The 72,089-nt window shown below is 39.2% G+C and overlaps 1 long non-coding RNA gene across 3 annotated transcripts, besides 2 other annotated features; it reads left to right on the top strand.

The window, feature by feature from the left end:
- Positions 1 to 21,193: 21,193 nt before the first annotated feature.
- LOC105371543 (uncharacterized) lies at positions 21,194 to 56,921 on the top strand. 3 transcript variants are annotated; one of them, XR_934238.3, is made up of 5 exons: positions 21,317 to 21,413; positions 22,779 to 22,871; positions 46,514 to 46,619; positions 48,763 to 48,809; positions 54,476 to 56,921. It is a non-coding gene; the product is annotated as an uncharacterized LOC105371543 (long non-coding RNA). The 3 variants fall into 3 exon arrangements; XR_934236.3 differs by having other exon boundaries at positions 21,317 to 21,924; positions 22,414 to 22,871; XR_007065624.1 differs by lacking the exons at positions 46,514 to 46,619; positions 48,763 to 48,809; positions 54,476 to 56,921 and adding an exon at positions 25,025 to 25,388 and having other exon boundaries at positions 21,194 to 22,871.
- Positions 45,167 to 45,668: an enhancer, noted in NCBI's record as "NANOG hESC enhancer chr17:13266032-13266533 (GRCh37/hg19 assembly coordinates)". NCBI's record gives its function as "activates a minimal SCP1, AML or CMV promoter by ChIP-STARR-seq in naive H9 embryonic stem cells {active_cell/tissue: H9 hESC(naive)}" and the evidence as "EXISTENCE:reporter gene assay evidence [ECO:0000049][PMID:30033119]".
- Positions 60,129 to 61,328: an enhancer, noted in NCBI's record as "P300/CBP strongly-dependent group 1 enhancer chr17:13250372-13251571 (GRCh37/hg19 assembly coordinates)". NCBI's record gives its function as "activates an origin of replication core promoter dependent on BRD2, BRD4, P300/CBP, MED14 and CDK7 cofactors, with strong dependence on P300/CBP, by STARR-seq in HCT116 cells {active_cell/tissue: HCT116}" and the evidence as "EXISTENCE:reporter gene assay evidence [ECO:0000049][PMID:35650434]".

The raw sequence follows: 72,089 nt of genomic DNA, 5'->3' as shown, positions 1-72,089 counted from the left end.
GTCTTCATTACAGGCTATTTCAGTGAGGTCAACATTATTAGATAGATGGGTAATATGAGGCCATTCTATGGTTTCTGATTTACCTTCTCCAATGCCAATTGTCACACCACACAGTCGTAATTAAATCTGTAACAAGCGGGAATAATCTTTCCAATTTCCCTAATGAACCATAAGATACTTAAGGTTATTTATTAATACAATTTGTTATTCTGTCCTGTATGTTAGGAGACACAGGGGGAAGGATTAGAGGTTGTAGGCTGGCATGGACATATAGGGAAGTGTTGCTTACCTACATTATCATAGAAAAACACACCTAGGGATTGTAAGGACACACCCCAAGCCACAGAAGGGACAAGGTCTCAACATACAAGAAAATCAGAGTTGATCATTGCCCCCATGTTTTTCCCATATTTTCTTTATCAGGCCACTGAGGGCCTGTGAAGGGAGATGCAAACAGATGTATCACTTAGAGGGCTCAGTGAGAAACTTCTCCATGAGGCTCTGCAAGAAGTCAGGAGGGTGGATAGAGAATCACGAGAGTGACTGGACATCAATGGGACACAGGAAGATGGTTATCAAAAGAAATGGCCACCAGAAAGCTGCCTAACACCTGCCAGCAGCCACAGAGGGTGAGGAGACCTGGACGAGGACCAGAGCAGAACTAAGCCTCGTTAGATGTGAGATTGTGTGAGGAGGGCCTCAAACTTCCACTTCCTATGAGCCTTCCAAAGGCAAGAGAGGCTTCTCAGTCGCTGCTGATCAACCTGAACGCATGAGGAACAGGGATAGACTCTTGCCAACTGACCTGGTTTTGCCGGAATTCCAGAAGCCCCATGAAGCATGGCTTGAACCAGCCGGTGCTAATGACACTGAACTCTAGCCTGGATCTAGACTCCTCATGAGCTTGGAGCAAAGGCAGGACATCCTCACCAGCATCAGTCTAGTTCTGCTTTGGAGACCAGTTTTGCCAATCAGAAAGACTGAAAAGAAAGCAAAGGAAACACCCAGAAATTTGCATCTTGCTGGCTTAAAGTCTTTCCGTCTCATAAGAATGCAGTTAATGCAGTTAAGGATAGGGTCTAGACTGTGCCATTTTAAAAAGATGCAGACCACATACTTCTCTTGCTTTCCAGGAAAGCTTGAGAGAAAATAGCCGTTTTCATTGTGGTTTAGCCCCAGTGTCCACAACCCTGTCATTTAGTTTCTTAAAACACTATCCTATTCTTCTTTAGTCTGAATTGATGAGGAAAGCAGGGATAGGGTCAAATCCATGCCCTGGAAGTGTAGGTTGTTTTCTGTGTGCTACAATTTGAGGTACCCTACAGGGACTTCTTTGAGGAGGGAACAGTGTCGAACTATAGCTTGAACAAGAATTTAAATATTTGTTCCATTTCTATTAATTGTATCCTGTTGAGTTTTTCCTCATCAGCTCTGTATAGACATTGACACAATCTAGAGTTTTAATTTCTGGACATCTTCATTTTCAAGAATGACCATGTCCAGTGACTGCAGTGTAGTGGCAATAGTGTTTAGGCTCTATGGGTAGAGTCAAGGGTCATGGTCATTTTTAAGAATTCTCTTCTCCTCCCCCAAGAAGGGCTGCCTTGATTAGGGGAAGTTATTCTTCAAATCCAAGATTTTTTCACTTATGTATTAGAAAAAATGGTGTATGTATTTTTAAGCATCTAATGAAAATAATTACCCTTCTTTGCTTGTGGCTCCTTTCCTAGACTATAGAAGTAGGCTTTTAACTAGTTTTTCTAGCCTGCCTCTCCCTTTGAGTTTACTTCTACATTTTGTCCCCAAAGAGGTTTTGTTTTGTTTTTAATGCAAAACAGAACATGTTTATCCTTTGCTTAATGGCATTTGTCACCCACAGGATAGAATTCAATAGTCTGAGCATAGAACACAAAATTCTTCACTAAGGATTGGCAAACTTTTTCTACAGAGGGCCAAATAATAAACATTTTAGATTTTGTGTGCAAAAAAAAGCCAAATTGAGTAACTGTGCTCACAGAGAGGCTAACAGTCTTTTGTTTTTTGCATTTTACACTTAAAATTGTAAAAATCATTCTTAGTTGGAAGGCTGTAAAAAGCAGGCAGAGGACTGCCTGTGGGCCATGGTTTGCTAACTTCCTGGTCTTATGTTTTTCACTATTCCATCCTGGCCTCTTCCCTGCTTTCTCCACTTCTACCCCTCGGCTGTTTCATGCCCTTCCTTCCAATACCAGCTCAAGGCACTTGTCTTCACCTCACCACAGCTGACTCCTGGCTTGGTCTCTGCTGGGGAGGGCTGGTTTTCACAGTTCCTCCTGCCCTCTTGATGATTCCTGTGTGCCTCCTGCAACTTTCTAACATTGCTCTCATCACACTCATTTCAACTTCGGTAGCTTATCTCCCACATGACATTCTGAAATCCTGAGGGCAGAGATAGTTTTTGAATGACCTTTGAGTTCCCTGGGCACAGCAATGGGCCTGGGATGGTGTAAGTGGTCAGCAGGTATTGAATTGACCCAGCTTTTTAAAAAAATTGTGTATAAGGAAAATGGAAACGTAAGTTTGATAGGAAAGATTGAAGAGGATAAGTAAAATCTGAGAGCTGGTGTTTTGTTTTGTTTTGTTTTTCCTGTCTGTATTTCCTTTTCCTTTTCTCCTAAATTTTCCCCTAAAACAAGCACATGTCTATGGAAGCTTCAGAGGATAAACAGACCCATTCACAGGATGCTGCCTTGGGTACCATATTCAAATTTAGGTCAAGGTTAAGGCTTGGTTCCAGTTTCACGAAGTTTTGCAACTCAAAAGAAATTCTGATTTGATCTGAATTTAGTTTTTTCCTCTCTTTTTTTAATGCAAAATATGCCTGAGCAAATAAGGAAAAAGTAAACATCTAGACCAGAAAATGTAAATTAAGTGGCACAAGGATTTTTTTAATTAATAGAATTTATTTTTTGAGCAATGTTATATTTACAAAAAAAATTAGAGTACTGTTTCATAGCTATCAAGGGACCAGCATTTTACTTTAAAAAATTTGATAATTTTCTGTGTTGGAAAAAGTTGATAAAAGTGTGAATAAATAAGAACTCTTGGAGCAGAATTTAGCGATGTGCATCAAAAGAAAGGTTCCAGAAAGTTTTTCTTTAAAACAGCAGTTCTATCACTGGGAATTTTTTCTTAGGAAAATGTCAAAGATATTCACCAAGTTTTGTCTTTAAGATTGAGCATTGCAGCACTATTTATAACAGTGAAAGTTTATTTCACAAAAACATATCAATATGCTGGAATAATATGCAACCATCAAAAAATATGTAGTAAAATAATTAATAAATTCAAGATAGCTCATAATATGTTAACTTTTTAGAAAGCAAGTTGCAAAGCAGAATAAATATGTTTTTTAAAGAGAAATTGCTATTGCTATTACAAGACAACAAAAGATATTCATGAATCAGCTGCTCTCTTGACAACAGGAAAAAGGTGGTATCAAAAGTGTGATTGTTATATTGTTCAGGTTATTCTAGAGGATTTCCTTTTTCTACGAGTGACCACAACTGCTCCCTGAATGTGATTGCTAAGTCCCACCCTGCCTCCCAGCCCATTTTCTAACAACCAGAGGGATCTTGCTAAAAATGTAAATCAGATCATGTCACTTTCCCGCTTCCAATTAGACTTAGAATAAAATCCAGACTCCTTCACATGACCTAAAATGACCTTCCACTTCTGGCTCCTGCCTTCCTGTCATCCCACACCACATCTTGCCTGCTCACTGGATGCCAAGCACACCAGCTTCCATTATGTCCCTTCTCAGTGAGTTGGTTATTCCTAATGCTGAGAATGCCATCTCTGTGTTTGCATGACTGGCTCCCTTTAGTCCCTCAGGTCTTAGCTCAAATATCACCTATTCAGAGAGGTCTTCCCGCCCTCTCCCAGTTACTCTCTATCTCATTTCCCTATTTATTGCTTTCACAGCACAATCAATTATCTTATTTAGTCATTGCTTACTTGCTTACTGTCTCTCTAGAATTTTCATGGGCAAGCACCATGCCTGTCTTGCTCTCTGTTGGATCCCAGGTGTCTAATACAAGGCTAGGCATAAAGAAGCAACTCAATCACTATCTGTCGAGTGAATGGGTAACTCAGGCAAACAATGTGCTGTGCTCTTTGGAGCTCTGGAAAAAGGAAACAAAAACCCAGGAAATCACCTTGGAGTCCAGAATTTCAAGGTTACAGAGGCAGAGCTTCTGAATGAAAGCTGTCTATACAGATGTTCTTGCTGGCCTCCAACCCATTCTAGTGACATGTGCAACCTCCTTTGCTCATACTCTTCCAGTCTTTAATGGTTTCTCTGTTTCTTTTCTCCTTTTCTGAATTCTGCTCAGCTCAAAAAAATTGGCCCAAATTCCACCATAGGCTATTGTATGCATCGTACTTCTACATAAGTACATTTTTATTTCATTGGATTGTCCTCTAGTATGTATCAGTACAGATGAAAAAAAAAATGTTGTGTGAAAGGCATTAGATCTGAGGGGAGAAGCTGAGAAGCCTGGTTTGAGTCACACAGTTTTGCTGCTTTCTAAGTGAACTGGAGCAAACCATTTAATTCCTCTGGGATTTGTTCAGAAGCACATTGGTCACTGTGAGGTCTAAAAAAGAGGCCAGGAAAAAGCGCCTATCAAAGTGCTTCAGACATCACAGATACTCAGCAGGTGAATGCTCACTCACTCATTACTCATTCATTCTCAGCTAGAGAAAAACAACAGAATCCGCATAGATTTCAGTGTCAATTTCATCAATTTCAGTGTCTCTGCTCCCATGGAAAGGCACATTTGAGTGTCTGGGCAAAGAGGAACAGCTTCTAAGTCACAAGAACCATTTACTCTCTGGGGTACCAGAAGGAAGGTGGTCAAAAAAGGAGACTCTTCATGTTCACAGAGCAGCTTTCAGCCAGGAATCAAGGGTTCTGTAAGATAAAGTAACATTTACATTACGGAACTATGGGTATGAAAGGCTCGAAATGGCAACAAATGTAAACACAGGTTTTTTATACAGTTTGATAACTCACGCTGTTGATAGCTTGGTTTCTGTTGGTTCTTATTATATTTCATGAGGGTTTGAGGAAGTGAGGGAAGAGGGGTGCATTTTGGACTTTTTATTAGAATAGACATTGGTTCTTCACTTCTTCTCCTTTCAAATTCTTTTGGTCCTGGAATACAGGAAACAACTTTGTATAGTAGGAAGAGTTAAAAAAAAAAAAAAAAAAAATTCAGGGCCGGGCATGGTGGCTCATGCCTGTAATCCCAGCACTTTGAGAGGCCAAGGCGGGCGGATCACGAGGTCACGAGATCGAGACCAGTCTGACCAACATGGTGAAACCCCGTCTCTACTAAAAATACAAAAAATTAGCTGGGCGTGGTGGCACGCACCTGTAATCCCAGCTACTGGGGAGGCTGAGGCAGGAGAATCGCTTCAACCAGGGAAGCGGAGTTTGCAGTGAGCCAAGATCATGCCACTGCACTCCAGCCTGGTGACAGAGCGAGACTCCGTCTCAAAAAAAAAAAAAAAAAAAAAAAAAAAAAAAAATTCAGAGGCAAAGGATTTGTGTCCAAATCAGTTCACAGGCTATGTGCTGCAGGCAAATTTGTTGACTGTGCTATACTTCCCAACTATGTCTGCCATATTGAATGTGTATACTCATCTGACATCTCACTGAGAGATGTGAAACATTAAGAACAGGGTACTTTGAACTTGAGGCGACTCTTCCCTCATCTGGAATCTGGACCTCTGGAAAAAGGAAACAAAAGCCCAGGTAATTACCTTGGAGTCCAGAATTTCAAGCTCACAGAGGCAGGGTTTCTGAATGGAAGCTGTCTATACAGATATTCTTGCTGGCCTCCAACCCATTCTAGTGACATGTGCAACCTTCTTTGCTCATACTCTTCCAGTCTTTATGGTTTCTCTGTATCTTTTCTCCTTTTCTGAATTCTGCTCAGCTCAAAAAAATTGGCTCAAATTCCACCATAGACTATTATATGCATCATACTTCTACATAAATACATTTTTATTTCATTGGATTGTCCTCTAGTATGTATCAGTACAGATGGAAAAAAAAAAATGTTGTGTGAAAAGCATTAGATCTGAGGTGAGAAGCCCTAAAAGGGCTTCCTAAAGGACCAAGATCTGATAGCTAGGATTCAAGAGCAGAAGGTAAGTGTAGCCTTGAGTGACCCCATTAGAGAGCTGGTTATTACCTTGGTCTTCCCGAGTGAGAAGCGTGTGGTCAGAATTAAGTACAGAGAAAGACAGTAGAGGAATTTATATTTTTAACATGAACTTAATATTCTGCTGATGTGAACAATTTCCTCTTAGGAGTAGAAATATCACTGTGGGCCTCTATTCCTAAACATATTTCCATGGGGAAAATTTAGTTTTGGTTTTGAAGACTGTCACCAGACAGAGGCCCAGTTGACTGTGTATCATTATGCAGTTCACACTAAAACTAAAAGGTTCTCTTTGGAACCATTCTGGTACACAAAATATATCTCAGATGCGTAAAAGCCACCTTGATATTAACTTTCCCACCGTCTCCTATGTAGAGATACAAGTGCTATTAGACAAGCGACACCCATGACTTATAGCAGCTAACCTGTAGTGTGCTGCAAATGAGAAATAAGACAGACTTGAGTTGCTTGGTCTCCTCATCAAGACGAAAATGTGGGTGGAAGTGGGTGTGATTCTGATAGGATGATCTTTTTTTTATTTTTTATTTTATTTACTTATTTTTTTTTTTTTTTTGATACAGAGTCTTGCTCTGTCTCCCAGGCTGGAGTGCAGTGGCGCCATCTCGGCTCACTGCAAGCTCCGCCTCCCGGGTTCACGCCATTCTCCTGCCTCCGCCTCCTGAGTAGCTGGGACTACAGGCGACCGCCGCCACGCCTGGCTAATTGTTTTGTATTTTTAGTAGAGATGGGGTTTCACCGTGTTAGCCAGGATGGTCTCGATCTCCTGACCTCGTGATCCGCCCTCCTCAGCCTCCCAAAGTGCTGGGATTACAGGCGTGAGCCACCGCGCCCGGCCACTACTGTTTTCTTGTTACTTTTTGTGTCCTCTTGCAGCAGTTTAGTGAAAAGATACACATAAGGAAACTCTTCCATGGGAATAAGACAGCAACCTTGAAGGGTTTGAACATCACCTTGTTCTTACTGGGTCCACAGAGGCTACTCACAACCATATATACCCACTGAAGAAATAGAAGGTCACGCATGACTGCAGTACCTCCAGGCATCAAGCACAGACTACAGATATTTAGTAAATAAATGGAGTATTTCTCCCATGCGTCTCTATTTGGTAGAAGTCCATGAAGGAATGTCCGTGAATGAATGAATGAATGGGTAGATGGATGAATCCCCATTTTATAGACAAGAAAACAGAGGTTAAGCACTTAAGTAAACTTGGTAGTCATTTGTGTTGTGAATTTAGTTCCCATTGTGATTATTTGAGGTTCTTTACGTGTGTGTGTGTGTGTGTGTGTGTGTATCCCCAATTTGCATAATTAGCTTTATGGGAGAAAATTAATAAGGAGTCAAGGCCATCTAGCCATCTCCTTTTCCCTTAGTCTGCATGGCAGTCACTATCTTTTGCTTACTCAGTAGCCTCCTTTCCTGCTCACCCCCATCCTCACTTCCCCATGTGCTCTCATCATGTTCCTCTTTAGTTTTGTTTTGGATTTTTCCATCCCATGTGGGTAGAGAGTGAATCACGATTGATCTAAGCTACCTATAGCAATTCCCTCCTCTGTGCCAGTGATTAGGCTTGGCCATGGACATAAAGCCCAAGGGGAGATTTTTAAAGAAGCTCTGGTAAAGGTCTTTTCTTCTACCAAATAGAGAGGCATGGGAGAAATACCCCATTTATTTACTGAACATCTGTAGTCTGTGCTTGGTGCCTGGAGGTGCTGCAGCCATCTTGTTACCATGAGGGGCAACAGCTCCAAAAGGCTAAGATGGCAGAGTGAAAATGTAAAAGGCACATAGAGCACAGTCGTGTTGCTGAATTAAAATTCCCCAGACCAGCCACACGTGGTGGCTCACGCCTGTAATCACAGCACTTTGGGAGGCTGAGTTGGGCAGATCACCTGAGGTCAGGAATTTGAGACCAGCCTAGCCAACATTGCAAAATCCCGTCTCTACTAAAAATACAAAAATTAGCCAGATATGATGGTGGACGCCTGTAATCCCAGCTACTCGGGAGGCTGAGGCAGGAGAATTGCTTGAACCTGGGAGGCAGAGGTTGCAGTGAGCCAAGATCATGCCATTGCACTCCAGCCTGAATGACAAGAGCAAAACTCTGTCTCAAAAAATAAATAAATAAATAAATAAATAAATAAATAAATAATAATAAAATTCCCAAGACTGTCCTGTCCCCAAACTTCATGCTATGTGAGAGAAGACAGCCTTTACTGCTTACAATTCTTGTGTGTGGGTGTTGCTTATTCATAATGCAAAGCCTCTTGATACCTCTAACCTTATGCCTGAGGAAGAAAAAAAGGGATAAGCAGAAATTATTTCTTTGGATAGATAAAGTAAACCTGCAAAAATGCAGAGTGTAAGTTTCTAACATGAATGGGGTAGAAATACTGTTTTTCCAGCCACTCCTAACTCTGGCCTTTCTTTCTTGATTTTTGGCTGAGGAGAGACTGTAAAAGTGGTGGCTAAGGGCCTGAGGTCTGGCTTGAATCTGAATCTGGGTCTGCCACTTACTGGCAGTGTGTGTGCGTCTGTGGTCAGATTATTTAACCATGAGCCAAAGTTTCCTCATCTCTAAAATGGGGGTAATAATCACCCTGGAGTCATTTTGAGGATTAAATGAGACAATGCATGAGAAGCAATTAGCACAGGGTCTGGGGCACGGTAAGATGTCAATAAATGCAGCACCATTACCGTTTTCATCAGCTCTGAGTATTTTGACTTATCCAATCAGCAGCATATCTCTTATTCTCATGTTAGCTTCCATGACCTGGCATTCTCTTTCTGCTCATTCCCCTGGTCGGATATTTCTTACAACAGCCATTGTCCGTGGTTCAGTCTCTTTCTTGGGTGCTGTTTCAGCCCCAGGCTTACATGCTCCTGGATCCCACAGAGGTATCTCTCTCCCTATGTTGCCAGTGCTTGCATCCTCTTCAGTAGGACTTACATGTTTTTCCAATGTAAATGTGAATGACAACAGGTCTGGGTAAAGCAGAAAACATGTTACATAAGTAAGGAGGCCCCACTTAATGACCTGGAAAAATTATAGGGCATGGGAGGGCTGGCTCTTATGATAATAGACAGTGTAATGCTGCTGTCTGTGATTTTAAGTGGCAGGAATGCAGGGGGGATGGTAATACGGTGACAGCAAGGAAAAATATGAGATGGTAACCTACTAGGTAACCAACAGCACATGAGAACTTAGGACCTAGCACATAGATAGAAATGGGAAGGTGGTCAGGTTACATGGGAGAAAGAACAGAGTAAAGGATAAAAAGTAAATAAAGATCATAGAGTTCTTCGTCTCTGGAACATGTGAGTCTCAGGAGGCAGGATGTCCATGAATGGATAAATGGGTAGATGGATGAATCCCCCTTTTACAGATAAGAAAACTGAGGTTGAGCACCTAAGTAACCTTGCTAGTGAAAGGCCATACAAGTAGCATACACTGGAAGTACTGATTCCTAGTTCATACACATTCTATACTATATTGAAAGAAAAATGGTGTCTGTTTGATGTTCTTAAGCTCTTTTGGAAGAACCATTTGTTAGAAAAACCTGAGTATACAGACTTTGTCAGCAGTCTGCAGGTATTGAAATTCATCAAATAAAGGAGATAACTTCCACTCCAACCTCAAGACTTGCTTACTGTTTCTGCTGCTTATTTTGGTTTGGGGCCATTGTGCACCTGCCCAGGGAAGCATTTCAACCCCATCAACTACTGTACATCTGTAAATGTAGATTAACAAGCAGGTTTGACAAAGTGATACTCTATATGTTAATACACTCTCAGTGTATTCCAGAGCAGTGCATGACCTATCAAGCCGCCAGTGTTTACTAATATGATTGTCAGACAGGTTGACAGTGGAGTGACACTTCCCAATGCTTCAGTGGGAGTGATACCTTCTGACAAGATAACTTGGGACAAAATAATATGAAATTCATTTGACTGCTGAACAAAACACAATACTCAGAATTGAGCCTGAAATCCACACTACATGTTTCCTTACTTTTTTCCCACCATCAAACTGAAATGATCCCATATTCTCTCATAGTGTGTAAGTATGTTCATGAAAAGGAAATATGTTGTACAATATTTTTTGCCTCCGATCATTTCAAGTAAATGGAGCTGCAAAATGAAATGTTGGAAATGAAGATTATTATATTCATTATACCTTTGTGTGTGGCCCATTTCTTGGAAAATTATTCATATGTTATGCTTAATAAACCATAGTTTAAAGATCACCTTGGATGCAAATTTTTAAGCTGGTTCTGTTATTCATTATACTTCGCTTCTTGTTTTCTTGGCAGAATTTGTTACTATCCCACCCTTAGGAAAGTCAGTGGATGAACAAGTGCAATTCTGAAATTTGATGAATTTGACGGAGAAAAACAGATATGTATCAAAGTGAACTTTATTTCTATTCTCCCCATATAAGCAGAAAAGCTGATATTCAAACTGTGTCTTCCATTTATTGTTTGAGGGGGCAGTGAACACTGTGAGAGGCAGGTGTTTATTTATATCTTCCTGAAAGCAACTCTCCTAGCCAATCCCTTGGAGTCCCTTGGAGTTAGGTGGGACCTTGCAATTATCGAGTCCAACACTCTTGTTTTGCTGAAGAGTAACAGTGTGAGTAACTTTAGATGTAAACATCATGCTTCTTAAGCTGTTATATTGAGAGGAGGAAGCTCTGTCCATAGACATCCCATCTTCCATTTCCTGTCTATTACTGGATGGTGAAAAGTAAATGATCATGAGAGACTTCACAAAGAGGGGTTTTTGAAAGTGCTTCTTGGGATGGTAAGGATTTGATGGGTGAAGGAAGGCAGCCCTTACAAAGGTGCAATAGCTTCTGTAATGACCCGGGTGCAGAACCACATAAAGTATATTTGTAGAACAGCAACCAGGCCAATCTGTCCAAAGGAAAAGCTTTATAAAGAGGGTAGAAAGGCCGGGTGGGGTGGCTCACGCCTGTAATCCCAGCATCTTGGGAGGCCAAGGCAGGTGGATCACCTGAGGTCAGAAGTTTGAGACCAGCCTGGCCAACATGGTGAAACCCCATCTTTACTACAAATACAAAAATTAACTGGCGGTGGCTCACACCTGTAATCCCAGCACTTTGGGAGGCTGAGGCAGGCGGATCACGAGGTCAGCAGATCGAGACCATCCTGGCTAACGTGGTGAAACCCTGTCTCTACTAAAAAATACAAAAAATTAGCCGGGTGTGGTGGCAGGCGCCTGTAGTCCCAGCTACTCTGGAGGCCGAGGCAGAAGAATGGCATGAACCCAGGAGGCAAAGCTTGCAGTGAGCCGAGATCGCACCACTGCACTCCAGCCTGGGCGACAGGGCAAGACTCCGTCTCAAAAAAAAAAAAAATTAACTGGGCTTGGTGGCTCAGGTCTGTAATCCCAGCTAGTCTACTCGGGAGGCTGAGGCAGGAGAATCGCTGGAACCCAGGAGGCAGAGGCTGCAGTGAGCCAAGATCGCGCCACTGCACTCCAGCCTGAGCGACAGAGTAAGAGTCCGGCTCAAAAAAAAAAAAAAAAAAAAAGAGGGTAGAAGAAGATACAGGATCTAAAATTAAAGGTAAGCTGGAGGCAAGTTGTAGATGACCTTGAATAATTCTCCTCAACTCAATGAACCAGATTTATCACTGAGCAAAGGGAAGTCTTGAAAGTTTTTGAATATGGGAGAAATTCAGAAGTGCAGTACTCGGGGAGATTAACACAGTGGCGATGTGGAAAAATGGCTTAGTCAGAGCGACCCCTAGCCTTATTGTTCGTGTCCAAGATGGATATCACTCTTACTGGTCCAGCACTCCTTCCCCACTTCTGATGCCAGAAGTCCTCTTCCCAGTAGGGAGCACTTTCTCATGGCTAGGATGGATGATTGCAAACCAGAGTGCCACCATTGCAGGCCTGGGCCTGCTGCACTGGCCTGGGCAGAGTAAACCCCACCTCTGGCCATAAATTTTAGTCCAGGAATGAACATTTGTCTCAAGTTAGGATAATCAGTCTTCTCAGGTGGCTTTCTACCAGGACTATTAAGAAACTGTCTTGCAGGTAGAATTGCTAAACAACTAAATTATGATTCAGGGGCTGTGGTAGACATATTGCATCACACAGCAAAAAAGAGTTCTTGGTCTGTAAGCTTAATCTAATTAAGTGGTGAATTCTAAGCTAGAGTGCCAAAGGGAGGTGGCCCAGAACTGCGTTTAGCAGTTGAATTGCTCCATATGAGAAAGTGAGAATTATTTTGTTTGTTTTTGCTTTTCTTAACTAATGCCTGTTAAACCGAACCCTTTTTTAAAGGGCTGCCACACAACAACTTAGTCTGAGAGTAATTTGAGGGACTGAAAGACCAGGGTTGGTATCTGGTAACACACAAAGCATCATGAAAGGAGGATGGGAAAGGAAGGAGGAAGGCCTGGAGCAAAGAGAGAAGTCAGACAGGAGAGCGTGCAGCTGAATTGGAGACTGAAAAGAAACTGAATTTGAAACTGAAATGAAGCAGAAAAGGTCAGCCCAGCATGGAATAAGGTCAGCACAATGCAAGACGGGAAGCGCATTCATAGAGGACGCCAATTCACGGAGAAATAAGAATCCAAGCTCTTGGGAAATCCTCAGAAACCTTAGGGACTTTCCACAAGTCGTGAGAAAGGGGGTTCGGTCCAGTCTTTGCTAGATGTTAAGGGCACTTAAGTCCTGTGAATATCATTGAAACATGTTAAGCTTTAACGGAAAGAACACTAGCCTCAGGGTGAGAAAGCCTGGCTCCAGCATGAAACTTAGTTATATGTCTGTAGTCAAGTTGTCTGAACATTCTGACTCAATTTCCTTCTCTACAAAGGGATGGATTTGGGTTGGAGGAACCAAAATATCCCTTTTAGTTTTAAAACCCACTATCCATGATAAGCAAGCCATGGAATGCCTTAAGAAATGGAAAATAAGGAGGACTCTGTGGAGACATATATTTCACAGGAGGCCAGAAGGCAGTTCTGTGTCTTTCTTCCAATTAATTTGGAAAGATCTAGGAATTTCTGAAAGTTCAGGTTGTTCAATAGATGCAGGAACCTTCTAGGGCGGGTTAACAGCTCCAGGTTAATAGGGCCTGTTTAATTACACTTGCCATATGCCAGGCACAGAGAAATTAGGCCTCCATGTACCAGGTTCTCAATAAAATTTTAGGGATGGATAGTGTCCCTTTCCCAGGAAACTGAGGCACAGCGATTAAGCAACTTTCCCAGTTCACACCTGCTGAGGGCCAAAGCAGGGATAATCATGCTGGTGTCAGAGTCCGGAGCTGTTTCCTGGATGCTGCCTCACCTTGTCTCTCAATGGTGGACAGCTGTGTCTGCAGTGCCAGCTTTCCTCACACATGCTCACATTCTGTCTATTGTGTGAGCCTCAGGACATCCCTGTGTGGGCAGGACAAAGATGACTGTCCCTACTCTATGGTTGAAGAAACTGACCGATCTGCCCAGACCACATAGAGGAAGACCCAGGACCCAAATCCAGACAGGGCATCTGCCAGGGTCATAGACCCATGCAGTAAAACCTTCCAGATGTGCTTTGAGTAATCTGAGATTCTGATACTCTGATCTTCCCACACTGGAGGAGTCGCGAATGATCTATCTGTTCTGAGGTTGTGGAGCAAATATTACACCATGTACATAACAAAGACTCCTACTCACTCTTACTCATGTACTCGCCTCCCTTCCAGAGTGATCTTGCAACATGTAACTGAATAGAAACCAGCCAACCCTTCCCAATCTTCATTGTCTTCTGCCAGCATCACTCTCCTTTCCAAGCTGGGAGTGCAGGTGGCTTCCTGACCTTTGGGGACTGGATCAGCACCTTGGGAGTGGACATGGGGAGATGGCCTCAGGAGTGTGTTCTGGGGATTCAGACACTCAGGGGCTCAGCAGTACCCAAGCATCTACTCACAAGCTCACACTTAACACACACGGCCATTCTGGCCAATCCCCAGCATCTCCGTGTCTCCACAATGTCTGGTGGGAGTGGAAATACATGCCTCTTCACCAATTCTCAACCCAAGTTTTATACTGATGTTGAATCAGCTGTTATCATGAGACCAAAATACCAACCACGAAGTCTTAGCTCGAGGGCCACTTACTGATTTTGTCTTTCATAAGTGGCGTCTCATTCACAGCCACGCTAATTTTAGCCACGGTTATCAGCTCCAGTTTGGGTAAATTCAGCCTTGATGATGTCAGCGGTGGCTCCTTTGCCTTCATCAGGGTTTTCAGAAGGAATGGCTGTTGTTGAGGACCCACTTGAAAACTTACTGGGGCTAAGGACAAAATATGGAAAATATGCTTCTCTCCCAGTCTTTGTATTCATTTCTTTTCTTTCCTTTTTTTTTTTTTTTTTTGAGACGGAGTTTCGCTCTGTCGCCAGGCTGGAGTGCAATAGTGTGATCTCAGCTCACTGCAACCTCTGCCTCCCAGATTCAAGCAATTCTCCTGCCTCAGCCTCCTGAGTAGTTGAGATTACAGGCGCCCACCACCACGACCTAATTTTTGTATTTTTAGTAGAGACAGGGTTTCGCCATGTTGGTCAGGCTAGTCTCGAACTCCTGACCTTAGGTGATCTGCCCGCCTCGGGCTCCCAAAGTGCTGGGTTTACAGGCGTGAACCACCGCGCCCGGCCTGTATTCATCTCTTAAGAGGAAACCACCTTCCTCATCCCAGAGCCTGCCCAGGCATGCAGGCATTTCACATGTAGAGAGTTTTCATGTTCGCCTCAAATGAAAAAGTAAAATTTTTCCTAAATCAAAGAAAGACATCATGTTAATTCTTAAGAAACAAGACTAAAATCCAAACTTATGTTGATTATATTTTAGAGTTTAAGGAATTTGCTATAAATATGTCCAGGTAGCAAAAAAATCCAAACTCAAGGAAGTAAAAATCAGGCTAGTATCAGAATTCTTTTCTTCTGTTAGAACTCCAGAAAAGAGTGAGAAAAGACCACAGAGTTTTCGTGTTTCAATCCTTCGCAAAAACACAAGCAGAGTGGGGAGGAAAAGGTGATGGGTTAAGGAAATTGGAGAAGAGAGTTTTGATAGGTTGCTTTAAGGAAAATGAAGGATACACAAATATTAACAAAGTCATTTTGCACATGGGTAAGAGTGAGCAATTCTGAAACTACAAGTGCGCTACAGCCAAAGAAATAAATGAGCAATGTAGTTAAGGGGAATCAGCTTCTCGCTATCAGAGAAAGAAATTAGAAATAAGGAAGGAGGGAAGGCTAGAAGTTTCCTTTTGGTGCTGGATAAAAGTCAGAGCTTCCAGTATGAATTTATGCATATTTGATATATGGATAAGCAGATAGATACCGAAATATAGAAATGTTTGTACAGTAGACATGAGTTAACACACATACACATATTGCATACTGAGCGCTCCCTAAAAGTAACACCGCAGTGGCAATGAGCACATCCAGCACCTTGATCTTAGTTTTTAAATACTATTCTCCAATAAAAGGAAACAGGGCTCTCTAAAGAAATAGCTAATAAATTATAAGGTTAAGGCCAGGGCAGAGAAAATACAAGATGAGCCTGGGGGATCTTCTAGTGTCAGAAAGAAAAGCGTATTAAAAAAGCAGAAGAAGGAGAAGAAGAAAAAAGGATGAGGGCATGTCAAAAGGCTACAAGAGGTAACCCAAAAGAGCTCCCAATGGCCAAGCTCAACTGAGTTGAGCAACAGAATAAGTGATAATATTTAGTGTTGAATTATAACCCAAAGAATAAAACAAACATCCACAAATTCCTACTGGTATAAACAAATGATTTAATGAATGAATAACTGAAGGAGGGACAAATATTCCTTGCAGAAAAATTCCAATTACTAAGTGGAGAAGGAATAAGGGAATTAAAATATCACTATTAGAATACCAAAGTAATAACGGCTGCTGGCAAGATCCATCAATGAATGCTAAAATTAGTGGGTGAAACTTCAAGGATATTTTAAACAGGAAGTTTTCATAGGCTCAGAGTTCTCCCCATCGTATTTATTAATTCCTGTGTGGTTTTAACATACGTCTGCAAATTCCTTGGTACTCCTCCCTCCAGGAGGTAGGACTTAATTCCCCTCTCCTTGAATTTGAGCTACACTTAGCGACTGCTTCCAACAAGTAGTACATGGAGAGGAAAAATAATGATTTTGTAGTGAAGAAACTTGGCAGACACCACCTGAAGCAAATGATCAACATTAATATCAGTGGTGATAAGTCATGTTGATACTATGTATTTCCTGATACGATGTGATGAGCAGGTACATCCTCTGTAATATTTTCCCACAAAAATCTATAACCACAGTCTAATTATGAGAAAGCATGAAGCAAACTTAAATTGAGGAATATGTTTACAAAAGACCCTAACAGTACCGTTCAAAAGTGCTAGAGTCATGAAAAACAAGGAAAGATGAAGAAACTGTCACAGATTAGAGGAGAGCAAAAAGACATGATTAACAGTACAATATAGTGCCCTGGATTGGATCCAGAAAAGGAAAATGACATTAGTGAAAAAACTAGCAAAATCTGTGTAGCAACTGTGGTTCTATAAGATGTTAATATTAGGAGTTGTTTAAAGAGTGTAGGGGAACCCTCTGTAATTTCTTTGTATTCTACTGTTAATTTAAAATTATTTCAAAATAAAAAAATTTAATTGCAAGCACACAAATTAATTTTAAGAATTTCAGGTGTGTGATGAATGTAAGAATTCCACCCCAAAGTATCACTATATGTATATAAATGGGTGATAGGCCAGGCACGGTGGCTCACACCTGTAATCCCAGCACTTTGGGAGGCCAAGGTGGGCGGATCACCTGAGATTGGGAGTTCAAGACCTGCCTGACCAACATGGAGAAACCCCGTCTCTACTAAAAATACAAAAAAAAAAAAAAAAAAAAATTAGCCGGTCATGGTGGTGCATGCCTGTACTCCCAGCTACTCAGGAGGCTGAGACAGGAGAATCACTTGAACCAAGGAGGTGGAGGTTGCCGTGAGCAGAGATCTCGCCATTGCCCTCCAGCTTGGGAAAGAAGAGTGAAACTCCGTCTCAAAATAAATAAATAAATAAATAAATACAAATTCAAAAATTAGCTGGGCGTGGTGGCACGCGCCTGTAGTCCCAGCTACTCAGGAGGCTGAGGCAGGAGAATAGCTTGAATCCAGGAAGCGGAGGTTGCAGTGAGCCGAGATGGCACCACTGCACTCCAGCCTGGAGACAGAGGGAGACTTTGGGGGAAAAAAAAAAAAAGGTTATAGCGTATTACATAATTTTGAGTAAAAAGGATAACAAAGTGACAATATTGCCATTACACAACAAAAAACATGAAATGCAGAGAAAATGCATTAAAAAGGAAATAAATTGTTTCAGTTTGACAATAATTATCCATTGAAATAAAGATATAATTGGCATGTAATTTTATCCATCAAATTAAATGTCCTCACAATTTATAAAGTAAAAACTCTTGTTAAGTGTAGACGATGGCATTAACAGAAATATGAATGTTGATGGTTTTAACACACCACATTTGGTCAAGTAGACATAACATGCTTAATTGGATAATAAAAGAAATAAGGTTGATTTACTAGATATGTCAAGCTTTTTAACCAACAGGGAATAGATATTCTTTACAAAACCCCAGGGATGATTTTGAAAATTGGTTATAATCTACAATACAAAAAATTGTCAGTGATTTCTACAAGGAAAAGTATATACAGGCTACCTTATGTGGTTACAATACAATAAAACAAGAAATTAACAAAATTTAACAAAAGAGCCACAAAATTCCAAACAGGTTCAGATGTTAAACTGGCCATGCATTCCTAGAGCAAACCCACTTGATATTATCATCCTTTTTATATATTGCTGGATTTTATTTGCTGATCGTTTTTACGTTTATTAAGTCGTATGGGTCAATATAATGTCTACTTAGTTTTGGGATATGCATCACGCTGGACTCATCAAACTGGAAAGCATTTCTTCCTCCAATATTTTTTAGAGAGCTAATATAAGATTGGTATTATTTTTTCCTTAAATGTTTCATACAATTGGAGTTTTTTTGGGGAAAACTATTTGATTATGAATTAAATACCTTTAATAGAGTTAAGCTATTCTAATTTTCTGTTACTTCCTGAGTCAGTTTTGATACATTGCATTTTTAAAGGAATTTGTCCTTTTTATGTATGTTATCATATTTGTTAGTGAAAAGTTGTTCATAATATCCCTCTCGTCTCTTTTTTAATGTCTATAGGATGTGTATCAGCTCTATTATTTCTGAAATTGGTTATTTGTGTTGTGTCTTCTTTTTCTTGATTAGTCTTCCTAGGGACTATGTCAATTTTATTTAATCCTTTCAAAAAACCAAGTATTAACCTGTTGATTTTCTACATTATTTTTCATTTTACTGATTTCTGTCTTTATTATTTTATCTTTACTGGGCTTTGGGGGATTACAATATGCTTTCTTAACCTATCACAGTTTACTTATAATTAATATACCATTTCACATACTATGTAAGGAGAACCTTACCAGAGTGTAATTCCATTTCTTGCTTCTTTTGTGCCAGTGCCAAATACTTTACTTCTACATACCATAGTCAGTCACCTTTCATTTCCCTACATACTTACTATTGATGGTGCTTTTTTTGCCTTCCTGTATATGCAATTTAGCATCCGGTACCATTTCCCTTCAGTCCAAAGAGTATATTTTATTATATATTGTAGTTCAGGTCTTTTGTAACAAATTTCCTGTTTTTTATTTATCTGAAATATCTTTATTTCACTATTCTTTTTGACATACATGGTTTATGCACATAGAATTCTTTCTAAAAGCACTTTAAGGATGTCCCATTGCCTTCTGATCTTAATAAAACATGAAGTATTAAATATTTTTTTTTTGAAAGGGAGTCTTGCTCTGTCACCCAGGCTGGAGTGCAGTGGCATGATCTTGGCTCACTGCAACCTCTGCCTCCCGGGTTCAAGTGATTCTCCTGCCTCAGCCTCCCGAGTAGCTGGGATTACAGGTGCCCACCACCATGCCCGGCTAATTTTTGTATTTTTAGTAGAGACAGGGTTACACCATATTGGCCAGGCTGGTCTCGAACTCCTGACCTCAGGCAATCCACCCACCTAGGCCTCCCAAAGTGCTGGGATTACAGGTGTGAGCCACTGTGCCCAGCTGATTCTTGGTTTCTTTTAACTTGAGTTCATTGACATGTTTTCACACCCTTTGAATGTGAAGTTTTCTAGATTCCTCTGTTTTCAGTGTGCTCTTGGATGCAGAATATAGTTGCCTTCTGTTTTGTAATACAAGTTGATGGTCTTTGTCGTTTTATGTTTAACCAGTTTCTAATTTACATTTGCTCTCCACATGCCATCTTGCTTTATTTTTTTTAATATATGCTTGTACATTGTTTTTCTTTTACTATCTTTTGTTATATAGATTATGTATATTTATTTATTTTCTCTATGGAATTTTAAGATATAAACTCTATTTTTAATTTAATTACAGTTTAATTTTTTAATGCATTCTTTAGCTCTTTAATGGTCTATCTCAAGTATAAAATAGTCTCTGCAATTCAGGAAAGAAAACTAGAAAATTTCATTTTTTTTTTCACTTCCCATTTTATGTATGAGATTTCAGAGGTTGCTGATTACTATAATTCTCATTTGAAAGCATTATCTTTTCTTTCTGAATGAACTATGGTATTTTCATAGTTCTTTGTAACTGTAAGTTTGTGAAACCAAATTATGTATTTAAACAATGTCAAATTTCTATTCTAAACTTTTTATTCTACTTCCTCTTTACTGAGCCTGAGTTTTCCAAAATTGTTAGTTTCTTATGACATTCGAGTTCATCTTTGGAAGACATTTTTCAGGATAAGTATGTGGATTGTATACTTTATGAAATTTGCATATCTGGAATTCTTTCCATTATCTTCACACATGTATGACATTTTGTCCAGGAATTTGAGGGTTCCCAAATTTTCCTCTCAAAAGTCTGTATGGATTTCTCCAATATCTTTTAGCAATTAATCTTGAAGGACAGCAGTCTCAACCCTCCCTGGTTCTTATTTCCTTTGAAAATAACTTACTAGATAGTTTTCTTTGTATAATAAGCTTTTCAATTCTCCCTGTGAACTTTAAAACATAATGTTAATTATAAAAATTTAATTTAGAGGCCGGGCGCGGTGGCTCATGTAATCCCATCACTTTGGGAGGCCAAGACGGGAGGATCACGAGATCAGGAGATGGAGACCAACTGGCCAACACAGTGAAATCCCGTCTCTACTAAAAATACAAAAAAAATTAGCTGGGCCTAGTGGCAGGGGCCTTTAATCCCAGCTACTTGGGAGGCTGAGGCAGGAGAATCGCTTCAACCTGGGAGGCAGAGTTTGCAGTGAGCTGAGAATCGTGCCATTGCACTTCAGCCTGGGCAACAAGAGTGAAACTCCATCTCAAAAAAAAAATTAATTTAGATATTAATCTAGTCTTGACAACTTATCAAAAAAGCAAAAACCAAGACGAAGCTATTTAGAGAGCATTTTCCAAAAGTATAGAGTAGCAATGGGATGGAAATTATAAGCTACTTTAGGGCAATATGTGTTCTGCTAGAGAGCTGGCAGTAAACAAGAGTGTGACATTGTGATATCATGAGAAATATACATTGGCTTCTGTCCCTAGTTCCCGGCACAGAGCTCCCCAGAGACTTGTAATTTCCTAAGTGATGGTAGGAGCATCTTTTGTTCTAATACTTGGTCTTTGATCACGGTTTCTCACACGTAACTCCTAAATCCCTCGCAGTTCCTTGAGTGACAGCAGTATCTTTTGTTCTAATGAGGTGATGCTTGCTGGGTTCCTCAGTAGCCTCAAGATGGGGTCAGGTCACCAGAAAGACCAAACTTTGATTAGAAACTTGGAATTTTCAGACGCATTCTTCATCATCCAAGAAGGGAAGACAGGCTGGAAACCGAGTTAACAATTGGTCCTGCCTACGTCATAATGCCTCCACAAGAAACCAGTAACTGAAGGGCTTTGGAGAGCTTCCGAGTTGGTGGCCATGTGGAGGAGCTGGGAGAGTGGCACCCCTGGAGAGGGTGTGGAAGCTCCGTTGCCTCCACCGTCTTTTCCGCCTGCTGTTCCTGAGTTGTATCCTTTTATTATAAATCTGCAACCTAGTAGTAAACTGTTTTCCTGAGCTCCATGAACTGCTCTAGCAAATCACCAAATCTGAACAGGGGCTCAGGGGAACCTCTGATTTATAACTAGTGGTTCAGAACCACAGGTGGCAACCTGGACTTGTGACTGGCGTCTGAAGGCAGTGGGCATAGTGTTGTGGGACTGCCTGAGCCCTTAACTTGTGGAATCTGATGCTAACCTCAGGTAAAAAGTGTCAGAATTGAATCAAATTAGAGGACACCCAGTCAGCAAATGTTGAGAACTGGATAATTGATGGGTGTGTGTGTGTGGGGGAAATAATCCCACACATTTGGTGTCAGAAATGTGTGAGTATAGGAGGAAAAAGTTACTTTTCTTTCTTTTTAGGAAGGGGAAAGAGGAGGGTAGAAAAGAATAAGGAAGAAGAAAATACAGTGGAGATTCCTGGCTAAAACTGGTTGGCTCATGTTTACTCAGCTTCATGGGTTTAGATTCAGTTAAGGTACTGGAAATAAGATCACAATAAAATTTCGTTTTTTTTTCTATAGAGAAAGGTCTAGAGATATTTTTGAAAATGTGATATGTATGTTTTACTATTTTGTGAACATTGTCCTTTATATTATATTTCAGTCCATAGGCTTCATGTATTTCAGAGTTACATTTGTATATTATTTAAACACGTTTATTGAAGTAATAATATCATACACCTAGTGTATTGCTATGTTAGTAAATATAGTGTTTATACAAGGTAGGTAATTAAGATATAATATTACATATCTACAGACCCAAAATAATATAATGATTATGGCTCAGAGTATGTTATACATTATAAAACTAATAACCTTTTGAAATAAAGATTGATTTTCTATAAACTCAGCCATCCACCCCCCAAAAATACAGAAAGGAAAAAATAGTCTTTCTATATATTGTGACATTTTTACAATTTCCAGAATTCCATGGAGTCTAATTTCTGCTGGGATATTTCCTCCAGGCTGACATTGGTTTCAGAAGGACGTATAGTTGAACCAGTTCTTGATAAGCCTGAATCTTTATGTGCTGCATGTCTGTAAGCTGCCCTCTCAAAGACCTGCTCTCCTCACGTGCTGCAGAAAGAAAATGACGTGGACAGAGACAGAAATGTCACAATCTACGCTCAGCTGGTCTGGATTATCCAACTTCTGAGGTGTATCTGCCGGCTGTCCCTGTATCCCATTATAAATCATCTCCTTGTTGAACATCAGGCCAGACTGGGGTCTGATTCATTGGCTGTATGTGGCTACCTGGCTCCAGGAGGAGCCTCTGTCTCAGTCCTGTAATAGTCATCATGCTTTAAGAAACCTTCACATTTCTGAACAGTTACATAGTGTCCTCAGCTGAAGAAAGAGGAAGTCTGGAGTCCATTTCCGGCAGTTAGCAGGGAGCTGTTTTCCTCTCTCTGACATTAGCAAGGTTTGTCAGCTTGTTAATCTTTAAGGGGATTTGGGGTTGAAATTTTTTGTGGGGTGGACTTTAGGGTGGATAATATAGTCAAAGTTCTTCAATGTGGTTTGAGGGAATAAAATAGATGCCCATGTTTTTTATGGCTGTAATTCCCACTTAGCCTTGGGTTTCAACTCCCAAGTTTATGTGAAAGGAAAACCACAAACTATTGGATAGTGTAAGCGCTATAATAGTAGTCTCTACCTTTTTGCTTGATGACTTCCAAGAATGTTTCCATAATTCTGAGGTAGCAGAAGCAATCAATAACTGTACTATAAATTACATGTGCATTGAGCATTCAAGCATTGTGGAGTCTGGGTCTCCCCAAGGCCACGGTTAACTGGTAAGGTTGGCCTGGACACATTTTCTTCCTTTTTCATTATTTCTCTGCCTGCTGCCTAATAGCCAGTTAAGATTTGGTGAGAAAAGCAGAATTAGGGAGTAACTAGACTAACCCCCTTTCAAGGGAAAGCTTTATTCTGATAAACCCCCTTAACTTGCAAAAATCACATCTGGGATTAGAAGTGAAACAGAAGGGAGGGAAAATTTCTCCCACAGGCACTTGACTCTACCAGTCACACTTAGCAATTATTCTTTGACAAATACATATTTGTCTTACACAAAGTGGTAGAGATGTGCTGCATCTGGCAAACATCACATAAGCCTTCTGTATGGCTGGAACAATGATGCTTTTGTTTCTAGTATTAGATGATGGAGAAGGAGTCAGAATGACATTTACCTCTATAGATACCATGCTCAAGCTTCCTCTCCTTAGAGCAGACAGAAGGCTTCTAAGAAGTGATCACCTTAGGTGTTTTCTGGAGAAGCGGTGTGCTTAGAACATCATGCTCTTTCTCTGAAAGTGTAATTTAAACCCTACTTCACGGACAATTGTGGGTGTTGAGGAAATGCATAAGAGTGGAAGACAGAGGGGAAAGGAATCAGATCTCTAACTTGTATTTAAACTAGAGTCACTTTGTTTTTAGCTTTTTAAAAATTGGCTTTCTTTCTGTCTCTCTTTTCTTCCCTCCCTCCCCTCCCTCCCTCCTTTCCTTCCTTCCTCCCTTCCTTCCTCCCTCTCTCCCTCCTTTCCTCCCTCCCTCCCTCCTTCCCTCTCTCCCCCCTTTCCTTCCTTCCTTCCTTCTTTCCTTCCTTCCCTTTCTGACAGGGCCTCACTCTGTCACTCAGCTTGGGGTGCAGTGGCACAATCTGAGTTCACTGGAATCTCAAACTCTTGGGCTCAAGAGATCCTCCCTCCTCAGCCTCCCAAGTAGCTGGAACAACACATGTGCGTCACCATGCCTGACTCAGCTAGATTTTTTAATTTTGTAGAGATAAGGTCTCACTCTATATCCCAGGCTGGTCTCCAACTTCTGACCTCAAGCGATCCTCCTGCCTCGGCCTCCCAATATTGGCTTTCTAAACAAGATTTAATGTAAAGAAATAGTTCCACCGCTTTAAAAAAGAAGGGTAAGAAAAACTTAAAAATCACATCCATAAAATGACACTTTGCTTTTCAGGTTTTTATTCCATACCTTTGGGGACAGCGACAGTCAACACCAACTTGTGGCATGGGATGGATTTCTACCAAAAGCCTCTGTGAATGTGCTCTGAGAAGTTTCTACAGAGTCTGACAGGGCCTCACTCTTTCACCCAGCTTGAGGTGTAGTGGCACAATCTGAGCTCACTGGAATCTCAAACTCTTGGGCTCTTGAGTTTGAAATATAGCAAAGAAAGGCTGGGTGCGGTGGCTCATGCCTTTAATCCCAGCACTTTGGGAGGCCGAGGCGGGAGGATCACGAGATCAGGAGATCAAGACTATCCTGGCTAACACGGTGAAACTCCATCTCTACTAAAAATACAAAAAATTAGCCGGGCGTGGTGGCGGGTGCCTGTAGTCCCAGCTACTTGGGAGGCCGAGGCAGGAGAATGGCATGAACCCAGGAGGCGGAGCTTGCAGTGAGCCAAGCTCACACCACTGCACTCCAGCCTGGGCGACAGAGTGAGACTCCGTCTCACAAAAAAAAAAAAAAAAAAAAGAAAAGAAAAGAAATATAGCAAAGAAAAATGCCAGTGCTCCTGCCTATGGAGTCACTAACTCTTCATAAATCCGTTCCAAATAGATCGTCAAGGACACTTGTGACAGAAACGTTTTCAACACCATGGCATGTTCCTGAAGAATCAAAGTTGGCCAGAGAGACTAAACAAGGATAACGCAGACCCTTTTATGACGCTGTTTTTCTATTTTTAAAAGGCAGTTCAAAAGATATTGGAAAACTTTCTCTCAAGTGTTTATTCTTTCTCTCTCCTTTGCTGAGCTTTTAAGGAGAGGTACAATAGAATATATAGTACACTTGTAATCAGAACTGGGTTTAGGTCTTAATTCTGCTACTTATGATCTACACGTTTTGGGATATGTTATCTAACTTTTACATACAAACGTATTCACCTATAAAGCAGAAAATAAACAACATCGGTGCAGCTTAATTCCTATGAAAAGATGTGAAACTAATCACAGCAGGGTCCCTTAGACTAATGTCTACATTCCTGTTTATGTTTTTATTTAAGTTCTTATTGTACAAATTGTTAATAGAAGGACCTGGTAGCTATGTGAGATACTGAAAATGTAATTGGTTATTATTTTAATATGTATAATAGTTGGGTGGTCTAGGATGATGAGACAATGCAGCCTTCCATCAAGTTCAAACATGTTTAGAAGTAGGCAGAAAATATACCTGCATAATTTAAGATCCAAGGAAACAGAAATCTAATGAGGTAATCAACCTAAGTTCAAGTTACAGATGTCTATGAGTAGAAAAAGGAATTAGGTAATGTATGAGACATGAATTTAGAGGTCTTGGAGCATGTGAAAACCTCCTTTGAGTTACAGAGCCATTGACATAACAATTATCAATAGGGTTTAATACATCACATCAAAGTTGCTGACAAGAATTCTGTTAGCATCCTGTCTGAAATTTTTCTTTTTGCAACCCCAAGTGTGCTGAGAAAGCAACCCCACATCATACATGGGATAATATAATAGTATCCTTAATTGGCAGAAAGAATTGTCCTGAATGCATGCAATGCTCTATATGTCTTACGCCCATTAGAAGTTGTGATTAAATTCACATCAGTTACTCAGAAGGGTAAGTATCCTCCTTAGTGGTAAGTATCTCATAACTCTGAGAAGAGTTAGAAGGCCGAGGCGGGCGGATCACAAGGTCAGGAGATCAAGACCAGCCTGGCGAACATGATGAAACCCCATCTCTACTAAAAATACAAAAAATTAGCCGGGCGTGGTGGCGGGCGCCTGTAGTCCCAGCTACTGGGGAGGCTGAGGCAGGAGAATGGCATGAAGCCAGGAGGCGCCACTGCACTCCAGCCTGGGCGACAGAGTGAGACTCCATCTCAAAAAAAAAAAAAAAAGAATTCAGCATTGAAATGTAGAAGAGGTCGGGCACGGTGGCTTAGGCCTAGCACTTTTGGGAGGCCGAGGCAGGTGGATCACTTGAGGTCAGGAGTTTGAAATTAGCCTAGCCAACGTGGTGAAACCCCATCTCTACTAAAAATGCAAATATTTAGCCAGGTGTGGTGGCAGGTGCTTGTAATCCCAGCTACTTGGGAGGCTGAGGCAGGAGAATTGCTTGAACCTAGGAGGTGGAGGTTGCAGTGAGCTATCGTGCCACTGCACTCCAGCCTGGGTGACAGAGCAAAACTCTGTCTCAAAATAAAAAAAGAAAAAAAGGAAAGAAATGTAGAAGAAAAAGAACATCATAGTCTTAATAGTTGGTGCTTATGAACTCGTTATGTTTAAGAAAACTTGGCTTACTAAAGTGGCCACCCAATTACTGCAAATTTAATTGGGTAATTGAATATTTAATTTAAACTTGTGATTTTAATTTGAAATATTTCTAGGTTGACAAACTTAGAATGTGTTCCAGGGTTCACGCCATTCTCCTGTCTCAGCCTCCCGAGTAGCTGGGACTACAGGCACCTGCCACCACGTCCGGCTAAATTTTTGTATTTTTAGTAGAGACGGTGTTTCACCATGTTAGCCAAGATGGTCTCGATCTCCTGACCTCGTGATCTGCCCGCCTTGGCCTCCCAAAGTGCTGGGATTACAGGTGTGAGCCACCGTGCCCGGCTGGATCTACCTGTTTTTAAATCAGAGGTTCTCCTTTATGGCTTCACATTAAAAATTACCTGGAAGTTTTTGGAAGTTCCCCATACTTGCCTTTTCCTGATAGTCATTGATCCAGATCCCTGGAGGTGGGACTCAAGCAGTGGTATTATTTTTAATGCCCACTAGGTACTTCTGATGCATTGTAGGAGTTAAGAACCACTGAGATATAGAATATGCTTACACAAAAATTGCTTGACATCCATTTTAGACACTATCATTACTTTGCCATTATGAACTGAAGACTTAGTTACTTACACAATCCCCATCTTTCCCTATTCCTTGCTTTCTACTTTTGGTGTTACATAATTATTAACGCTTTCTCATTGATTGTATTTATAATTTAAAATATGCTTATACTTCTATGTCTGGTTTGTCAGATTTAGACATTATTAAATTTAGACACATTCCCCACGTACGATGGGAATATGACTCTTCTTACCCTATCTTCCACCTTTCCTTATCCCAGTTATCAACTTCCACTAACAATATCAGTATCCGTACATTGCGAAGATTGATAGAATTAGCATTGTGTTCTAGAATGACATATCTATAAGTTGATTGTAAACTTCATAAACCAGAAATATTATTTATCTGTACAGAAAAGATTTCATATATAAATATATCTGTATTTACAAAAACAGCACATAACAATGTTTAAGAAATTTGCTCTGTTACTTACTAGCTTTATGATCTTGGACAACTCAGTTAACTTCTTTTTACATCAGTCCTTTACTTCTAAAAAGGGTAAATAATATGAATCTCTTGGGGTTGTTGTGAGGATTCTATAATTAACCCATGGCACGCAGCAAAGACTCCTATTCTGGTAGTTATTCTTACTGCTTAGCCCAGTCTTGTACAGGCATTACATTTCCTTTACTGCTTCAATATGATAATCTCTGCACTATACAAAGTAGAATATTTTCTGAATCAAGGTGAAATAGATTTCTTTTACTTATACTCTAACAAATGTTTTTCTAAAAATTTCATTTTAAATGATTGTTTAATGCTCTAACCACAGATTTCCTGTATAGCTTCCCCTTGCTTTGCAGGAAAGAGTTTCTAAACACTTTCATTTTTTCTAATTTCCAAAAACATAATATGCCCCCATTATATCTTCAAAATATTCCAATCTTTTCATTATGTCATCTACTAAGGCAAGGAATTCACTGTCTTTTGGGGACGTCCATCCACCCCTCTGACCTCTTGCTACAATCTAGACCAGATGCTTTCCAGGCTTTGTGGATGCCAGGGGAATCTAGGGCTGTTTCCTGCATTCCACAATTACCTGTCTGATCTTTCTCTGTTTTTGCTGGTGTGAATCCTCAAATAACTTCCTCAGAATGGTACGTGAAAGGCAAATTTTCTTAATCTTGGCATAATTGCTATCATGCAATTATATTTTAGCTCCTAGCAGTATTTTTTTCATTGACAAACTCATCCTAAAATCCACAGGAAACACAAAGACTCTAGAGTAATCCAAACAACTTTGAAAAACAGACTTGAAGACCTAATTCTACCTAACTTTAAGACTTGTTTTAAAGCTACAGTAGTCAAAAAATTGTCATATTGGCTGAAAGATAAAAGCTCAATGCCTGTAGTATCTCCCAAATCCCAGTCATCCTAACTTGGACGTGCTCCCATTTGGAAGTGACAAAGCAAACCCAATCAACTGATATTTGGCTTCACCATCCACAGGAATGCATCTCTAGTCAAATATGTCTCCTATTAATAGATCTCAGCAGCCCCATCAATAGCAGGGAGGCTACCTCCATAGAAGGATCTTCTTGCAACTGGAAGGTTGTTAGCATCTGTGTTATTGGACACCTTGAACTCTGTCTTTGTCTACTCATCACCATGAGTGCTACCTTAGTTCAGATTACCATCCCCTTGTCTAGATTTTGATACCAGCCAGCCATTGGCATCCCCGCTTGCAGTCCTACAACCTCTCATCCATTCCGCATAGTGCTTTGTCTAAAAGGCAAATCCGGTAAGTTCACTCCTCTATTTAGCCCCTGCCAACCTAGACACACACGGACCCCAGATTGCTCAAGGTGCTTTAATATTATCTGAAGAAGACAGTTCCTTCTTTCATCTTTCTGCAATCCAGTTTTTCCAATGCGTTTGCTCTGCCTCACATTCAGATTTTTGTACAAGTTTTCTCTGTGTCTGGAATATTCTTTCTTCTCTAGCACTCTCCCTACATCCTTGGTGTATCTATTTAGGTTACACTTCCTCTAGCAAGCCATCCTTGACCTTCCCACAGCTGGATTAAATGCCTCTCCACATGCTCTTACAGCCCTCACTTACCCTCTCTTAATAGTTTTTTCTTCTGTTCACCCCGCTAGACTGTAAGCTCTTTGACAGCAGATACTATGGCTGTCTTGCTCACTGGCTTGTGGTACATAACAATTACTAAATGCCCATCAAAATACTAAAAGAAGAAAAAACATGTGTAAGGGGATAGTTTTCTTAAATCAACACTTTTCCTTTTTCTTGGGCTGTTATTGGCGAGTGTCTGGCATTATTTAAAAGTTGTTCCAATGCAGTAGGACTGGTTTACATTACTCTTTCATGAGGGCTAAAAAAGGAAACCAGGCTGAGTTTTAAAAATATGCTATTAGTAATGATCTCTTTTTAATGATTGCCATCTCCTTGCCATTTGGAACTAAGAGTGGGCAAGTCTCATATCCAGAGCCTGAAGGGCTGTTTGCTGACCAAATCTTGGGACAGAGAAGGTGCTGCTGCTTCGGAGAATGGTGGCTCTTTGCCACAGGAGAGTGGAAGGACTGCAGATTGCAGTGTGCCTCTATAGCTCTCCCTGTGATATTGTTGGATGTTTGTGCTAGGAGAAGATGGTAAAACCATTAGGCTTCCTGATGCATTTGTAACTGATACTCACAGTGGAGAAAGGATTCGGGAGTCCAATAGAGAACTGGCTGTTTTAGGGAGCTTTTTAAAGAATTCCTCTTCCTTCTCAAGCCACGTAGGCATTCCTGCTGAATGGGCTTTTTTAAATTTTCCTTGTGAACATGCCTATAATCATCAGCCAAAAAAAAAAGCGTTTTGGAGATGGCTGTCTAGGATAAAGATAGGTTGATTTTATTCAAAGATAATGAAATTTGGGGGTTTTTTTCCTCCCAATGTGTGTAGGTAATGACTCTGATTTCTTTTATCAAACATCTCGGATAATATAAACATAAATGAGTTCAGAAATGTTGAACACAGGACACTTGGGAAGCTGTGCACTTATAAAAACTATGCTTCCTCTGGTCATATCCTCTCTGGATTATTCGTGGGCATGGCCCCAAGGCTGTGACACACGTTTTTTGGAAAGGGCCAAAAACCACTCAGAAGTACAATAGTAAATAGGTTGGATAATTAACATGGATACTTATCTTTTAGGCTGAAGAATGAAAAGAAAGACAGAGAAAGAGTGAGAGAGTCAGTGTGAGACATAACTATAATGCAATGAGTTGGTTTAGTGTTTGGGTAAGTCTCAGTGTTCCTGAGGAAGCTGGAGATTAGCCTTTATGCTCAAAATTGACTTCATGTAACATGGATTTGTCCATTTAAAGTGGCTAGTAGAAGCTTGTTCAACATCAGCCAGGGTTCACTATCTCACAGCAAATTCCAAATGTTTTCCTTTAAACAAAAATCTAAAGCAAGGAGTGGGGTTAAATGGTTCTAAATATGTGTCTCTTTATTAACGTACAGCTCCAGTAATCTCACACAAATTCATAGGCCCTAAACTCTACCTCTGTCTTACTGGCCAGAGCATAAAAGGAGCCACACCCATACATTTGTGTAAAGTCATGACCTTGTGAATGCAGGTGGAGGTCAAACACCTCAGACCTGTGCTTAGGACAGTCCATGAGGGTTCCATCTTTGACAAAGTGAGGCACGCAAAATGTGCGTATCTACCTAAAGGTTGCGTTTTCTGCATACTTCCAGGAATTCTTCCACACACTTTCCATAGATTACCTTCTTGATGGTCACCACCACCCCATGCAATTACTGATATAAAATGCTCCTATTTTATATCAGACACAGAGAAGTGACTGCTCCAAAGCCAGAGAACCACCCTCAGGCAGACTCCAGAATCAGGACTCTTATTTAGGAATGTGAACTCTCTACTCTAAGGTGAAGAGCTGACTGTCTGTGCCTTTTATTCTTCACAGTTTCCTTTGTGAGGTTGGCAATAGTTATCTGCATTTTATAACTAGGGAGCTAGACACAAGTAAAAATAAATAACTGGTCAAATATAATCTACAGCAGGCATTAATAGTCTTTGATGATTAATTGGATATAGAGTGGGAAGAACTAGGAAGGGCCAAGTATGATTCTCAGGTTTCAAGCACACATGGTTTCATTGAAACAGACTGAAGAAGATGGTATGAGAAAAAAAATGAAAATCATCTCTACTTGAAAGACAGGGAGTCTGAAGCAGAGTGGAATATCCCTGTGGGAAAGGCTTGTCAGGATGGGGCTCCTGCTTCTGAGAAAGGTAGAGCACTGCATGGTAAGTCAGCAAATAGAAGACTAGATTTAGACAACACCCAATCAAGGATCAGAAGGAGAAATAGAGAATGGGAGCCATTGAAGGGTTATTTTATTTGAGATTGTCTAGTAGTCATCAATCAAACTGCAGGTTTCCTTATTTATGTTTCAGGAGAAGAAATCATGGCAATGACTAAAAGAAAATAAACTTTGTGATGCTTTTCCAAAAACACAATGAATATTTTATAGAAAATTATAGATGAAAATGAGGGTGTAGAAATAGATGATATAAATGTACGTTTAAATATAGATGTGGATGAAGGAGCCAAGAGTAATATTTTGATGAGAATTTAACCTGGAATCCAAAGGTTTGTCCTTTTTGTTTTGTTTTGTTTTGTTTTTGTTTTATATTTTTTTGAGATGGAGTCTCGCTCTGTTGCCCAGGCTGGAGTGCAATGGTGCGATTTCTGCTCACTGCAACCTCCGCCCCCTGGGTTCAAGCAATTCTCCTGCCTCAGCCTCCTGAGTAGCTGAGATTACAGGCACCCACCATCACGCCCGGCTAATTTTTGTGCTTTTAGTAGAGACGGGGTTTCACCATGTTGGCCAGGCTGGTCTCGAACTCCTGACCTTAGGTGATCCACCTACCTCGGCCTCCCAAAGTGCTGGGGTTACAGGCGTGAGCCACCATGCCTGGCTGGTTTATCTTTTTTCACCAAGCGTAAACTACATCTATATTACTTTAAAAATTTTGCCCCAAAATTTGCTCTAGAAAAGCACCTTTCAGTATACCATCTTATTTTTCCTGCCTATGTGCCACTTATTTGAGCATTTTAGGGCATATGATTTAGTTAATTTTAGTATTTTGGATCAATCTTTCCTCATCATCTGGATTAAACATAACTTGTGGTCAAGATTTATGTCATATATTCCTTCTGTACAGTTATTGCACAGTGATTAATTGATAGTAGAAGCTAATTATTTATTCAAATAACATTTTTATTAGCATCTTTTTTGTGCCTGTCACCAAGATAAATAAGTCACAAAAAATGCTATTACAGCCAGTCACAGAAGACCACATACTGTATGATTCTATTTATATGAAATATCCAGACTTAGCAAATATATAGGAACAGAAAGTATATCAGTGATTGCCAGGAGCTTCTGGAGAGCTGATATGGGTTATGGTGAGACAATAGCTAAAAGGTGTAGAATTTCTTTTTTGGGTGATGAAAATGTTGTAAAATTAATTGTGTTGATGGTTGCACAACTGTGCATGTACCAAAAACCATTAAGTTGTACACTTTAATGGATGAATTGTATGATATGTGAATTATACCTCAATAAAGCCGTTACTAAAATATACAGTTTCATAGTTTGTTCTCTCTTGAGGAAAACTTTATATTCAAATGCAATAAATGTGCAAATTACCATGTAGTAGCATGGTATACATGGAGGCATGCGTGAAGAATTTTGGAGAACAAGAGGAGGATTTTCTTTTGTCCAATAGTATCAAGGAAGCTTAATAGCCATTTCATTGATTAATTAATTACTAGCTGTGCCTACAGTTCCCGGCACCATATTGCCTCTAGCCTGGATAACTATCAGCTTTCTCAGACTTGGGTATTAATTCATGAATTTAAGTCCTGGTCACGTGGGAAAGGAACATACCTCCTAGCTGCTTGGAGCTCCCTGAAACATTTGCTTTGCATTCAGACTGAAACCCAGAAGAACAGGAAATCAAGCTCTGACATGTGGGCATTTGGTCCAGCGGCCAGAGCTTTCTTTCTTTCTAAGATTAATGAAGCACAAAGATGCCAGCTCTTTCCTTTCAACTCCCCACAATAATCGGCTCTCAGCAGCCTGCCAGTTTAATATTACTTCACTTCAATGCTCAGGAACGGTCCCAGTTGGAAACGGCCAGGAAAACTTGGTCCAAGAGTTTTTATGAAGAACAGCTTAACAACCCCTCTAGAACATTCCGTAAGCAATATTACAAGCTTTCCTTTCTTTTTATATCTAGAGATGGAGAAAAAAGTGGGGGGCAACATTGGAATCATGAGTCAAATTTCAAAGTCAATAAGTTGAACCTCTGCTAGGCCCTGGATACTTTCTAAATTAATTGACCATCAAATTCTTACCCTCTACATCTGCATTACATTAGAGATCATAAAACTATTTGGGAGTTTTTTGCTACTTAAAGCAAAGATTGTGTGGGCATAATGCTTTGAGAGGGCCTGTTCCTTTTCAAAAATTATTTTGAATTCATAAAAAGAAACAAGATTATCTTTTGAGTTTATGCATTGCTATTCCCTTCCAAAGAGCTCAAAGGACTTTGTGTCGTCTTGTCAGTCTTGATAAGGGAAAATGAAGACAGACCTATATTTGCAGCTGACTCTGCAGGAGAGCTTGGATTTTCTGCTAGGCCTTTCGGTGTTTGCCAACTATTGCATAGCTGAATTTTCTGCAAGTCATGCATTCCTTCAGTCCTTGTATTAATTCATTCATTTATTCATCCAACAAATACCTACGTAGTGTGCTAGACACTAGATAGACACTGGAGATATTGAGAGACGAGGTTGATAAGCCTCTGCCCTCAGAAGGTTACACAGGTTAGTGCAAGAAGCAGGCATTCTAGAAGTAAATCAATGAAGTAACTATTGGAGAAATAAATCTAGTGTTGTTATAGCAGATAAAACAGAGTGTAGGGGGGTTATCTACTTTAAATAGTGTTAGCCCAAAATGCTCTTGGAGGAGGTGGCAATTTAGCTGAAATAGGAAGAGGAGAAGTCAGCCACACCTGGAAAGAGTCAGGGAAATGTGCTCCACACATGGGGAACAGTGAGTGCAAAGGTCCTGAGGCAGAAAACAGTTTAATTGTTTTAGGAACATACAGATCAGTGTGGCCAGACAGTGAAGAGAAGAGCAACCAAACAGGAATATGACTAGCACCTTGTATGTGGTAGAGGCTGTGCTATAAACTGACAAGAATGATACTGGCTAATTGCACTGGCTAAAGCTTATTGACTGTTTCCTAGGGAACCACACACTAGACTAAGTTGTTCATGTGCTTTCCCTACTCCAAATTCGTAAGATAGGTTTCATTATCTTCATCCACATTTTACAAGTAAAAGAAGAGAAGGTAAAATGTTGAGTCAACCACTTAATGAACACAGACAACAATGCAAGTCCAGGACAGGGATTTGAACACTGGTGTTTGGATGCTAGAATCCAGGCACTAGGCAGTCTGCTGTGGTACCACTTGGCAGTTACTTAGCACACAGGGAGTAGGGGAGCCAGAGGAGTAAACAGAAAATTAACACATAAAGTCTTGGCTCCAGGAAATCAATGGATGCTCGCAAGAGCCTCTGAGCAAGCCTAAGAGGTCAGGCATGCCTTGCTGGTGGAGAGGATGAGTTGGGGCCAGTGTTCCAAGAGGAAGACCAGAGGCTTTCAAAGAACATGGGCCACTGAGACAACCCAAGAAATTCTGCAAAATCAAAACACAGGGGGCAAGAAGTGACTGGGGCTTGTTGAGAGATAATGCTGGAGCAGTAGACAGGTTCAAAGCCGTAAAGATCTGACCCTCCTTGCTGACTTCTATCAGCACCTACATCACCCCAAGTACCAAGATTGCCATCAGTGTTAATGTCAAGAGCAACATCTCTTTCCTTATGTTTGTTTGGATGCAGATCAAGGGATAGCAATGAGGAGACATTGCAGAATGCTGTAATAATGTCTGCGTTATCACTCCAGCACATCATACGTTTGTACAGGAAACAGACCACAAAATATCCAAGTCTCACTCAATCCTGTGAAGACACCTGCTGACTCTCTTGAGTTAGTCAGGAGCTATTCCAAGGATATGTAACTCTGTGTTAAATAAGCCAAATGCAACGCTATTCCTGAATCTGTCTTCTTGAGTTCAGAAGTTTGTAGTTTTGAGTTCTTGGGGAAATTGCCTTTTTCTAAAGATAATGCTAAATTTAACTCTGGGCCACTGTATGTGAAGGAAAGTAAGAAGCTAAAAGGTCAAGAAAGGAAATGTCAAGTTGGAAACGCCTTGGAAAGTTCTTAGAGCCATGCTCTCTCTATTGTGGTAGAAGCCAATGGCTATTTTCCCTTCTTTCTTCATTGTGCTCTGGTTTGGTCCCAGGAACCCGCCTTTAGGAGACAGGCTGAGCCAGTAAGCCCAGCTCTGACAATGGCTTCCTCTGTGTAATACATTCCAAGCTCTTGGCCAAGCCCAGGATATCCAGGGGCTCCAGGGAATGCTACACTGAGGACCTTCAGCGAGGGTCCCGAAAGCATCTGTGGTCACCTCAAATCAAAGCATCAAGAGAAAACAAGATAGAGACAGCAAACTTAGACTGTGATTCACAAATTGTTTGTATTTCTTCTATTTTTGAAAACTTTTTTCTCATTCCAGAAGTAAAATCTATTTATCACTAAAAACTTGGAAATTACAGAAAGATAAAAAGCAAGCAAATAAAAATCACCCATCATCCTGTTATACTTTTTATAATTTGGGGTAAATCTCTTTAGTTATTTTTATTTAACTATAAAATTTATTCTTTTTATAGAAATATATATTTTTACAAAAAGCAAATATAAACATATATACCTATAAGTAAATATGTTATTACAAAAAATATATATAACAGAAAATGGAACTGATTCCATATATGGTCTCCACTTCCCAATTTTCTAATAGGGGTTTATTATTTTCTTAATTATTTATAAGGGTCTTCCTTTTTTTTTTTTTTTTTTTTGAGATGGAGTCTCACCCTGTCACCCTGTCGCCAGGCTGGAGTGCAGTGGCACGATCTTGGCTAACTACAACCTCCACCTCCTGGATTCAAGCAATTATCCTGCCTCAGCCTCCTGAGTAGCTGGGATTACAGGTGTGTGCCACCATGCCCAGCTAATTTTTATATTTTTAGTAGAGACAGGGTTTCACCATGTTGTCCAGGATGGTATTGATCTCTTGACCTCAAGATCCACCTGCCTCGGCCTCCCAAAGTGTTGGGATTACAGGCCACCACGCGAGCCATCATGCCTGGCCTATAAGGGTCTTTTCTATATGAAAAGGACTTACCCTTTGTTAGTTGTACAAAACATTTTTCAAATTTATAATTAGCCTCTTAGTAGTTAATCCTTTTCTATACGCGAATGGTTTTAATTTCCATGAGTCAAATCCACTATATTTTCCTTTATGTTTGATGCCATTGATATTGTCCTTAGAAAACTCTTCACCCATCCCAAAATTATGTAATCACCTGCCTTTTCCTATAAAACTTTTATTTTTTCTCTGAATGTAAATCATTAATTCTTATGAAATTTATGCTGGTAAAGAGTATGAGGAAGAAATCCAGCTTGCTATTTTTCAAATTGGTGAGCCAATGACTTCATTATCATTTACTGGCAAATCCATTGTTCCCCCAATGAATTAAAATTGTTGTCTTCATTATGGAATATTTTTATACTGATAATATGTTTCTGGACTTCATTTGCAGTTCCACTCCTCAGCCTGTCTGCACCACACTGTATCTTGCTATTTTAATTATGACATATTTTTTAACTGACAGGGAAAGACCCTCTTCAATATTCATTTTTTAAAAATTATTTTTATGTGTACTTTAGTTCCAAATTAACTTAAGAATTATGTTGAAAATTCCAAGTAAAATCCCCGTGGGCTAACTTTCTGGAAATGAATGAAATCAGAGCTGGAGGCCGAAGCAGCTTTGGAATCCTGTGTTTGTTCTCTCTCTCTTTCCCTCTCCTCTCTGTCTACCTGTCTCGCCCTCTGCACCTTCTGATGGTCTTTCACAATGGGCTACCTCCTTTCCTTCTTGCAGCAGCTCTCCATGGCTGGCCTCATTACATCTGCGTTCTTTTACGGTAGGCCCTATTGTCAACTGGTTTCATTTCATAGCATTTCTCAGTGGTCTTTCTAAAAGCTCAGTACAACTATTTGTACCAGGATGTTGGTCACCAGCCTGTGGCTGAATTGTCTACCCTTGTTTCAGGTGCGTTCCAATTCTAAATGAAGTAGCTCTGGAATGGAAAACCAAACACCGTATGTTCTCACTCATAAGTGGGAACTAAGCTATGAGGACACAAAAGTATAAGAATGATACAACGGACTTTGGAGACTCAGTAGAAAGGGTGGGAGGAGAATGAGATCTGAGAATGAGGAGTGGAAGAGAAAGATTTACCTATGATAAATCACCGCTATCCAATACCAGGGATGGTGGGTGGGATATGTTTTCTTAGACAAGAGTGTATACAGTGCCGGCATTTGGACACTTGGCTTAACTAGATCATAAATGTAGCAGAACACATAGTATATAAACCTGTACTTTCTGTATAACTTCAATTTTTAAATATATAAAATTTGAATTATATACCTAATCACAATAGCATTTATTGAGTCCTTATAATCAGCTAAGCACAGTGCTAAGTCATTCATGACCATTATCTCATTAAATTGCTTTCAGTCACAAGGTAAATATTATTCTCACTATTTTACAGCTGGTAGAACTAAGGCTCAGAAATATTAAATCAAAGTTACTGTCAAAGGTTAAATCAAGGTTAATGTCAAAGTCAGAAATTGAATCAAGCTTACTTTGTCTCCAAAGCCCAGACTTTTCAGAATTATATTCATATTTCTTAAGAAGGGCTAGGAAGAAGTACAAGAAATGCTAAGAAGGTTTTCCTGTGATCAACAGGGCTAGAAATGATAGGATTTCCATAAGAGGGAGTCTGGTGTTTAAGGCCACAGGCTACAGAATTTGACCTGCGTGTTTAAATCCTGGCGCTATTGTTTACCTGCTGTGTGTTTTGGGTGTGACTTAACCTCTCTAAGCCTCACTTCCTTCAGCTTAGAGTAGTTGTAAGAATTAAATGGAATAATCCATGTAAGGTGCCAACATGCATGTTCACAGACCAAGTTTAATAAATAGTAGATAATTTATATATATATATATACACAATTTCAATAGGTTTTGGGGAACAGGTGGTGTTTGGTTACATGAATAAGTTCTTTACTGATCATTTACCCAAGCAGTGTACACTGTACCCAATGTGTAGTCTTTTTCCCTCACCTCCCTCCCACCCTTTCTTCTGAGTCCCCGAAGTCCATTGTATCATTTTTATACTTTTATGTCCTCATAGCTTAGCTCCCACTTATAAGTGAGAACATACGGTGCTTGGTTTTCCATTCCAGAGTTACTTCATTTAGAATAATGGTCTCCAATTCCATCCACGTTGCTGTGTTCTCTCTCTTTTTCCCTCTCCTCTCTGTCTACCTGTCTCACCCTCTGCACCTTCTGATGGTCTTTCACAATGGGCTCCCTCCTTTCCTTCTTGCAGCAGCTCCCCATGGCTGGCCTCATTACATCTGCATTATTTTACCATAGGCCCTATTGTCAACTGGTTTCTATGTTGCTTTGAATGTCATTATTTCATTCCTTGTTATGGCTGGGTAGCATTCCATGACCGTGCCCAGCCATTTCTGGACAAACTTAATAGAGTCAGGTGAAGGTCACTTTCTTTACTATGCTTCTACCAGTCCAGTTATCCAGATATATATATACACACACGCACCATGGAATATATATATATATATATATATATATATATCACATTATATATATCACAATAGATATATCACTATATATATCACTATATATAGATATATCACTATATATAGATATATCACTATATATGTCACTATATATAGATATATCACTATATATAGATATATCACTACATATAGATATATCACTATATATAGATAGATATATCACTACATATAGATATATCACTATATATAGATATATCACTATACATATAGATATATCACCATAAATATAGATATATCAGTATAAATATAGATATATCACTATATATAGATATATCACTATATATATATCACTATATATATATCACTATATATATCACTATATATATATATATCACTATATATATATCACTATATATATATATATATCACTATATATATATATATATATATCACATTTTCTTTATCCAATCATTGATTGAAGGCCATTCGGGCTGGTTCCATATTTTTTCAACTGCGAATTGTGCTGCTATAAGCATGCAAGTGCAAGTATCTTTTTCGTATAATGACTTCTTTTTCTCTGGGTAGATACCCAGTAGTGGGATTGCTGGATCAAATGGTAGATCTATTTTTAGTTCTTTAAGGAATCTCCACAATGTTCTCCACAGTGATTGTAATAGTAGCTCTTATTTAATATTTTTTCAGTATTTCCTCAAATTTCTCAATGATTATATATTTCGCCTTTACTTAAATGAAGGGTGAGGGTAGAGGTTAGTTTTCCTTATGTTTAATAGTGAACACATGTATTTAAAGTGTCAAAATTGAATTGTATTAAGACATTCCCCAATTTTGCTGATAACTAATGGCATACATGTTTAAATAAGCCAACAAGATTTTTATTTGTAGTTGGAAGCCCAAAAGTTCAAGAGAAGGCCTTTTTATTTTCTGGACAAACTTTTTTGAGACAGAGTCTTGCTCTGTCAACCAGGCTAGAGTGCAGTGGTGCGATCTCAGCTCACTGCAACCTTCGTCTCCCAGGTTCAAGTGATTCTTCTGCCTCAGACTCCCGAGTAGCTGGGATTACAGGCACCGCCACCACACCTGGCTAATTTTTGTATTTTTAGAAGAGACGGGGTTCACCATCTTGGCCAGGCTGGTCTCAAACTCCTGACCTCGTGATCCACCCACCTCAGCCTCTCAAAGTGCTGGGATTGCAGGCGTGAGCCATCGTGCCCAGCCATTTCTGGACAAACTTAATACAGTCAGGTGGAAGTCACTTTCTTTACTATGCTTTTACCAGTCCAGTTGGCCAGATATTCCTTGAAGGCCAATCACCATTCTATGTTCTGTAAATGTCCTCTATGACAGTGTTTGACAGTGAGTGAATTCTTCAATTACCAGCATCAGAGTTCTTTGCTCAAAATTTAAAATCTTGAGCACCAACTCTCATTTACTAAGTCCGAATCTCAGGAGATGGGCTCCAGGAATATTTTTTTTCTCTTTCTTTAAACTCATTGCATGCCAATGAGTTTGCAAATCACTACTTTAGGAGACCCAAAATTGATGAAAGAAAAAGGGAAGTGAGTTGTAAGCCTAGTTCTGACTTCAACTAGCTATGTGTCCTTCAGAAAGCCCCTTCACCTGTCTCAGGAATCCAAAGAATTCTGGGGTTTCTTCCAGGAATATTATAATTTTCATCCATGTAAAAACATATGGCACAAAGAATAGTAGGTACATGCTTCGTGGATATGGAACTGGACAATACTTAAAACAAAAGTAGGAATTTTTGGACAAAATGTATTGAGTATTCCAGTCAACATGAACATAGCTAACATTGGAGGGGCAATGACACAGCATTCCTGACCTGGATCATGAGCTTCTCCTTGGAAAGTAGCCAAAGGCAAATTATGAGGAAAGACTGCTGTCTTAGTCCGTTTTACAATGCTATAACAGAATAACACACACTGGGTAATTTATAAGGAAAAGAAATGCATTTCTTACAGTTCTGGAAGCTTAGAAGTCCAAGTGTCTTACTTGGAAGGCCAGCATCTTGTGAGGACCTTCTTGCTGTGTCAAAACATGGCAGAAGGCATCACATGGCAAGAAGACAGGAGCATGCTTGTCAGCTCAGGTCTCTCTTCTTCTTATAAATCCATCAGTCCCATCATGGGAGTACCACCCTGAAGACCTTGTCTAATTCTAATTACTTTCCATTGGCCCTACCTCCAATCTACATATGAATTTGGGGATTCAGTTTCTAATACATAAAATTTGGAGGACACATTCAAACCAAAGCAACTATAAGCTGCCTTAAATATCGGAATAAAAAAGTTTTATTTTTGTAAGTAGGCAACTACTGGTCATTGATAGCTGATGAGCAGAGGAATGGCATAATGGAAGTGTGGTTTTGTATGTCAGGAAATGTAAGAGCCTTGTGGCAGAATGGCCAATTAGGAAGCTCCTAGAAATTTATGGAAAAACACTAATAAGGCCATAAATTGGAGTGGTCATGAGATACAAAGAAGTGATTCAAAATGACTTAAATATTCCAGTTTTAGTCCTGACAGGGAAAGAGCTTAGAAGCCATCATGTCCATTTTTATAACAAGAAAAAGCTGGACAAACTGAAAATAGACAGCCATAGCTATGCACAGGAAAAATTTGAATAAATACATGAAAATATTTTATTGGGAGAAAAGGTTTACTATAGAAAAGTGATAGATTCTCTTCATTTTAGTATAACTTTAATAAAATGCCATTAAAAATTTCACATAGTTTTCGAGGACACTTAATATGAAAATCTTAATGTTTACTTTGTGGAATAAAGTCATAAGAAAAGCAAAAAAAATTAATAAAGGTAAATAGGGTTATAGGAGGACTCTTGACAGATTTTTAGTTGCATTATTAATTTTGGTTCTTAAAACCATGAGCAAAGTTCTGACAAAAAAAAATTAGAGAGTAGATGTTCTTACTTACCCAATATATCAACTTAGTATTTTAGAAATTTAAATGGGGGTATCAAGGGATCTAGTCATTGGTTGTCTAAAATAGTAAAGGCAGGATTGTGGTTCATAAGGGGCCTCATCCCAGCACACACATCAGATATGTCTATTTCTAGAGTAAGTAAGGGAGGCATATTTCTTAGGAAGAAATTAGGCTCTGAGGATATAGCTCAGAGAGGTTGGAAGCTCTGCTTCAAAATATTCTCAGATGTCTTCTTCCAGATGAAACCTTGTCATCCCTACAGCATAGCTGTCATCCATGGAATTCAAGATGGCAGCATCCAGACATAGGCCGGAAGAGGCAGAAAGAGACTATAAAGAGGAAGAGGGCACAGGTCATGGGACAACAGCCCTATAGGACAGTTTCCGAAAGTTGCCTTCTTCTTTTACCACACTGGCAAAGAAAAAAAGAAAGTCACATGTTACTTCTAGTTGCCAAGGAAGATAAAATGTTGCCTTTTTTTTGAGCATCCCAGTGCCCAGTTAAAATTCTATCATGGAAGCAATGGATATTTGAAGACAAACAACAGTCTCCACCAAAAACGGAGGGAGACAGAATTGAAGGGAGGAAATTGAAAAGGTATTATAATGTGGAATTTGGGAGCATCTTTGTGAAATAGTCTGAAATGAGCATAGATGTGGATATTTCTTGGCTCCCTTGGCATGAATGATATCATAAAATAACCCCCAAGTTTCCTAAAGTTCCACAATCCTGAGTCACATCTTTCTGCAGCATCAGTTCCCGTTATCCCAGAGCCTAAACAAGAGACTACTAGGAAAAAGAAGTTCTTATTTTAGAAAATTTTTAAAAATAATGATAATAACGTATGAAATCATGGCATCATGCTGCGTATAATATTTTAATCTGTTTTAAAACTTAAAATTTTGGTAACATTGTCTGGAACAATAACCAATATAGAATGAGAAATTCCCAAGATAAATAAATCTTTTTCTAAATCATTGTTTTTTAATGTCTGCATAGCATTTCACCATAATTTATTTTACCAAGACCTCATTGTTGGATGACCACATCATGTAGTTCTGCCATAGCAGGTAAAGCAAAACCTACCTCAACCATAACAATGCCTCCTTTTATCCAAGTCAAACAAACAACTGCTCAACTGTTACAGAACCTGTTTAGCTTAAGTGTCTTGCTCTGTTTTCCCAATTAGCAATTGTCCAGGTAAACCGTTAATCCCAAATTGCTCACTTGGCATTAAAGGATTTTTTTTTCCTCTTTCCTTTAATCAGTGCAACCAAAGAAAACCACAAGTAACTTTGACTTTCAGGTATCAAAAGTGGTTTTCCTGGTCTGTGACAGGTTTAATTGAATGTCTGCAACAGAGGATGGAGATTGATGCGTGGGCAGGTCTGCTGCCCAGATGGCCTACCTAGCCTTGTTTTGCTTTTCAATTGAGCCAACATTGAAAATGAGAATATTTCACATAAACAGGTAGAGTTCTGGCTTCTCTTAAAATATCTGACAGTTCCTAGCCTACACACTCACGTGATTAAATTGAGTAGGAACTGGTTAGTGACCTTTCTCTTTAGGACACACATTCTAACTCCATTTGGACTCAGTATTGTGTCTTTGACTCTGAGACCAAGTGGCAGTTGTATTTATAAGCACACATGGAACGTTGGATTTCTCAATAAAGGAAAACCCTCCTCCCTGACCATGTCTCTATCAAAATTCAGAAAGTAAAAGATAAGCTAAGAAGGTTGCTTGCGTGCTTTAAGAAAAATGGGAGAGAGCACCTCACTTGGAGGAAAGTTAAGGTTCTTTAGTAATTGCCTGTCACATCAGTTCACTCATGCTATCACCTTCCTGGTTCCAGAAGGTATTTGAGTTTGAGATCCCTGGCATAGAGCTTACTCCTGAAATATTTGCCCAACAGGAAATCTAACTTGAAGTTTTTTCTAGTAAGAGAAACCATCTCTGTAACTTTATCCATCTCATTCTTCATCAAAGCATAGCTCTGTCTCTAGGTGACTGTGTCACACCCCTAGTCATGCTCATGATCCCATTCATTCTCAGCTTCTTGGAGTTTTGCTTCCAACACTAAGTCCATCTGTTTTTTACATCTCTACTCTTACTGCACAGATCTCATCAGCTATTAAGAAAACTATTACTTCCCTTTACTACTGCTGTTTCTCCCTTTCATTGCCCAGATACTTAAGCAAATGGTGTGTGGTCCCTGCCCCAAGTTGTGTGTCATTTATGCCATCTGCTACACTTACCTCAAGCCAATTTTGATTCCATGCAGTCTGGGGTTCATTCCAATAACTTCCTTGATTATTCTCTCATCAAGATCGTCAAAGATTTCCTTCTAGCCACTTCCAGTTACTTTGCTTTCATTGAATGTACTGGGCTTTTAACAATACTGAGTTTCCATGCTTTTTTGAGAACTTGTTGCCCCTGGATTTCATGACAATAGATAACCTAGGTTTTTCCACCTCCTAACAGTAAATGGCTTCCTAGCTTCTTTATTTTCTACAAAATCTAAACTTACTCCTATGAAGAGTTTATTTGTATTTACAGCTCTTATGATTACATATATCTCTTATGCCCCCAAGTTATGCATCTTTACAGAATCCTTTAACCAAATATATGTGTAAACCTTTTAGATTTTAAGGTTTTAGATTATAAAATCTTTTAGATTTTAGATTCACTTACAATTAGGTTAATTAATAGTGTATCATATTCCCAACTGCTAATGTTGATATTATTAATTCTACTCTCATTTTAGGCATAAACAACTCCAGAGAAGTTAATATGCACCTGCTCATGAATGACTAGAAAATAGTGTGAATTTCAGCTTGACGGCTGCAAAAACTTGGTGCTGGGGAAGGCAACAGCTGACAATGTTGATCAGACACCATGAATTAATAGTAGGAAGTCCATATGGTGATAGAGACAGAAAATCTTATTTCAGTTCAGAGAATCTTAATCAGCTCTGTCACTTAATTGTTACATGACTTTATTAGCTATACTAAGTGATTGCTCTGACCTGTTTTCTTAGCTTTAAAATGAACAATATAATAATAATTAAATTACTTGAAGTTAGGATCTGAAGTACACTTTTTGTTTGTGGCAGGAATTGGTATTCTTGTTCGCCCTGTCCATGCCACTGAGATTTTCTGTCTTCCTTTTCTGTTCTCCCTGTTCCCCCAAGCAGCCTTGCCGTGAGTGTGACAGAGCACTAGCAAGCTCCCTAACACTGAGAACTCCTGCTGGGGGTCTGGTCTGTATGCCTTATCCCTAGGGAGGTGATTATTCATCCGCTCAGCTGGAACCATGATGAGGTGCTGTGTCATCTATGTGGGTGGCTGTGATTTTTGAGACGTTCCTGCAGCTGTGACCCATCCTCATAGGGAACTCCTTTGGATACTGAAATAAGTTCCTTGTTATTCCTGATTTCACTGGCTGCAATGACCACTTCAGAATTTCTACGTAGGAGGGTCCTAGGGTCAGCCTTTTGTATGGGGGGAAGGATTTGTCTAGGAGCCTTCCTTAAAACTGCACACGAATGGCAAGTTCATTATTTTTACACACATTCCTTGTTTATTTGAGGGGACTGGAAGGTGCTCAGGAAAACCTACTTCCAAGCCGCTGCGAAGCACCAGCTACTTTCATTTTGGAATTGACATTTGTACTACTGACCATTTCTCTTTTAGGGGAGTGGCATAGCCCTGTGGTTGGATTGTTTCCACCAATTCTGACCTTGGCATGTCCAGCTCCTTCATTTCTCATGTGTCCATTTGCTGATGGTCCCACAGTATCTACTGGCTCTTCCTGAGACGTGACACATTCTTCTAAAAATGATTTCATCCTCCCATCCAACACCATCCATCTGTTAATAAAATGATCATTTTGTTAGCAGCATCAGCTCTTTCTTCTCTTAAAAGGTCAAGCCATTCCTTAAATCTGGTAGAATATTTAATTCCTTTTGCCGATGAGATCCGTAATGGTTACCCCTCTTTAGTTGCCTCTTTTAACCTTGATACACCTGGCTAGAAGTCTATGAATTTTATGAATCTTTTCAAAGAACCAGCTTTTGGTTTCACTGGTTTTCTCTATTGAGCTTTTGTTTTAAATTTTGTTGATTTTTTAATCTAAATTTTAAATTTTATTTTATTTTAGATTCAGGGGGTACCTGTGCATGTTTGTTACGTGGGTATATTGCGTGCTGGTGAAGATTGGGCTTCTAGTGTGCCCATCATCCAAAGAGTGAACATCGTACCCATGGGCAATCTCTCAACTCTCTCACCACTTCCTACCCTCACTTAAATACTTTTTCTTTCTTCGTGTTCATTTTAGGCTTAAATTACTCTTCTTTCTCTAGATTCAGAAGGTATGAGATTGGACTTGGATCTTCTTTTTCTGACATATGCATTTAATACTATACATTTCCCGCTAAGCACCATTTTTACCGCATGCCACAAGTTTTGGTAAGTTGTATTTCCATTTTTGTTTAGTTCAAAATAGTTTCTTTTTTGCTTTTTTTTTTTTTTTTTTTTTTTTTGAGACAGAGTCTCGCCCTGTCCCCCACGCTGGAGTGCAATGGCCCAATCTCTGCTCACTGCAACCTCTGCCTCCCGGGTTCAAGTGATTCTATTGCCTCGGCCTCCTGAGTAGCTGGGATTACAGGCAGGCTCCACCATGCCCAGGTAATTTTTGTATTTTTAGTAGAGACGGGGTTTCGCCATGTTGGTCAGGCTAGTCTTGAACTGCTGACCTCAGGTGATCCTGGCCTCGACCTCCCAAGTGCTGGGATTACAGGCGTGAGCCACCGCACCTGACCCTAGTTCAAAATATTTTCTAAGTGTATATTGAGACTTCTTTTTTGATCCACATATTACTTAGAAATATGTTGTCAAATCTCCAAAAATCTGAGAATGTTCTTTTCTTTCTGTTAATAATTTCTAGTTCAAGTCCATTGTGGTGTAAGAACATATGTTGTATGATTTCTATATTTTAAATTTATAAAAGTGTGTTTTATGTCCTGGAATTCAGTCTATTTTAGTGACTGTTCCATGTGAGCTAGAGAGAAATGTGTATTCTGCTATTTCGGGATGGTATATTTTATGAATGTTAATTGTGTCAATTTGGTAGTGCTTTCATTAGCACTTCTTACTAAGTTAACTCTTGGATGTTTTTATAAATTTTGTTGCTAGTAAAATGCCAATTTATTATTTAGTATTTTGATCCTCAGTACATCATATATACTGAACAAATATTTGAAAGAAAAATGAGGTTAAACGCTTATACTTATTTCATTCACTCCTCTTATTTTATGCACTATAAAGTATGCCAGAAAGATAATGTGGCTTGGCCGAGATCACTCAGCTATACATATTTTTTAATGAGAGTACCAAACAGGTACAATAAGAGTGTAACAGTAAAAAGAAAAGTAGTTTACTGTCCAACAGACATGGGTTTGAACCTTGGACTGCTCACATACAAACTGAGTAACTGTGGCCTTTCTGCATCTCAGTCGCCCAATCAGTAAAAATTGTGAACCACAACCCCAAGCTTGCAGAGCTGTTGTGAGGATTAAATAACAAATTGCATTAAAAACACAGCCAACGCTGAGCACAGGACACTGTATGTGTTTCAAAAGTGCTCTGTCCTTTCTACATCTGGAAATAGGAGAGCTTCTGCCACCAGATACAAAAAAGAATTCTCCATGAAGCAAAAGTGACGACATTATTTCAACAGCCACAGGGAAAATTGAGAAAATAATCTTTACTCAAAGAATCGGTTGAAATAAGATAATAAGACTGTCCCATATAAAGATACAGCAGAAAACATTTGAACCCATATCCCTTAGCTGATTAATGACAGGCCAGCTTTGCTGTAAAGATTCCCATTGGGTTTAGAGCTTGTTTTCAACCATGGAATCACAAAGTGTCTTTCATGTGGGTAGCTTTAGTGACTTGGGTTTGGAGCTATTTTAATATTTAGTAACTGTGGATGAGAATTTCTGTTGCCCTATTTTTTTATGCCAGTCACTGGAAACCAATAGTTTACTTCTAACTTTTATCTATTATGGTCCAGTAGACAATTTGTGTTTTCTCCATGTCGGTACCACACCATACAAATCTGTTCTATGAATCTTGGGTTTCTTTCCAGGTATCCTGTCCTGGAAGGGCACAGAACACTAGTGCACGTCAAATGAAGGATAGTATCCTGGGAGGCAGTGACTCAGACACATGCCAGGTCCAGAAAAGTATAGCATCCGGCCGAGTCTTAAATAATCAATTCTGACAATTACAGATGGAGTAGAATTTACACACAGGAAGTGTCAGTCAGATAATGGCTGTGTGTAATATCAGGAAGGTTCACTGTGATAACTTCAAATGTCACTTATTAAAAGAAGCTGATTATGCTCATGTTTGGCCACATGATAATTTTGTTTTTATGTCGTAGTTGTGTCTAATTATTCCTGGAATAATCTTATGTTGCTGGTTATCTATACACTAAAAGGAATATGTTACTCAAATGTACAATGTCACAAAACAGTTCTTAAAAAAAATTTATTGTTTGTGACATGATGTCCAGAAATAATCATTGCAATAAACATTGTTTTAGGGTTCACTGAACTGGGACTATCCTGGTACCTGAAAAGGATAAACTAGGTAAGTAGCTATCTATGTTCATTATCTGGGGCCTTAACTCAAATTACATATGTTGTTAAAAATTCAGGTAATATTTTTACTTATTTCCATTAACTTTTTCATATAATTTTACTTCCTATTCTGTTTAAGAATATGACTTATATAGTGTGGATTTTTTTTTTTTGAGACAGGGTCTCACTCTGTCACCCAGGCTGGAGTGCAATGGCACAGTCATGGCTCACCGCAGCCTCAATATCTTAGGTTCAATTGATCCTCCTACCTCAGTCTCCTGAGCAGCTAGAATTACAGGTGCACACCACCATGCCCACCTATTAGTACTTTTTGTAGAGATGGGGGTCTCACTATGTTGCCCAGGCTGGTCTCAAACTCCTGGGCTCAGGAGGTCCACTTGTCTAGGCCTCTCAAAGTGCTGGGATTACAGGCATGAGCCACCGCCCTCATCAGTGTGGATTTTTTAAACAAAATTCTATCCTTATCTGAAAACAGATTCATTCATGTATCCAATCATAATTAGTATAAAAGCACTATAGAAATCATAAAGAAAAAGGCACGTATATAACTACACAAAAACTTAGCATTTCTAAGTGTCCAAAACACCATAAGGATACTTAAAAGTAAAATACACGATGGAACAAAATGAAGGCTAATATGCTGAGTAAGTATAGATCCATTAAAAGCTCAGTAAAAACTATTATCCTGAAGGAAAAGTGGGCAAAAAATGAAGAAACAGAAATGAATATTAAGCATGCTAAACATTGGTCACACGCAATATTAATGAAATAAAGGACAGTGAGGCATAATAAATCAATTACGAATTAAAACACTTTTGTATTTTGTTAGAATAAAAACTTTGCACAAGTTAAATTTAACACAGTTTAATTGAGCAAAGAGCAATTCTCTAACTGGACATCCTCAGAACCAGAACTACAGGAAGCACTTCCGAAACGTGTGAAGGCGTTAAATGTTAATTTTTGTGCAATTGTATATCAGCCTTTTCATTTATGATTTTTATAGTGATTTTATGCTTATTATGGGTGGATGCACGCAAGGAGGTAAATTTACGGAAAGAAAACACCAGTGAGGTAAAAAAAGCTTGATTGGTAACAGCTCCGGGTTTGCCTTACTTGAACACGATCTGATCAGTTTGCAGTCTGTGATTGGGAAAACTCAGCTGCTGTGATTGGCTGAGACTACTCGTAGGCTAGGCTTTCAGCTTGTTTGTGTAACAAGTTAGGTTGCAGTTTACTACATAAGGACTCCAGGTCCAGAAGCATCCGCAGGTCAGATTTAGTTTAACAATCTCATTCATCAGATTCATAAAAATGAAAATGTTTGGTACTATTGTCACTTACTAATAAGAATATGGAGTCATGGGGTGCACCATACTTTGCTAGCAGGAGTGGGGAAATTTTGTCAGAAGCACACAAAATTAAAATGCACATATCTTATCAGAGAGTACACGTCAAGTAACTATCCTCAGTAAATATTTGCACACAAACACAGGAAAATAAGTGCAAGGATTGTTTACTGAAGCATTGCTTGTAATAGTAAAACCTTAGAAACGTGATAGAATCTTATAGGGCAGCTATAAGGCTTTAAATAATCATATACACATCTGGAATACTATACTGCAATTAAAAGAAACTTTTTAAAAGAATATATCTTCTTATATATTTGTTATATATAATATATATTTAAATATGCTTATATATTTACAAATGTACTTATATACTTACATAAATACAATATAAATATTTACTTTTATATCTACTTATATTATTGATATATTAATATATTCTTACATATTATAAATATATAATATATTGTTATAAATATAATCTTATATATAATTATATAATATATAAATACAAGTATAATTATATAATACAGAAAATATATTCTTACTTATACATTTATAGATAAATATAGTTTCATAGTGGAAAGAATAAGTATTATTTATAAATATATATTTATAGTGGAGATAATATATATTTATGTACAAAATGGAAAGATCTAAAAAGCACAATTGTGTTTTTGTTTTTTGAGAGGAAGTCTCACTTTATCGCCCAGACTGGAGTGCAGTGGTGCGATCTCATCTCACTGCAATCTTTGCCTCTGGAGTTCAAACAATTCTTGTACCTCAGCCTCCCGAGTAGCTGGGATTGATTACAGGCACGTGCCACCACGCCTGGCTAACTTTTGTATTTTTACTAGAGACAGGGTTTCACCCTGTTGCCCAGCCTGGTCTCAAACCCTTGACTTCAGGTGATCTGCCTGCCTCAACCTCCCAAAGTGCTGGGATTACAGGCTTGAGCCCCTACTCCTGGCTAAAAAGCACATTGTTGATTAAGGATGTAAATGACAGAATATGGGTAGAGTATTTTACCATTTATATAAACTTAAAACATGGACATTAATAATATACTAGAGTTCATGGTTCCTATGGTTTTATGGTTTTAAATTATGCCTCAATTTTATCTTCAGTGTTTTATTTCTTCTATTAAAAACAGACAGATGCAAAACTCTATGGGCTCACTGTCAATTACTCCATTTATATTGAGGGATGAATAGGTGCAGTACGGAGGATTTTTAGGGCAATGAGACTAATATGTATGATACTATAATGGTAAATAGTTGCCATTATACATTTGTCCAAATCCACAAAATGTACACCAAGAGTCAGCCCTAAGGTAAACTATGGACTCTGGGTAAAAATGGTGTGTCAATGGCGGTCCAACGACTGTAACAAATGTACCACCCTGGTGGAGGATGTTGATAGTAGGGGAGGCTGTGCATGTGGGGGCAGGAGGTATTGGGGAAATCTCTGTACCTTCTGTTCAATTTTGCTGTGAACCTAAAACTGCTCTAAAAAATAAAATTGTTTTTAAAAAGATAGAGAAAATGTTTTAAAAGGTTAATAGTTACCATTTCTAGATATAGAGATAGTTGTTTATTTCCTTTTTATGTTAAGAGAGTGAAAAAAACACCATTACAAAAATTCAAGAAAGGTAAGTCAACCAAAAACATAAAAAGGTAATCTACAGAGGAGAATACAAGTGTAAAAATACTCAGTATCTCCGTTAGCCAAAGGGATGCAAATCAAAGCCACCACTGGCACAGATTTTTGATACCGTGTATGGCGCACAGTAGGTGCACTGCCTGAGGAAGCCTGCAGCAGATGGCACAGGCCCTTTCCCACAATCTCCTTATCAACTCCCTTCCCCCTAGGGGAGCTGGAAGTAGTACACTGAGAAGACGAAGGAGGATTAAAAGGGCAAAGAGAAATGTAAAAAGAGAATACACTTCTCCCTATGCCAGGACCACAGGTGGAGTCTCATATGGGGGAGAAGGAAAGTTTTGAATTAACATATAAAGTTTTCAACTCGACTACAGGACTTTTCTACACCTAAAAGTGTGACTTAATAATAATCTCAATAAGAATATTCCTGGCCGGCGGGTGCGGTGGCTCACGCCTGTAATCCCAGCACTTTGGGAGGCGGAGGCGGGCGGATCACGAGGTCAGGAGATAGAGGACACCCTGGCTAACATGGTGAAACCCTGTCTCTACTAAAAATACAAAAAAATTAGTCAGGCGTGGTGGCGGGCGCCTGTAGTCCCAGCTACTTGGGAGGCTGAGGCAGGAGAATGGCATGAACCAGGGAGGCGGAGCTTGCAATGAGCCGAGATCGCGCCACTGCACTCCAGCCTGGGCGACAGAGCGAGACTCCCTCTCAAAAAAAAAAAAAAAAAAAAAGAATATTCCTGGCCGGGCACGGTGGCTCATGCCTGTAATTCCAGCACTTTGGGGGGCCGAGACAGGCGGATCACGAGGTCAGAAGATAGAGACCAGCCTGGCCAACATGGTGAAACTCCATCTCTACTAAAAATACAAAACTTAGCTGAGCATGATGGCGGGGTCTATTATCCCAGCTACTCGGGAGGCTGAGACAGGAGCATCGCTTGAACCCAGGAGGCGGAGGTTGCAGTGAGCCGAGATCACGCCACTGCACTCCAGCATGGGCGACAGAGCAAGACTCTGTCTCGGAAAAAAAAAATTCCCAAGACTCAATGTGACAGACTTAAGATGACATCACAGGGCTTGGATAAGGAGATTTGATTCCTTATAGTTGAAAGCAGTGACAGAAAAATTGAAACAAAATGCCATCCACCATCTACCAACAACCTAGATAAGCCAAAGACTGAGAGAGTCACATTTTGATAGAGTAACCATGTGTCTGGCTTCCCCAGGCCAGCCTCTGATTAGGCTTGTCCCAGAGTAATTGACACCTCCTTTACTCTCTCTCAGAAATGTCCCAGTTTAGAAGATGACGACATTCATCAGGATTAAGTCATTTGTTCAAGGACATCAGTTAAAAAGTGGCAGCACTGGAATTCAAATTAAATCTGTCTGGCTTCAAACTCCACTGCTATTAAATGCTATTAATCTGAACTAGTAGCCTGAATCAGTAACATTTCAAAATATAGTTTAAAAAAACATTAGCATTACTCTCAAGACTATACCATAATTTATAGCTAAACCAATAATTATTGGCACACAGAAACCCTTGGGGGTTTTTCTTAATTAATAAATAAAATGTGTATACAATATAAGCAGCTGGTTCTAAAGAGATTGAAATATGTATTTTTTAAAGTGTATCAAACACTTAGAGTTTACATTTTACATTTGCCTACCTGTTTTTCCCATTAGCCAAACAAAGGTAAGAGTTTATGTTTGAATGGCTATAAATTTCAAATTAGTAGAGTTCAGATTAAGTAGTTTTTATGTGTATTACTGAAACTAATAAAAAAGATCGCTATTCATAAAAGCTTAAAATATCAAGTAATAATTTTAATACTGTGTAAAACAGTATAAACAGTGTAAAACTAGCTATCACTTTCTTGTAAATATTAAGTTACAAAATTGGGGTTCTTTGTAAAGAGAGAAACTTAAGTGTGTATTTGCAGAACATTCATCCTTGGGGACATATTCCGAAATATTAAAAATGCCTATGAAAACCACATATACCTCATTGTGTAAGCTGCGTTTACACATATGACACATGCTTATATGTGAATATTTGCTGATATATTTAATCTCACAGTTTATCTGTGATATGTATGCTATTCGATTTTTTAAATAAGAAAGGAGTATTTCCCAAGTTATGAAGGATTTTTCACTTTCTGTCTCTCCAAGCCATATCTAGAGGGAAATGACCAAGAGAATCACAATGAGATGGAATGGTAGAGGGAATAGAAGTCTTGTGGTTCCTTCTCCATTGCTTTTCAGCTGTGTGACTTTGGGCAAACTTTTTAACCTCTCTGAGTCTCAATTTCTTTTCATGGATATTGAAATGCCACTATCTTAACATTTTTCATCAGGCTCAGAACCCAAAGTGAGCTAACATTTGTGTAGCAATAATTTCAAAAGTACCTTTAGAAACATTATTCCTCATTTTTCAAAGGATTTTAATAATTCAAGTTATTATTTTTATTATTGGAATAAATTTCTTCCAACAATCAATAACCTTAAGCAGCAAAGAACACTTCCTAACGTGGGGCTCTCAGAATTCCAAAAGAGAGGAAAGACAGGCTGGGAGTGGTGGGAGGTAGAATTAGAAGGCCCCACAGAGGAATGAATCACCTCTCAACAGATTTCTACTTTTCAGAATGTGCTCGTGTTGGGGTGGATAAATCCTGAAGAAAGCTCACAGTCTGACAAGTTCAACCGCAGTTGCCAATCTCTGCAGAGCTGCTAAGCAAAGCCCTCTTGAGCTTGGGGAAAGAACTCCTGCCTTGGCCCAGACGAGCCATGCTCTGCAACTGATCTTCCCCCAAGCCTTTTAATGAAGTTTGACACTTGGCAGAGGCGGGGAGCTGAGGCACATGCTCTGAATGAGCTCTCATTCCTAAGAGGTTTTGGCATCACGGGAGCATACCTCCTGCCCTGCTCTTCCTCCAGTTGTCCACCTCCACTCTCAGGGCAGGGGCCGGGGAGGCTGCAGTTAGCTCCATGCCAAGAAGCCACATCAGGCCACATCTGGCTGGAGACATTGGCTGTCAGCACTCATTGCCAGGGTTCCAGTCCAAGATGCTCAGTACAAAGTCCCAGGGATCCTTCCTAGACGAAGCACTCTAAGTTTCTTCTGTAGAGGCAGTGCTGGCTGGGCAGGTGGCAAAGCAATCGTATGATGGACACAAAGTGGCATATATTATCCAGCCTTCTGGGCATGACATGGCAGATTCATGAATTCATGAATTCTTTCATTCAACAAATGAGGATGAAGTTCCTGCCACCACCAGATACGCTTCTACCTGCCTGTGAGGACTGCAGCAGTCAACCGGGTTGAAAGCAGCTCGTATCCTTATGGAGCCTGCATTGCTCTAGGGAGAGACAGCTGAGAAAACATTACATTCACGGGATCATTACAGCTTGCACTTTGTGTCTGATGTGAAAAAATGAGGGGGTCTGGGCACTGGGAAGACCCTTTCTGGGAGGGTGCTCAGGTAGACTCTTTTGATCTGAGCCGAGATCTGCTGTATGAGCAGAGCACAGCCACAGAGACCATCAGGGAAGGAGCATTCCAGGCAGGAGAATGACAGCGAGAGGGAAAGAGCTCCTGCCAGGGAAGGACTGGGGAGGAGGTGCTTTCTAAGCCACATAATACAGGAGAGTAGGTTGCGTCATCACCATGATCACTGTTTGAATGGTCCTCACCCCATACTTTACCTGTGTGTGCTATAGAATGAAGCTGGCTGGAGCTGTGTGGGTCATTGCCTTCTTCGGGCTCCCATGGATGATGCCCACTTCTTTCCACGCTGCATTCTCCTTATGGCTTGTCTAGTCCCACTTTCCTTTTGGACTGAGAGTTCTTTGAAAGCAGGTACTCTGCCTTCTGTTTTTGTAGCACCAGCATCTGGTAGAGCAATTTAGCATTGACAAGGCATCTTGCAAATACTTGCCAAATGTATGAATATAAGAGGCAACATCTGCGGGAATGTTGGAGAATGGGATGGCCTCAAGGTGGCCCAAGGAGGGAAAGTGGCACAAATTCTTTTTTTGTTTTTTTTTTTGAGATGGAGTTTTGCTCTTGCTGCCCAGTCTGGAGCACAATGGCACGATCTCGGCTCACTGCAACCTCCGCCTCCTGGATTCAAGTGATTCTGCTGCCTCAGCCTCCTGAGTAGCTGGGATTACAGGCATGCACCACCAGGCCCGGCTAATTTTTGTATTTTTAGTAGAGACGGGATTTCATCATGTTGATCATGCTGATCTCAAACTCCTGACCTCAGGTGATCCACCTGCCTCGGCCTCCCAAAGTGCCGAGATTACTGGCATGAGCCACTGCACCCGGCAGAGTGGCACAAATTCTTATTGCAAAGTTACAGGCAGGGTTAATCCCAAGGGAATCTGCCAGTGCATGTGTATCTATCACTGGGGCTCTCCGATTTGTCTCACCTCTTCCTCTTGGCATGGATTAAAAGAGCCAAAGGTATTCATTCAGTTACTTTTTATTCTTTCTGGTTGGGAGGAAGGATCATTTTCTTTATACAGGCCGAATGCAATCCCAACCAATTAAAATAGAAGGTGTAATAAAATAACTGCTAAGGAGAAGTAAAAGGAAAAGGGAGAATGAAAGAAGAAAAGCAGAGAAAGTATAAGAGAAATGAATACAAATTATTATCCCTTTGATAATAATATTCCTTTTACAATAACCAATCATTAATACTTCAGAATCATGAATGAGACTCTCAAAAACAAGTCTCAAATGTGGATTGTATCTAGGTTCCGATTTCATATGGCAGTTATCTTATATATTTGAAATGCCAATTGATTATTAAAAACACATTTCTTTAGCTTTGACTACCATGTAATAGACAGGTAACTATTACATCGTTGTTAAACCCCAGTAAATACTACTTATTGGAAACACATTTCTTTCAACTCAACAATATGATTGTGTATGTATCTATTACAGAAATCTTGAAACCCCATCAATTTGTGCCAAAAATACATCTCTTTTCTTTTGAATTCACAAGGCTCAAGATATTGTCTCAAATGGAGTGCTATTAAGTCCCCAGTAACTATCTCAGTAATAAACGATGACCACTGCAGTGAAAGTTTGGCAGTTTGTTTAATCACTCAGAATAATAACTGGAAACAAGAACACTCTACACATTAAAAGCAGATTTGTTCAAAGAATGTTGACCACTTTGTGTCTCGACTGAACTACCACGGGCTCAAATGTTCTGGACAAAAATTTGTAACAGCAAAACCCTTTTCAGGGGCAAATGAATCACTCTGTGGGTTAGGTGCATTTTTCTACCCAATGGATTTGTCGTAGCATTCCTACTTTCTTGGATTTGGACTGTGCCCTAAAGCCCTGGGCTATACCTCTGGCTGGAGCTGTGTAACTAAAGAAGAAAAAATAACAGAATTGAAAGAGATGAAAGAATCTAAACCATCTCCTACCTCATCTAACATACTCATGCCACACAGATGAGCAAATAGAGGGAACTGGTTAGTTCAGGGCCATTTCCCCAGGTTCTAGTCCATCTATCCTTTTGGGAAGTGTAAGAGATACACAAAATCTAAACACAATTCTGCATTAAACTTTTTTTTTCACTAAAAGAAAATTTGCTTTAACTCCCCTGAAACTGGGTGGAGTGTAAAAGACATTAACTATTTTATAATTATATTGATTTTCTGCTTCATTTAGGTTTAGGATAGTAAGAAAGAACGTGATTCATTCGGTAGTTGTAAAGTCAGGCTGACATTCAGTTTGCCAGTGGACAAAATATTAAAACACTTCCCTACAGTTGGGTAAAGCTGTTTCCCAGAGTGCCTGGGGAGTCCCCCGCAACCATCCCGGCAGTCAGCAGCTGCCCCTGCCCAGGCTTTCCCGCAATCCAGCTAAAAGGTTCACACCAGGGTACTTCTGCAAAGCAGCATCTGCCAGTGCTGACCGCGCACAGCCTGTCCCATAAAGCTGCTACCTATTTTGGATCTCGCTCCTGCATATGGCAATAGACTTTGCTAAAGACTGGTGTAGTTCTGAGAAGTGTGAGGAATGATCTCTGCCATCACCTACGTGAGCATAGTTAATAGAAGGAACATAAATACTAAATACAACATTTCCACAGCAATCTATTCCTCTTACCACATGAATAGCTTTTGAGCACTTGCCATGTGAGGTCAGCCCTCTTTAATATTCTCAATATCCATTAACTCGCTTAGTCTCCACAACAGCCCTATGGAGTAGGAACTACTAATTTACAGATGAAACAGCAGAGAGGTAAATTAATTTGGCCCCAAGTCAAACAGATAGGAAGTGGTGGAGGCAAGATTCCAGGCCAAGTACTAGGACTCCAGACCCCAGAGCTCTTGTTTCCAGAGGGGAATGTTCCCTGGGCAGTGTGTGGATTATGATGATAGACTTGTATGTGTTGGCACCTTTGCTTGAACCTTCTAGGCAATAATAAATTGGAATAAACTAAGCGAGTGAAGGGAGGGTTAGGGTAAATTTTTATTCTGGCTTAATTCCCTACTTAAAAGTTGGCGATAGGTGTCTTTATTTAGCTGGCTTTAACGTTCTTGAAATGAACTATTTTCATCTTTTTGTTCTGAGGGTGATTATCAGATGAATTAATGGGTTATTTGGATCAGTCATTAAATTACTGTTAAATTGAAATCAGAAGTGATTCAAAGACAGAAGCCTAAAAGTTGTATGATTTCAATTGTGTGAAATGTTCAGAATAGGTAAATCCATGGAGACAGAAAGGAGATTGGCAGTTTCTGGGGCTAAGAAAGAGGGAAATGGGGTGCAACTGCTGAAGGGTTTGAGGCTTCTTTTTGAGGTAATGGAAATGTTCTGGAATTAGAGCGTTGTGATAGTTGCACAACATCATAAGTACACTAAAGATCACCAACCTGCAAACATTAAAAGCGTGAATGCACTTTGGGAGGCCGAGATGGGTGGATCACTTGAGGTCATGAGTTCAAGAGCACTCTGGCCAATGTGGTAAAACCCCGTCTCTACTAAAAATACAAAAAAATTAGCCTGGTGTGGTGGCACATGCCTGTAGTCCCAGCTACTCAGGAGGCTGAGGTGGGAGAATTGCTTCAACCTGGGAGGCGAAGGTTGCAGTGAGCTGAGATAGCGCCATTGCACTACAGCCTGGGTGACAGAGCAAGACTCCATCTCAAAAAAAAAAAAAAAAAAAAAGGGTGAATTTTATGGTTCACGAATTATATCTCAATTTTTAAAAATAATTTTTAAAAGGAAAAGAAGTTCATAGGTCGGGTGCAGCAGCTCACACCTGTAATCTCAGCAGTTTGGGAAGCCAAGGCGGGCAGATCACTTGAGATCAGGAGTTTGAGACCAGCCTGGCCAAGATGGTGAAACCCCATCTCTACTAAAAATAAAAAAATGAGCCAGGCGTGCTGGCACATGCCTGTAATCCCAGCTACTTGGGAGGCTGAGGAAGGAGAATTGCTTGAACCTGGGAGGTGGAGGTTGCAGTGAGCCGAAGTCACGCCATTGCACTCCAGCCTGGGCAAAGAAGTGAGACTCCATCTAAAAATAAAAAGCGCATCAAAGGCCCCTCTGTCAGGGGATCACTAATTGCAGGAGATATTTTGACCTTTAGCTGGTTGAGGATGAACTACTTCCAGAAAGAAGAGGACTCAGACCACAAGGAGGTAGTGGGTAATCTTTTGATGCAATGAATTGAGAAAAACATCTAGGAAACATTCTATTCAGTGAAATGCAGTAAGTAATTCCTGAGTAGGCACCATATGTAAGAAACAGTGCTACACCGTGACTGACTCTGAGAATATGGTAGCTCTGATGTAGAGACATCTAAGTTGGAAAATAATACAAGGCCAGGTGCGGAGACTCACGCCTACAATCCCAACACTTTGGAAGGCCGAAGTGGAAGGATCACTTGAACCTGGGAGTTCAAGACCAGCCTGGGCAACATAGTGAGATCCCATCTCTACAAAAAAAATTAAAATTAGCTGGGCATGGTGGTGTGTTCCTATAGTTCTAGCTACTCAGGAGGCTGAGACAGGACTGCTTGAGCCCAGGAGATTGAGGCTTCAGTGAGCCATGATTGCACCTCTTACTCCAGCCTGGGCAACAGAAACAAAGCGAAACCCTGTCTCAAAAGGAAAAAAAAAAAAAGAAAGGGAGAGAGAAGACAGACCTCTCATGGTGAGATAGAGTAATTGCTATTGGAGATGTGCCCAAGGAACCCTGCTGGTGCCATGGTTCAATGACTGGAGGTGGCTGGGCGTGGTGGCTCACGCCTGTAATCCCAGCACTTCGGGAGGCCGAGGCGGGTGGCTCACGAGGTCAGGAGATCGAGACCATCCTGACTAACACGGTGAAACCTTGTCTCTACTAAAAATACAAAAAATTAGCCGAGCGTGGTGGTGGCACCTGTAGTCCCAGCTACTCGCAAGGCTGAAGCAGGAGAATGGCGTGAACCTGGGAGGCGGAACTTGCAGTGAGCTGAGATTGCGCCACTGCACTCCAGCCTGGGCGACAGAGAGAGACTCCGTCTCAAAAAAAAAAAAAAAAAAATGACTGGAGGCAGTTCCTAGTCACTTCTACATCACCAGATCCAGACCTTGGACTTTAATGGAATATCTAGAAAAGGTATTTCTTGCTTGCTTAAATGATGCTCAGTGAAAGCACATGAAGCCGATAAAATCATTTAGAATGGCAGAGCAATAATGTTAGATATGAGTTCTAAATTTCTCTTCAAAGAATCAATATGTCAGTATGTTCAATTCTTTGCCTTCTACTTTTAAACTTAACTTCCTCGTAAAGCAACCTTTTTCAATTACCTCCTCCATCCTGACTCATTCCAATTCCCTGCTCTGCCCTGACTCATTCTCCACCCTGACTCATTCTGATTTCCTGCTCTGCTTCCCGCCAAACCACTCACCCTGTCACTGTCTTTAAATTAGCCAATTGGAATTAGTTTAGCCTGTGTGGTCTAATCCTAGCCAATAGGGGAATGACACAGCAGCAGGGGCCACGTGTGTCAGGGATAAGAACCCCTTCCCCTCCCTTGTCCAAGTGTGTGCTCACCATTGCTCCGTCTGTAAGGGCGCACCCTTCTATAGAAGTACATTGCCTTGCTGAGAAGGAAAATTTTATATCGAGCACTATTTCTTTTGTGGCACCGAAACTTTATTTATAACAATGTGAAGAATTACAGATGCTTAAGTTTATTTTCCACGCATGCCAGCTCAAGTTGTGGTGCACCTATCAAGCATAACCTCTGATCAAAGGGGGCCTTGGTGAACACAAAGAAGAGGAAAAGGAAGTGAATCATCTGGACAACTAGATCATTTAGAGCTAGGCTGGAGTGACTCCACCACACCACAAAAATTCCTCTTTAGTGATGAAGATGCTCAGTGTGGCTCCATCCTTTCCTTTCCTGCCTCGTGGTAACGTGTTGAATAGGTCAAACCTTTCTGGTCCCTTTTAGTCATGAGACATTCTCATACCAGCTAAACTATACTTCTAGGAGGAAAATTCACCACTGAGTTTAACACCACTGGATTGTATAATTGCAAATGGTTGAAATTATAAATATTATGTGTATTTTAATTTAAAAAAGTAACAAACACAAAGGAAAAGAAGAACAAGCTCAATCTCACAGGCAATACAGTTTCTCAGTTTCCTTCAAATCAGGCCTCAGGCCCGCATTACACCCTAAGGATAAGCACTGGGCGTGGGCAGTGGGTGTGGCACCATATTCCCTTTTCACTCCCCCATTCTCTTTCCATTTCCATCCTCCTTCTTCTCATAGCTCTACTGCTCCCTGTTTCCCTGAGGATAGGGCCAGGCCAAAGAAGCAAAATTAGAGGGAAAAGGCAAGAACTTGTCACTAAATATTCTTTGCCTTCTGGCTTGGCCATAGGTGTCCTCTGTATGGCGCGTATCCATGTGAGGGCACCTTCCGGGGGTGTAGAGAGAGGCTCTCTGAAAGTCCCTACAGGAATTCTCACTTCATTCTCTTCCATTGGGGAAGATAGGCCCCTGATGCTTTTCTTCAAATGCTCTATTAGTCATGGCTTTTTATGTTCTGTAGTTCTGATGTTTTGACATCTTGTGGCTTTGCTGACGCTAGAGATACTGCCCCTCCCAGGACTAGCCAAGTACTAAAGAAAGTAAAGAACTGGCCCCAGAGTGTGCCTTTCATATGCAAACTAGCCAATCCAGCTTTCTCACACCTCTCCACCTCCTCTATTGGACTCTCACACTCAGGGACCACTCTTTGTCTGCCCTAGTCACCCAAGGACAGGTCCCAGAAAACTAGGGACAGCCCCTATGCCCCAGAGCCTGATGAAATTATTCAAACTAGCTAAGGCTGAATCTACTTACCCTGCCTCTCCCAATCCTTCCCGCAGAAACCACAATAAAAGCTCCTGCTCACAGTTTTCCCTGACTCTTTCTGTCTCCTGACTGACTCTGGTGTGATTCCCTAAGTGTCCCTGTGTGGTGTGGTGTGGTGTGTCTCCTCCTCTTGGACATTGTAACAAAGTATCTTTTCAACAGCAGTTACCTCTTCATCTGTTGGCCTCATCATACCGAGTAGTAATACAACCTATGTTTTAAAACAAATGCACACTCACTTAACCCCGGCATGGGAAATTTAATGTGTCCATTCCCCTTCTCTTCACCCTGCCACCATGGGCTGAGTTAATTAAATAAGACACTCACTGCAGTATTTTCTGGGCAAGAAGAAACCTTCATGGATGCTCTCACACTCCCTGTGACTGTTGTCAGACTCAGCCTAGAACCAGTTCACTGCTTCCAGTTCTGGTGAATGCATGCCGATGAGCTCTTGGATTTAGATGCTCTGCAAGGTTGCAGCCAGGGGTGCAATGCCAGACTCCCCTTCTTTCAGACTCTGATATGGTTTGAATGTGTCTCCCAAAATTCATGTGTTGGAAACTTACTACCTAAAGCAACAGCACTGGGAGGTGGGACCTAATGGGAGACTTTGATATGGCTCGAATGTGTCTCCCAAAATTAATGTGTTGGAAACTTACTACCTGAAGCAACAGCACTGGGAGGTGGGACCTAATGAGAGAGGTTTAGGTCAGGAGGGCTCTACCTTCATGAGTGAACTAATGCTGCTATAAAAAGAGCTTGTGGGAATGGGTTTGCTCTAATGTGCTCTTCTGCCATGTGAGAACACCACCTTCACCTTCTCTAACCCTTCAGCCTTCTCCCATGTGAGCATCTAGCAGGAAGGCCCTCATCAGACACCAGCACCTTGATCTTGCATTTTCCAGCCTCCAGAACCATGAGAGAATAAATATCTGTTCTTTATAAGTTACCCGGTCTCACATAATCTGTTATAGCAGCACAAAATGGACTGTGACATTGTTTCAGAGCTCTCCTCACTCAACTTATGGGTGAGTGGGTAGAACATTAGGGGCGGTGGAAAGCACTGCCATCCAATGATGGGGGCAATAACTATTCACTAATACATTCTCAAATTTCTAGTCTTCCGCATACACGGTGATGGGGTTATGATTACAGGACAAATTCATTTACCTCTTGATGAGTCTTGAAAGAATGGCCTAGCTGCAAACATGGGGACTTCTCTTTAGAATGTGTGAAGACTTGCTTCTTACTACGATCATATGCATTGGATCTCTAGAAACAATTCTAAGAAAATAGTGATTCTTTTCTACAGTGTTTAAAAGCTTCAAGCAAGTCAGTCCACCTCTGGTTAATGACACATACATGACACACACACACTATGTACACACATACATATAATATAAAATACATATGTGTATATAAATATATCTAAACCTGCTATATAGTAACATCTAGTACATTAGTAAACTTTCCACACCACTCCACAGCAGGATTTTGAATGGTTACATTGTATTCTATCATGCGGTTGTACAATACTTATTAGAGACTTATTTTGTTTCTAATTTTAAACGATCATGAATAACATTTCCATAAACATTCTACATACAAATCTTTTTTAATAGCTTAATTTTTTCTCATTATATGTTTTTATAGCTGACTCAAAGGATGTGACTATTTGGTTATTTGAAATATTTTAAAAACTGATCCTCAAAAGATTTTGCTAATTTAAACCACCCCAAGCAATATAAGAAGTTTTCATATCTTTATGGACAATAACAATTATTATTTTTGTGACTAAACAAATACAGCAACAATTGTTCTTTATTACCTTTTTCCTTGACTACTAATTATGTTTTTTTTTTCCTATGCTTTTTGGTTATTTGCATTTTTTTCTTCCATGAGTTATCAACTTTGGCTTTTTTGCCAATTTACCTATTTTATCTTATTTTATCACAATTTTTACTTTCAGAAATTAAAAAGTAATATAATGCACACATATACTTTTTATAATTATTTGTAACTTATATTTGCTTGGTCTTTTAAAATGTTAAACTACAGATAGAATTAAAATTCCTGGCCAGGCGTGGTGGTGTACACCTGTAATCCCAGTTACTCAGGAGGCTGAGGCACAAGAATTGCTTGAACCCAGGAGGCAGAGGTTGCTCTGAGCCCAGATCACACCACTAAACTACAGCCTGGGCAATAGAGTGAGACTCTGTCTGAAAATAAAATAAATAAAATAATTAAATTAAAGTTCCCTTCATCCACCATGTTTATTTTATTCCTCTTATTCTCTTCCCACAGAGGTAACTCCTATCATGAATTTAGTATGTATATTTTGAATATTTTTTGTTTACTTTTATATACTTCTACATATGTAGCTATGAACCCTATATCATATTTATTGGCATGTTTAAAGCATATAAAAATGTTAGAATTCTATATTCATTATTCTGCTATTTTTCATTCAATAGTATGTTTTTAGTTCTATCTGTGTTGATACGCATATATATGTAGTTTGTTTCTCTTAGCTACTCTATTAGAATTCATTACACTTAAATATCACAATGCATTTAAACATTCATCAATTGAATTTTGGTGTGTTTCCTTTTTTTGTTCCATTACCAACAGTACTGTAGTGAACATCCTTATTAGACAGATCTCATTGTGCACATGTACAAATATTTCTCTATAATAAATGAAGTTGATATTGCTAATTATTAAGGCATGGACATTTTCAGTTTTCTAAATTCTAACAATTGCTCTCCCCTCAGGATTTTCTAAAACTTTCTATTTTTCTACATTCTCACCAATACTCAGTGTTGTTAAGCCTTATTTCTACCTAATGGATTAGACAGACATTTCAATATTAAGTTTGCCAATTACTTATCTGTTTGAAAATCTTCTCATATATTCACCAGCCATTTATTTTCTTCTATGAATTCTCTATTAACTTTCTTTGCCTGTATTTTCTTTTGTCACTATTTTTGCATTGATTTGCAGAAATTTTTAAATATCAGGACGCTGATCCTTTGTGATTTTTATAAATTGAAAATATCTTCTCCTGGTTTGAAACTGGCTTCTTTTCTAACATAATTTACATTATTTCATGTACTATAATATTTTAATATAAAAATTTAAATATTAATAAATACAGTTATGCTTTATGTTTTTTCTGTTTTTCCACACCTAGAAATCATAAAGCTGTTGCCTATTAATTTTTCCACCAGGGTGTTTTATTTTTTTTTAAATAAGAGCTCCTTTCTAGTTTGCTTCTACTTTTTTTGTTCATTTTTGGTGCTTAGTTTTGCTTTTTTAGTACAGAATTTTAATATTTTTATGTAGTCAAATTTAGATATTAATTTTCTCTTAAGTTTTATGCTTGTAAATATTGATCAAAACATTATATTGTATATTACTAGATGAACACAGATCGATTTAGATAACATATTCGAAACATTTGGTTATTAAAACATTACTCTGATGAACATTTTTGTTTCTGAATGCTTGCAGTCCATCAAAAAGGTACTATTAATGTAAGTTTCTACCATTAATAACAGAGTATCATTTCTTCCCATATTTTACAGTACAGAGTATTATAATTTATTCTCATCTTCATAATTTACAGGTGAAAAATTGTATTTAACTTTTAATAATTTTCCATGATTCAATTGATAATGGGTATGAGCAATTTTTCTTATGTTTATTGACTATTCTGTTTCTTCTTTTGTAAATTTCTACTTACACATTTGCCCATTTTTCTACGAGGAAATTTGTCATTTTCTTATTTTATAAGGAGTTAATATGTAGTGAGAATGTGACCTGATTTTTGTTCTAGCTTTCATTTTGCCTTTTAATTTTGGAGGGATATTTCCAACATACACAATTTTTTATTTTCATATAAATATACTAGCAGTTTTTTCTCACGCTTTTTTTCAGTGCTTTTATGTCTGTTGCACATTTATTATATTTTTTATATGATGCATGTGTAGATTTAATAATAATGCTGAGAAAATATTTTGAGACAAAGATTAAGTTTGAGAGAATGTATACTGGGTTACTTTGATTATTAATTGCACGGGTTACTTTGATTATTAATTGCACAGGAGACCAAATTTCCATATAAAAGGAATATTATTTAAGTTCAACCAAAACGTTATCTTTAGTTCTTTTTTTTTTTTTAAAGGTACAAGCCGGGCACAGTGGCTCAGGCTTGTAATCTTAGCACTTCGGGAGACCAAGTCAGATGGATCACTTGAGCTCAGGAGTTCGAGACCAGCCTGGGCAACATGGCAAAACCCCATCTCTACAAAAAATACAAAAAGTTAGCCGGGTGTGGTGGTGCATACCTGTGCTCCCAGCTACTCCAGAAGCTGAGGCACAAGGATTGCTTGAGCCCAGGAGGTCAAGACAGCAGTGAGCCAAGACTACACCATTACAGTTTAGCCTGGGTGACAAAGTGAGACCCTGTCTAAAAAAAAAAAAAACCAGAGATACCAATACCATATATAAACATACACATGTGCATAACTTTTAAAACCTTGTATAGCTTTACTATTATTAGGGATAAGACAGCTTTGTAGGAAGATTGCTACTCATCTAGTTTATTCACAGTTAGCCCTTTTAAAATAGTGCTTATCAAAATATCTTCATAAAAATATTGAGGTCTTAAGTTCGAGTTCTGGTAAAAAAAAAATGTTGGGTTGATTATTTAACTCAGGACTTTGTGTCAAAAATCAAGCAAAAGTTTGTTGAGAAATACTCCCATCACAATCTGGATTTGAGAAGTATATTCCTTTTATTATCCATCTGCTATGGACTCAATGTTTCTGTCCTTAAAATTTGTATGTTGAAGCCCTAACCTCCAATGTGATGGTATTTGGAAGTGGTGCCTTTGGTGGGTACTTAAGTTTAGATGAGTTCATGAAGGTGAAGCCCCCATGATGGGATAGTGCCCTTATAAAAAAGGAAGAGACACAACATCCTCTTTGTTCTGTGTCTCTGGAAAACCCTGAAGAATGTAAGTGGTCATCAAGAGACAGGTGAGGTGGAGAACTGTCTATCCATGAGGACTCCCGAGTGAGATGGGTAGTCAAAGGTCTTTGAGTGCTGTGAGCCATATCCCACCACATCATCCCAAGCATCCAGTAAAGCCGCAACCCACAAACATGCTTTGTGTGTGTGGTGAGTACACTAGGCCACTTATAAACAACAAACATTTATGTAGTTCAGAGTTCTGGAGATTGGGAAGTCTAAAATCAAGTTGACTGCAGATTTGGTGTCTGGCAAGAGCCCACTTTCTGATTCATGGATGGTACCTTCTCCCTGTGTCCTCATATGGCGGAAATGGAAGGGGCCTTTTTGGGGACTCTTTTATGAGGGCACTAATTCCATTCATGAGGGTTTCACCCTCATGACATAATCACCTCCCACAGGCCCCACCTCCTAGAACCATCCTCTGGTGATTAGGTTTCCACATACGAATGTGGGGGGAATGCAAACATTCAGACCATAGCAAGGACATTTGTTTTGAAATTGAGGCGTGTGATATTCCAGTGTAGGTTGACTTTGGGTAGAGAGGAGAGGTCAAACTCAAAACTGATTTAGTGAGTTTGGAGTTTGGTAAGTAGGAAGAAAAGAACATTGAGAATACCATGAGAAGTTAAATCTCTAAAATTATCAGGAATGTACCAATTAGGGGAAATGTTTAGAAGGCATTTAAAACCCTACAGTTACGATCATGGGCTCTACAAGCCAGCATAACACAGGTGTTAATGCTCCCATAACGTTGTTTGTAACCTCACTCTCTTGAAGGCCAGGGAATGCAGCTTTCATAAAAAATGGGATTTCCTCTTGCATATTGTTTTATGACCTGCTTTTGTCATCCAGCAGTATCCTGTGAACATTTTCTTAGCCCTTTATCTCTTAAATCTCTAGTGAATGCATATTATCTTTGTAAAAGTAAATAAATATTTGTTGAATGTCTAGATAAAAGAATTTTAAGTACACACTATAGTTTGTTTAATCTCATATTTCTGAACACTTAAATTTGGATCAAATCCTCATAGTAATAAGAAATAAAAGGGTGATCATCCTTGTACAGATGTTTTTATATACATCTAATCAGTTCCTAAATGTGACATTCCTCGGTGAAAAGATATGCACATTTTAATGTATTTGAAATGCACTGCCAAATTGCCCTGCAGAAATGATGTTCCAATTTACATATCCACCACTGGAATATGAGAGTGTCCATTTTTTTTCTGTAACCTGCCTAACACTTGTGTAATTATTCATTTTAGTAATTTCCAAATTGAGACAAAAACAGTATTTAATTGTAATTTTCATTTTTTTGGCTACTAGTGTAGTTTACAATGTTTAGATTTGTTTATTTGCCATTTGTATTTTTTCATTGGGAATTTGATTGTTCATGTCTTTGTTGTTCATTTCTACTGTGGCGTTTTGGCTTTTCTTTTTTTATAGAGTTCTAAGACTTCGATATATTGTGGATAATTGTATCTTTTCATTAATCTCTTAAAAATATTTTCTTGTTGATAATTTTAGTTATCTTTCTCTGGTTTTCAGAAAAAACAGTTTGGTTAATATGTAAATACTTTTTAAGTGCTTAAAAATTTTTCTTACCCTATCATTGTGCAAATGTTCAAATCAGCACTTTTAGTTTTCTTATATATTTATGTTTCATCATTTTCTCTCTGTAATCCACCTGGATTTTATTTTGCAATATTGTATGTGGTAGGGAATTAAATTTGTTATTTTTAAAATAGTAAACAATTTATTGAATTAATCTGTTTTTTTATTGAAAAATTTGCAGTGCTACCCTACTAAATACTAATTCACATGTATATCTAAGAATACTTACTTTTCTCTTTGAGTAGTTAGTGCCTTTTGTGATTACTTTAGGTTGATGATAAATTATAAACAAAGTATTTAACAATGGAATTGCCTCTCATCCTTATTTTCTTGGATCTTTTCTTCTATTGATTTTTCACATGAACTTCCAAAAAAAATTGTGAAATTTGAAAAAAAATTCTGAAGCAATATTTGTTGGATTATCATTAAAACTATAAGCTAACTAAAGGTAGAATTGATATATCTACAATATTCTTCCCATCCAAAAGAGGATAATCTTTCATTTTTTAAAGTGTCTTTTTGCCACTCAGGAGAGTAATTGCTGTATGGTAATATACATTGCTTTTCAGTATACTTGAATATTGTAATATAATATATTTTTGTTATAATTTAATTGATAATTGCTGCATATAGGAAGTTGATTTTTGTAGAATTATTTTAAAAATTTTAATGATTTTGTACAATTTATTTATAACTGACCCACTAACACTATTTTCTTATCCCAACCTTCTGTTTTTTTAGAAGAAAGAAATTATGATTTACACACAATGATGATTTTGTCTCTCCTTTTCTATAATACCTTTTCTATTTCCCTTGACTTGCTGCATTATCGAAAACAGCCAGAGGAAAATTTTGCTGCATTATCTAAAATATCCAGAGGAAAATTTTAAATTATGACAGTAAGCATATTTTTCTTCCTCCTCATTTTAACAGAAATATTTATGATATTTCACCATTAAATATATTTTGATATATATTTTTGAGGTAGTCTGAAGTAGTCATGTTAAGAAAGTATCCTTCTAATCTTAGTTCTAAGTGTTTTCAGTTCTATTGGACTCATACATAAATAACTTAATCCAAGATAAAGGAAACAGCATGAGCTCAAAGTCAAGTACAATGTCACTAAAACTAGAGTTGTCAGACATCCTGTCCGTAATGGATTATCCTATATTTCAAAAACAATTGTGTCAGGATGTATAATCATTCTGCATTTGATCTAGATCTGACACTACCGATGACATCTGTTAGTCTCTAACTTTCTCCTGGCCAGTAACAATACGCCCCACATTCACTGAAAATAAAATACGGCAGTCATAATAAAAAGCAAATTTTGTAAACAAAATTTCCCAATAGTGGGCTGAGTTTATTCAGATCAAGTTCTGGGTCCTACTCTCAGTTTTTAAATCCTATAATCAGCAAAATGCGCGTGCAGTTTTGGACTTCGATGTGAGAAGTAAATAGCAATTTAGGTTGTTAGGTTTCGAAGTAATTGACTCTGGAGAAGACCCGAGCATATCTCCGGAGCCATCTAGTGGCTGCAGAATGCATCGGAAAAAAAAATAATAACCCTGGTTTGGTCTTCAAGTTCAGAATAAAAATGAACGGGGACATCATTTGAACCCTCCTTCCCAAATCAACACAGTCTAGGACTTTGTACACAATGGGAGTGCACTTACTTTTGACTACGAAGGATTTGACTAATGAATAGAAAAATACTCAGATTCATGCTGAGGTCTACGCAGCTTAGAGATATGTTTCTATTACCTGGTAAAAACAACCATTGATTAAAAAAAGACAATGTAAGCAAGGGAATAGCAGGCATAAGTCACCAACGTGATAAAGAAAAACTTTAAAAGATGAGTAGCTACTGTGTATGTGTTTTAGACTTCAATGGTGGTTACTAAAAGGAAAGAATTTTAGTCAGGAAAAAATGCATTTCTAATACAGGTGTGATTCGTGGCTCTTAAAGTAACCCACTAGATTTTGACAGTGATAAAATTACTGAAGCTATCTTCCGTGTTTTCCTTAAATTCCTACTTCTGTCTACATAAAAACACAAGACCAATAAACAATCAAACAAAAAGAATTACCCTGGATCGTAGCTGGGTGTGCTTAAGAACAAAGATAAAGCAAATTGATAGCTTTCGAATGTTAATAGGGTTTGTCACCTCCCAGAGTGTGTAAATTGAAGACATCTGTCTGGTCTAAAATAAATTCCAGAAATCCCAAACTAATTGCTTCATATACACAATGCAGAACCTCAGAATTCCATGCAAAAATAAACCTTCATTTGGAAAATAAACTTCATGAAATTACGATAAAAGGGGACCTGTCAATGAGCCAGCGCTTAATACAGAAGGATTATTTTGAAATAAACTTTTCAGAGCTCATTAGAATCGGAAAGAACTGTGAAAATAGATATGTCTCCCCAAGTCCTTAGGTATGTGATGGCGTTTAAAGAAGTTAGATGAAACTAATACACATTTACATCAGAAGTCTTTGTTGATTTTTTGGAAATTATATGCATTTATAACATACAATAAAAGAAAATAACATGGTTTTTCTTTTCTGCCCTCTGGAAAAGAAAAATGCAGCAAAACCATTCCCACAAAAAGTCCTGTTGAATCATATCCCAGGATCTCACATCTCAGAAGAACAGTTCTTCCTTTTGTCTGTTCATTCCAAAAGGGAGTTATTGTTGTTTAAAGGCTACTTAAAATATCCTACAAATGGACAAGCGTTGGCAAAGTCTTTTCTAGGAACTATATTAATTTCTCACGAATATTTTATATGGTATTTTTAGACCTGAGAAAGGGCGAGTAGGCTCATTCAGTGTTGCTCTAATTCAGATAATTATAAGACCGCTACACAGGCAGAACTCTTAGCTGCAAGCGAAAGAGATTAAAGTTGCACGAGCTTAGGCAAAATGGAAACTGAATTGATGTGTATAGCTAAGTTGCAGGAAGAGTGGGATCCTGGTATCTTCGAGATGGCTGAATGGCGGGTTGCAATGATACTAGGACTCTCTCTGAGCATCAGTGGACTCTGCTTCAGGCTGAACAGTGGCTTTCTTCTTTCCTGTCACATGGCTTTCCCTTCAACACTAGAGCAAAGTTTTCAGCCATTTTTGCTCTTACATATTCCTAGCTTTACCATCAGAGAAGGAAAAGATGCCACTCAATGTAGTTAAATAAATCTCCATAAAAGACTCATTGGT

The sequence above is a fragment of the Homo sapiens genome, chromosome 17 (assembly GCF_000001405.40).
Source record: "Homo sapiens chromosome 17, GRCh38.p14 Primary Assembly".
Classification (NCBI taxonomy): Eukaryota; Metazoa; Chordata; class Mammalia; order Primates; family Hominidae; genus Homo; species Homo sapiens.
This window is presented reverse-complemented; position numbering and strand designations above follow the sequence as displayed.